The 72089-nt window shown below is 40.1% G+C and overlaps 1 protein-coding gene across 1 annotated transcript; it reads right to left on the minus strand.

Annotated features, from left to right (window-relative positions):
• Window positions 1-23663: 23663 nt before the first annotated feature.
• Window positions 23664-58729, minus strand: AKAP11 (A-kinase anchoring protein 11; the record flags this gene model as incomplete). The annotated part of the gene is made up of 11 exons (XM_079545618.1): window positions 23664-23810; window positions 28018-28178; window positions 28674-28720; window positions 29449-29532; window positions 38380-38535; window positions 40328-44981; window positions 45412-45676; window positions 46999-47133; window positions 47673-47720; window positions 53010-53126; window positions 58670-58729. The coding sequence occupies 11 exons, from the start codon at window positions 58727-58729 to the stop codon at window positions 23664-23666; spliced, it is 5874 nt and encodes a 1957-aa protein (XP_079401744.1).
• Window positions 58730-72089: the final 13360 nt, after the last annotated feature.

Consider the following 72089-nt stretch of genomic DNA (forward strand, 5'->3'; position numbering starts at 1 on the left):
GGAGTGGGACAGGTCTAAGATACTCTCAGCCTTTCCTCCTTACTGGGTAACTGTGGTTCCCCAAATGTTATGCTTGCTCCCTGACCCCAGATAACCCCATAACACAGAATGTTCAGAATGTCCATCTCAGGGCCTGGGCCAAAAGCTTACAGGCATCTAAATCCCTTACTGCTTCCAACTCTGAATGCCTCCCCAGTGAGGAGTCCTCCTCCTTCCCAAGGCTTAATCTCCAGGTGATGGGAAACTAGCAGTCCCTGCTAGTGAGCCACAGAGGGGGAGGAGGGAGTGCATGAAGAGATGATGGCTGTTGCCTGGTGGAAAGAGATAGAAAATGCTCCTCTTTCTCCACAGGGTAGATAGTTCCCCAAATGCATCAAATAAATAAAAGCCAAGCAAATCCTTTTGTCATGCCTCTTTCTGCCTGTCCTCAGAAAGACAAGCCATGTGAACACTGTGGGGCAGAGTCTGCTAAGAGGAAGCAGGGGAGGATGTGATGCACCACAGAGAGGCCAGCGGTTTGGGGTTGTTAAGATACACACCCCTGACATCAGTTCCTTGCAGAAAATGACAGCCAAAACACCAAGGTACCTAAGAAGTAATTGAGAGGAACTATAAGGTCCTCAAAATAACATAAGCTTTGCCTCTAATAATATTATACTGAGGAAATCCATTATCGTATTTCCAGTTTGTTTTTCAGGGTCAGAGGGGACATGGTGCTATATATTGTGAACTACAGGTTGTAATGTAGTGCCAGTGTGGATCACCACTGGGGTTTGTCACACTGTCCCCTCCGGATTATTTTAACTGGAGTGTACTCACCAAGTATAAGAATTTGTTGGTAGTTCTAGGAAAGCTTCAGCTTATAAGCATATCATCTCTGCCCAAGAGACAAGTAGGTGTTTATAGCACAACAAAAAGTTACCATACCCTCCTTTCTCGCTTGCTTTCAGAGATGGAGAAATGGATACTGAGTGTGCCCTGCATCTTATCTGACTTTAGGTTGCTGCTGTGTAGCAGTCAGCCTCCTACCGCAGCCACCCACCCTGCCTTTCTGACCTACTTTGCAGATGACCAAGATGAATATCTCCATAAAACTGCTTCTTCATTGACCATAAAAGGAATCACTGGTGATGAAGGCACCTAAGATCTGCTAATAGGAAATTTGCCTCGAGAGACCAAGACTTAACTGTTCAAAAGTTTGGTGGTATCTGTTCCCAGTTACGCAATTTACAGATGATAAAAACTGAGAAATTTCAGTGGCTGTGCTACAGATCTGCTCAGGCCACACACAGTGGTAGAAGAGGGAAACTCTTGGTGATGGTAAACCATGCTGGTAGAAGGGAAACGCACTTGTAGGGAAAGCCAGAATGGCGCAATGTTGCTGCTTGAAAGAAGGCAGAGAAAGCACGGGGAAGATAGATCTTCTCCATCACAGAGTCATAGAATTATTTGAGTCAGAAGAGACATTTAAAGGTCATCTAGTCCAACTCCCTTGCAGTGAACAGGGACACCTACAGCTCGATCAAGTGCTCAGAGCCCGTCCAGTCTGATGTTGAATGTATCCAGGGATGGAATTTTCACCTCTCTGGGCAACCTGTGCCAGTGCCTCGTTATCTTTACTGAAAAAAAATTTTCCTTATACCCAATATAAATCTCCCCTCTTTTCATTTGAACTCTTTTCCCCTTGTCCTATCACAACAGATCCTCTTAAAGGATCTGTCCCCTTCCTTCTTACAGCCCCCCTTTAGATACTGAAAGGCCGCTCTCAGGTCTCCTCAGAGACCTTCTCTTCTCCAGGCTGAACAGCCCCAGCTCTTTCAGCCCATCCCTGTAGGAGAGGTGTTCCATCCCTGGGATTATTTTTGTGACCCTCCTCTGGATGTGCTCCAACAGGTTCACGTATCGCCTGTATTGTGGATGCCACATCTGGACTCAGGACTCCAGGTCATGTTTCACCAGCACAGAGCAGAGGGACACCTCTTTCTGTCATCAGTTTTGGAAGAACTGAATCCAAGGAAGTGCTTTTCAAGAAAAGTAGCTGTCATCTCGGCTGTAAAAGATGTTCAGAAAGTGTCTTGTTGCCATATAGGCCTTACCATCTTCCTGGGCAAATGTCCAAGCCACTTGCCAGTAAGCAGTCAGCAAAAAACAAGGCAAGAGAGGGGAGCAGAAAGATGTAGATAAACCCTAGCTGTGGAATAATAAGGAAAGAGATTTGTAAGATGACTGTGATGGGGTATGATCAGTGATGCCCTTCAAAGCTGTGCAGTGTTTTGACAGCTCAAGCTGTCTTCTGAACACAGCACTGCTGAATAATAACAATAACTGTATAGCTATTTACTTCTTAAAATACACACAGCATACACTTCTCATTTTACTCTTGAGAAAACTAGAAATAGAGTGAACTCAGAAACTCCCTTATGTTTGTCTGGTAGAAATGTCCATGCTGGCTCTGCCACCTGCAGCCTGAATTAAAAGGCAGGGCAGAGAGATTTTAGAGGTACAGGTACACAAAAATAAGTGAAGCAATGCAAAGAAGATTCTGTATATTCAGTCATAATACAGACTTAAGAAGTTACGGGCCCAGAGGCAGAACCTAAAGAGAGCAGCCTGCTGAGCACCTGGCCAGAAAAGCTCTGTCACTGCCTTCTGACAACTTGCAAACAATCTCCCAAATGATTGCTCTCCCAAATGGCTGCTGAAGTGCTGCCAGCAGCTGTGGTTTGATGGTTGGATCTAAACATAGTTTGTTTTCTTCAAGTCCTTGTCCTTAGAATCAGGTTATTATCTGAGAATTTCACCTCCTTTCATTTGAAAGACCTTACGATTAGAGTGAGCGTGGGGGGAACTGTGAGGGAATGGAGAGAAAGAAAAGGATGTAGTATAAATAATTTGACAACATGAACTTTAAATATGAAAAAAGAGCAATCCAGAAGAAATTATTTGGGAAGTCTTATGATTTTTAAGCCAGAGTCTGACAGGGGTTTGAGGACATGAGGCTACTAGCAACAAGCACGTTTACCAGGAGCATGACGTTTCCCAAATTTCTGCCCATCTCCACTACTTGCTTTCAATCTAAGTAAGTTTGTGTGATAATGCAACTTGGCTGGCTTCAAGTGAAGGCAGAGTGGGATGGGGCAGGATAGGAACTGAGATACCTAGAAACAGAGTGTGATGTTAGCTCATGTCAAAGAGGCCTTGTGCAGCTCAGCTTTGGGATGCAGCATTGCGCTCCTCTGAACCCCCTGGTGCCTGCCTGTAGCTGTTTTGGAATGGAAGTTTCTTGGCATGGGTGGGATATGTTGCAATGTGAAAAAACAGCAGCAGTGTGTTTAATGGTTACCTAAGCAATCTGTTCTTCTATCCATCTGGTTTATTGATAGCTGCCTCCAAGCGTATAAATCCCTTGTTTGCCATTCAAAGCCTCAAAGAAAATAATAACCCTACACTCTCTCCTGCAGACTTTGTCGCTTTATGCTCTGAATGGACATCAGTATCTCAAATGGGCTATCTGTCTTCATAACTGTGTTTCATTGGCAGCTCCACCCGATGCATAAGGACTAAGAGTTCACATCTTGCCTTAAAAATCCCTACTTGAAAGTTTCTGAGAAATGTTAAAAACTCTGCCTGGCTGTTGGCTTGGATTCCTGTTCTGCTAACAGCAACTTTGCTCTTGCCATGCTACTGGAAGCTTACATTTGTCAGTCCAAAGGTGCTGTTTCTCTTTTGGAACCTCCCTACCCTCCCCATCTCTGACTCCTGTATAGAAGTAAAATGCAGCCCAACTACATGAGGGCATTTGGCCAACACAAAATGCTGCCCATTTAATTTAAAACCATCTGCAAGCACGCTTTGCTGAGGCAAATTGGATTCTTTTCAATTATTTTTCCTAGATGAATTTCCCAGCTGCTAGTCAAAGGAGCCAAGGGTCTACAAAGAGCTAGAGCCAGCGTAAGACAGTGTTTGAGGATGCCAAGGTGGAATTTGCAGGAAGGGCAGCAGAGTGCTGGGAGCCAATCCTGACCATGAGATGCCAGCTTTGCAATTAAACAAGCACTCCCCATCCACATGCACCAGTTGTGCATGTCAGCCAGCCTTTTGCTCCAGCAGCTGCCTGGGAATTCCTCTCAGGTGCTCTGAACAGGGGATCTCAGTCCCATCCTTCCACCCTGCTCCTTCTCACAGCCTCAGCCTTTCTCTGTGACTCCCATCCCTTCCAAATGTAAATGGGATATTCTTTCAAATTCCAAATGCTGTATGAGGGCTGTGATAGGAAACACTTGCTGCCTGCGATACTGAAGAAATGTTTCCCCTTGACAATTTATCTGCACTACTGTACCCCCAGGTACATCTCTGCTGGTAAATAGGGTGGGCTCAAGGTTGTTCTGTCAGCCTGAAGACAAGAGGCACAGCACAATTTATCTCTGTGTGAATCACTCTTCCATCCCACAACAGCACATATTTTTCCATAGTGTCTGTTAGTAACAGACCGTTGGCCACACCACCCTGCAAACAGTGCCGGGGCAGAATGAGTTACGTGGCACAGGTGTAGCAAATAGGAAGAACCCAGGTGCCATTTTAAAGCTTTTTTTTCCTTTTGATTTCTACTTTGTCAATAGCTGGTGATGAAAATGAATGCCTAGAATGGTTAGACGGTTGGATTAGATCATCTTAGTGGTCTTTTCCAATCTTAATGATTCTATGGTTCTGTGAAATAATAGAAGACTCCACACAAAAGCAGTAGATCTTTCCCCGTGGGTTTGTTAATTTCTGTAACTAACCACATGTGGTAATCAGAAACAACAAACTTTTTAAAGTCATTACTGCTCTGTTCAGTAAAGGTGTGAAAATCACTATGTTGTTTTCCATTCCCAAGCACGCACTGAGGAAGTAGGGCAGATGTATGTCTAGGCTCAGCTAAGAGCATGAACTCAGTCACAGGCTGAGCGGTTGAAGGCTGAAGCTGAGGTCGAAACAAGACCTTCCACTCTTGGTCAAAGAGGCAGAAGTATGGCTAAGCTCTCTTGTGGTGTGTGATGGCACATGTTGTAGAATCCTGAAGGCTGAAAAGACCAAAACTCCAAACGTGTCCACGCAATGCAAAATGAGACAGGTCAATGTATGCTGTGATGGTTGCTCGTAGGAGGCACAGGTTGGGATGCAGCTGCTAGTCCTGGGCACCTGTGCCTGTTATCATTTTACTCTTGTGATAAAATGTGTATTTATGAACATTCCCTGATTGTCGGAGTGAAAAATATGTATCAAAGCTTCAATATAATATTCAATTACAGCTACTAGTGCTATTAATGATTTTGGTGAAGGGCCCAGAGCTGGAGAAGATAGTAGGAACACTGCTATTTGGCTACTGTAATTACTCCCAATAGCTGTAAATCTATGCACTATTTTGTGGACAGCACAATATACTTGATGACATTCTACAAAATAAATAAAATAGAGACAGTGAATATTCCCATGAGGCAGAAAATCTAGGAAGCAAATGGAAAAACGAAATAACAAGAAATAGAATAGTTTGGAACCATGGAGGCTCCACAGAGAAGGGAAAAGAGAAAGGAGGAAAGGAGAAATGAGGGGAATCTTTCTTCAGACGTAGCCAAAATATTGGCTACTCTTAGCGTTAACTCTGTGGAAGAGCAAGATGTTGTGTTTCCTTTGTAAGGGAAAAAGAAAGAAACACATCAGTTGTACTTCTGTATTCCTGTTTTAATTTTCATCTGGTTGAGATCCATAAAAAAATCCAAAACACCCTCATATTGTTGAAAGCCTAGAAATGCCTCTGGAGAAAGACACATCTCCCAGCTACCATTTAACATACTGAATAATCTCTTCATCAGCTGTCAGTTTGGTGAGTTTAAAAAACATGTTTACTCGAGCCCTGGCATTAGCAGGTGTCTGCCTGCATCAGAGATTTAATGCATTGGAGTCAAAATGCACCAATAAGTAATAGACTTTCATTGTCCACGCTTCCAAGTAAAGGGTTTGCTCATATTTAGAAAACATCCTCGTATAGCATAAACTTTTTTGGAGAGTTTTCTATTAAAAAAAAAAAAAAAAAAAAAAAAAAAAAAGAATAGGTTATTTATATATAAACCTTTAACCAAATGGTCTCTGAAAGAAAACAAAGAGTCCAATGGACAGCTTGCCTAAGCAAAGAGATGAGCTGCAAGCAACTGCCTGTCCTGATAACATGCCAGGACTTACTGTGCACTGCGGGTCAGAAAACAGGAGACACGGGGAGGATGTCGTGTACCGCAGACAGGGCACGGGGTTTTTAGTGGTTAAGATGACAACAAATGCGCACCTCTGTCATCAGCCCCTAGTAGAGAGCTGTATCCATGGAGAAATTTAGAGAAACCAAAAAGGTCCTCACAAACTACTGAGGTTTTGTTTTTTGAATAATGATAATGTACTGAGGAAATCCATTATCCTATTTATGGTTAGTTGTTCAGACTCTCGGCCAACAGTGCACCATACTCTGTGAATATATGCATTCTAATGACATGACAGGACAGGACGCAGATGTTACGGGTTTGTCACACGGTCCTGCATGGTTTGGCTTAACCAGCATATAATCACCAAGCAAATTTAACGACTGCCAGGCCAGCATCTCCTAACTGCTGCAATGCGATTGTGAAAGACAACTAGAGAGGGGAGTAAGAGGAAAAGATGGAGGGAAGTGTTTGTGGGACCAGTCCAAGGAACAGAAAAACTGAAATAAAAAAATTCAAGTTGAAATCATGTAGCAATTTCATATAGAACTGCAACTGATTTGACTGATACAAGAGTTAAAGAACTTTCTTAACTCAAATGATGCCAAAGACAGCCCGCCACATTTTCCTAGGGCTGGCCAGTCAACAGGAGACCTGATAGATTAGGTTTATCCCTTCCTCTCTTCCCAGAAGAACTTCTGAGGTACAGATGAGTTCATAAATCATTGTTCTTATCCTTATTTCCTTGTTTGCTTTTGCAGCCAATCTGCTGGCATAGTACAAGCAGGGATTTGCTTGTGTTTGGCGATGAGTTTTGCAACATTTCAGTGTTGGGTTCACATCTCTTTTGTACAGTTTACAGTCTTATTGGATAAATGAAGTAAGGCCAGGAGCCTACATGGAGATTTGAGATCCAGATGGCTTGTGTCCTCCTCTACCAATCTAAGGCGCCTTTAGAGAAGATCTGCCCTGGAGACAAGCTTCGAGAGAAGTCCAAACCAGTGCTGAAGAGAAAACCTACCCTTCAGCACTGTGGATGACTAGTTCTCAGTGCTTAAGCTCATTCCCCAGCCCTTTTTTAATTGGCAGTGCAGAGGTACCCTTAGATTCCTTCCATGATCTATGGAAACGGTCAGGAAGAACCAGAAATTGATTCCAGCTTTGGGAAAGTTGCCTGGTCCTCTTACATACACGCCTCTTTCTATTTGGAACAGTGAGAGCAGAGGGCTTGGTGACAAAATCCTCTTGCAAATCTGGTCATTTATGATAAAAAGGAACAAGCTGAGATTGCTGTGGGTTTGCAAAATTCTTTTTTCACAAATATTTGAAGAGCCATTGCATATTTATGAAGATGATGAAAAGTCAATAACATTTCAAGCTTCAACATTTCAACATCTAAGCTCTGGCACATATTAGCTTATCTGAAATTTCCACCACAATATTTATATTATTTGTTATTATCATCTGGTTCAAAGCATTTCTAATCAGGAAAGGAAGCATTTTTGTGTGATTTTGGTGTCAAAGCATATACTGTGAGTAGGAAAAATAATCAGTTTGTCATCAACATTCAAGCAGAAATGTCTTTGTACACACAGTTTCAATGGTACTTACGACCAGAAGGAATTTCTGTCTAGTGAGAAAACTACATATGTCCAAATCTCTGCCCTTTCAACTGGGGAAAGAACTGTGAAAACTGTCTTAATGAAATTACAGCTCAGACACCCATCTATACTATCAGATCAGCTTGTAGCCACAGACATCTGTCGTGAATCTCACAGAGAAGACAAGCTGTGATGTGCCATGAGCCTTGAATGGCAGCTGGAAAGCTCCGCCCTTTGAAAACAACGAGGTTCTAAGAACAAAAATAATCCTCTCAGCACTGCAGAGGTCTGATGAATGAACATCACCATTAATTTAATCAAATTGCTTTCCTTTGGCTTCTGTCAAGCAGCCTACCAAATCATCCTGATTTTTCCTAATCTGAAGCAACAGAAGTTATGTCCTGATGGAAACACTTCAGGAAAAAAAAAAAAAAAAAAAAAAAAAAAAAATCAACCATTTTCCTGCGGTAAATTTTGATTTCTACAAGAACCACATTTTTCCATTTGGAAGGTAGAATTTCCAAGCAACTCTTAACTATGGCTAACAAACAAATCCGTAATCACCAGGAACTGCTGGCTAGCAAATGGAAAGAAATCTCAGGTTCAAAACAAACACTGTGGGTTTGCAACTTTTTGCAGTTTCATTATAGGCATCATGATAACTAACCTTATCCCCCAGCACCAAACAGCATGAATTCATTCACTGTCTCAAAGTCTTACAGAGAAAACAAAAATGTGAGCTCAACCACCGGCAAGCAAATAAAACCAACAAAAAAATACATTATTTGTACGTCTCTTGGTTTTGACTGGTTGGGGTCCTGACTCATAAGTGTCGAAAGTCTGGGGTTGCCAAAACTGCTTTTGTTTGTCACTAATAATCACTCATTCCAAGGAACATGTGGTTTACTGCTTCATGCCAGGCCTCCAATGCTTAGGGACTGAGGTTCCTTGGTGAGACAACCTCTCAACAGCTCCAAGACATGTTCTTCCGCATTATCGGAATACTTTATTATTTTTTTAAGCATAAAATGTAAAACAAATAGGTCTTTCCCTTGATAGATACTATGATTTTTATTTTATTTTTTTTAAGAATAACTTCGTTAGCCACAGAAGTTTTGCAATATTTCAAGACCACTGATAACTGACCAGGATGGAAAAGAACACACGTACATCCAGTCTGCTGGCTGTTTGTTTTTAATTACTTTCTCTGCTATGGCTAGAAACTCCTGTAATTGTCCTCTTGGTGGAAATAAAGTGAAGCAGTTGGCCTTTTCTATCAAAATACTTAGCTGAGTCATAAGGGTTAGGGAAAAAGTAACACAGGATGAGCTGACAGTTGTACTGAATCGAGCTGCTGACCACAACTCCGAGTGCAACCATCCAGGCAACTCCTTATCCACTGAGTGGTTCATTCATCAAATCCACTTTGGAGACAAGGATGTCATATGGAACAGCATTCAATATATTGGCCATAATCAGTGTCCATTCTCTCCCAGTTTCTTTCAGGAACATGGTCATCTCGTAACTGGCTCCAAAATTACTTCTAAAGGAAGGTAATACAGACAGAATATCACTGCAGATCTCTTACAAGACTGAGCACCAGAGCCAAAGGGACAAATTTCCTTTAAACACAGGGATTCATCCCCACTAACATAAAATTACTACTGTGTAAACATCAACATATGATATAGTGATCCAGACTCCTTTACAGTCAAAAGAAAGGAATAACCTTCCCAAATCATTTGACCTATTTTCAAATGCCTCCATTACAGTGAGGCAGATTCTTCTTCTTCACGTACTAGTTTATGGAACTTATGGTAGGTAATTCATTCCAACTGCCACATTCCTCCAGTAAGGTGAATCTCTTCTTCCATGCCTATCTTCAGCATTTCATCTTCACTAAGATCTTGGTTTGAAGCTAGGAATTTTCTATCAGAGTAAGGGTTTTACAGTCAGAATATCAGCTATGGCCCAAATCTCTGCTATAGTTCTGTATCAGAGAGGGAAGGGCTCCAAAACCCTACCAAATTCACTAGGGAGGTTGGATCCTGCTTTTCACATATCCACTGCCTGATATGTCTACCGACTACTGGTCCTGTCTCATCTGAATGGGCTTTAAACCTCCAAGATCCTGCAGTCTCAGAGGTGGTCCTTATTGGCACACTGTAAGGTAAAATTAGACTTTCCATTTTTAACAAAAGCTCATCTACTTGTACAATATCCCAAGATTCATGGAGTGAGCACTACAAATAACAAATATGAGCAATTGGACTCTTAACTCCACAAAGTGGAAACTTCCCTAAAGACAGGGACTTGGCCACTCTTGTAGGCATGCTTAAGCAATTTTACACCTCCATTTAAAGTGTTTTGGAAAAAAATATATAAACAGCTATAATATGTGCTGCCAAAAGGGGGTCTCCAGCCTACTTCTGAAAACGTAACTTAAATGTCAATGCCCCTTCCTTCTAGCAAAAATATTTTGGCCTGACTATTAATCTGGCTGGAGCTTTACTGTTACCAGCTACGTCAATGTGAAATTCTTATGAGAAAAAAAAAAAATCTATCAGCACATCATGAGTTTTAGGCTCTCTTCCCTTCAGAAGTTCATCGCAGCAGTTTTTGATGGGAATGCTTGTCTGAAGGGAGATCCTGGCAGATCTTCAGCTTGCTCATCAACGTCTCAAGTTGTTTTCATACCTGAGGATAAATGCTAAACTGACAGAGTTAGTCAGCAGAGTGCTTTTGGATAATGGGATAATGCCATTTTTAACAGTGAACTGTGCATGCCTCTATAATGTCAAATACTGGTTTTTATACACATGCTAAGGACATTGTTCCGGATGTACCTGAAAAGCAATTACGAAGTGCTGTAAAAGTAGCCTCAAGCAGAAGAAAAAGATTCTGTCTACACAAATGTACTGCTTCAAAATTCTGCCAATGAATTTCTCAGCCCCGTAAAATAAATCTAATGGTACCTCTGCATGCTTATTTCCGGCTAAGGACTTCAAAAGAGAAAATAATCCAGTAAATAGACATTGCTTTTTTTCCTCAGGGTTATTACCCACTAATGTAATGAAGTTGCCGTTTTCTAAACATGCTTTCATTTTGAGAAACACACAACTATTTCACTTTTCTCCCTTACACGTGTGAAATACTGGAAGATATGTCAAATATTTCCAAAATTTCTGTAGAAAATTATCTCACTGTTAATCAGTATTTACACCAAATTTCTTCATGTCAAACATACATGAGTTGTCTTGTCAGATGCACTGACATTTAAGGAAGTTTGGGATAAAAATATCAAGATATTGAGCTGAATACAAGAATGCTGACTTACGATTCAGAGAATGACAAGCTGCATCAGTTCCATTCTGTTCTTGGCAACAGTCAGTAATAAAAGGAGTCATCTTCCCACAGGATTTTAGTACTTCCAAAAATCTTCCTTTATTTATGTAATACTATCAATCTTCAAAGATTTTCCAACAACTAAGAATGCTGTGACAGCTTAAATGACTGCCTAACTAAAAATCAGTACTAAAATGTTCAGTATCCAATTTTGGCTTTAAAATATGTAGACTACAACCGTTTGTGATGTCTACTCAAACACATCTCCTCAAATAACTCTAAAGCTTTGTGCAAGCTTGGAAATTCTGTGTAACTTCTTCTCTCCATCTGAAAAAAGTCTGACAAAATCTGAAAGTGGTGACCCTGCGCACATTCCCTAAAGATCTGAAAACTGTGAGCTCCCAATCTCCTAGCTGCAGAGTTTAAGCTAAAGTTAATGACGCAGAACCGTGTTTACACCTTGCACAACTGGGCTTAAGCTTATGTCTTTACACATTCATAGCAATTCTGCACCTAAATAAGCATAAGCCTATGCTAATGACAAATTTGAAGAACAAACAGAACACATAAAAGTAAGGGAGATGATGCCTAGTTTGATGACAATACTATTTGTCATAATACAATTTATACGTTCACCTTCAAAAGTCCATTACTACTATGGCGTTTCACCAGGCCTGTAGGTTTATCTTAAAGTCTTTGTCTTGACTTTCGTTTCTGGTTCTGCAAACGGTAACATTTATTTTGTTATTTGCCCACTGGCTGGAGGTGCGCGTGTACAAGTTAAAAGATCCATGCTTTTCAATGAAGAGTCATTATCTAACATTGCACCTTACAGCAAAACTACCTGATTACATTTTTGTGTTACAACTGGCCTATTGTTTGCAATCACTTAGATTTCCACAGTTCCAACACCTTTTTGTTGTTCCAGTAATCTCTGCCTTTTTGGTGACCCATATCCCTGCAATTTGCCAATTGAAAGCCATATCGGGTGTGTCACTGGTGCCTGTGGGTAACCTCATCCCCCTCACAGCAAACTGCTCTTCTCACCCCTTGCAAAACAAACCAAACAGGAAAATCCCCTTTGCAGAAACCCAACCTGTGTCATCTTCACAGCTGGGTAAACCTGCGTTTTCTTTTAAGGCTGGCATTGAGATCACCTTAGCCATAGCATTCGTAGTAATTTCCTATAATCTGAAGTTGCTGCTGTTACTGTGGTGAAGAAAAGGAAGGCAGGATTTTAAAGCACGGGAAGGACTGTAAACTTTATAATCAGTTGTGACCCAAGGCTTTACTGTCATTTACAGAGCAGAGTGAGCAGAGTGATTAAGAGAACATGCAGAAGCAGGTAAAGAACTGAAAGTGAGTCAGTATTAAGAAAATATATGGTCCCTGAATATTGCACAAGGGATCTTGCTGAGGCTGAGTCTCTCTGATGCTGCTTTGGCACAGAAATTTTCTTCAAGTTCCAGCAGGCTGTTTATAGCAAGGGGTGGGAGGTAGGCAGAAGACAGAGAAGACCGCTTAAGGCTGCCCAGGTACTGAAAATAAAGATGGTTCTTCCTCAAAGATAAAAGTTTGTTTGGATTTGAGAGGAAAGCCTTGCTTGTTTAGATGTCAAAAAGCATAACGTCTAGAGCTGTATATTCATCTTTAGTGTAAGAGATACATACATTTGAATCTTTCTACCTATTAAGCAACCACAATTCTGAGGAAAAATCTGAGTACAGACAATGCTTCTGTAGCATTTTGGAGTCTTAACTGTGAGCAATTCTTCTCCTGAAATGGTTTTTGTAATGGCCAGCGAATGGTGCAAAGCTCAAAAGCTGAAGCAAAAGAATTGGTATAAAACCATCATACAAGCTACAGAGGTACAGAAAAAGAAAGTAATTAAAAAAATAAAAAGTAGACCGGATGTACTCACTCATCACTAGACACGTTACATGATTAATCACTTGTCCTCGTTGTAACAACGAAGCCAGGAAATCCACAAAACCTCAGTATGTATGTAATAGTGCATTTCTAGCTAACAAATTACAGCTATCAAGCTACAGAAAGAAGCATGCACTACATTTACTATAATTTAACATACTGGCCTTCCCTGAAAACCTGGCAAAGTCTGCAAAGATGCAAGCCCGTAGCATCAAGCTATACATTTCAATGAGGGTAAAAATTCTAGTGTATAGCATTCACATGAGATTTGGCTAGAAGACCAAGATGGCTCTGGGCAATTTGAGCAAAGTAGTTAATTGCAAAGGTGCTTACGATGATCCAGCTAAGCCAATGCATCCATTGCTAACCATAAAAACAGAGCAAATGTTATAAACAGGTTGTGGTGGCGTTACCTGGAGCCAAAGCACAAGCCTGGCTGCATTTCATCTCAAACCACTGACCAGTCCTTGTGTTGTTTGGAAAGTATGGCTGACATCCGACTGCAGGCCGCCCTGTGAGGTTCACCAAACCACCAGCACTAAAGTGGTTACGTTGCTTTCTTCAAGACATTTTTGTGGCTTTCTTGGCAACACAGTGCTTGCCAGGTGAGTAGCTTAGCTGGGATAGTTTTACCTCTTTGCCACCATTTCTTGTGCTTCAGTACCACTTCAGCCCCCCCCCTTCCTCTCAACCCTGTATAAAATACATGAAGAACCATTCTCTAAAGGGGCTGCGAGCATTAAAATAAATTTTCAGCCTAACTAGGAGCATTTTTAGTCTGAACTCCCTTACAACATGCAGGAAATATCACCTCATTATTTATATAAATCTACTTACAGTACTTTTTATTTGAAACATAACTACCATTTCCACCATTTAAGGTGCAATTCTGTGGCAATTCATAGTGAATAATGTCTTAATAGGAGAAGATCACAATCCTGAAATGCCTTTTTCAGCTCTTCACAAGAAGCGGTTAATTAGCTATTGAATTAACTACGTGCACCTCAATTAATCCATGACCGGCTCCTAAAATGCCTGTTAACAACCATCATCTGTTGCTAACATGTTCTCTTGGTGCTTCATCAGTCAAATTCAGCTCAGGAAGAGACTACTTCATGTGAGGAAGAGGAGACTATTCCTATCAGCTCCCTGCACAAAGGGCTGTAGGTAATGGTCAATTTCCCCGAGATCAAAACTAAGAAGCGTGAGACAGGAGACTTACTCAAAAGATCTTTCAGGGCCCCATGTCGGAGCTGTGTAGGGAAATCCCTCATTCTGTACAAAGCATAGTCTGACAGACATTGTTCCTCATGGCTTAGTAATCTTTATTGCCCTCGTTTTTATGCCAGTGTTATGCCCTTGGAAGAACTACTCAAAGAAGGATAATGTATGGAACCTCACATCCTCTCATTTCTTGTGTTGTCTTTGGAAATTCCTAGACTTCCTGGCCATGTAGTCAGCGTTTGTGCTACCTTGGGGGTAATTCATCATCTAGGACAGTGAGAGACATGTCCCATCCTTATCAAGCACCACAGAAACATTTCAAAAAATGAGTCAGGTACTTGTCCTGACAATGATATCAGCTTCAAAATTTGGAGGGTTTTTCCATACATTACCTGTTTGGGGTTGCCTTTGACTGATTTATGTGTTTGCCAAAAAAGGCAAACAATCTTCAAGTTTTATTAAAAAAGAGAATATACTGAAATTGTAAAATACTCATTGGTTGGGGGGGACCCTTTAGGAGCAGCATTCAAGCCAAGTTGGAGAAGGGAGGAATTGCAGAAGACGAGTCCCAGGGTACTTTGTGTGATCATAGCAAGGCACAGTCTCCAATGAAAGATTTACTTTGGGAAGGAATGGAGAAGGGCCGACCCTTGTACTACGTGCAATGAAATTACAAACAAGAAATAAGTGAAACTTTGAAACCTTGACTCAACATCCCAAGATGTTGTTGAAATTGCCATTATAAAAACTGACGTTGCATTTAAGACATGACTGTGTTTGAACACTAAACTTGCAAAGAAAAGCCAGTTGGTATGAAATTAATTGATGTTCAGATCAACTGAGATGCCAGAGAATGATCACAGGTCATATCTCTTTGTAAATAACAAAGATACAAATTGTACCCTTGTTAATTAGATACAATTAAATGAGCTTTAGCTACAGTACACTTCCAATCTAGTCAGCTAAAAAAGGCTGATGTTTTAAGAAAGAAAATTAAAAATGAATGGTGGTAACAAACAACTTTTTCATTGCTGACATGTATTCGGATTAAGGGTTATATCTCTAATTAATCTTGAATACTCACCCCATGTAATCTAAATGACTGCAGGAATGAGGACTTTTCTTCATACCTAAATTTCCTCTGTAACAGTAATGGAAGCTAAAACACAAAGAAAAACAAAATAAGACCAATTTTAAATGCAAGATGGGTATACACCATAAACATCTGCATTCCAATACTGCAGGAAGAAAAAAAATCTCACAGAATAATTTAAAACAGAAATTACCATTAATCCTTCTCTAAAACCATGTCTCTAAGAGCCTCTCAGAAGCACTTTGATCATACTGATGAAGGCCATCCAGACTCCTTGGGGAATTTCCAACACCCACCTCTTTCATTTTCTCAGGCAGTCACAGGAAAAGAGGTTTTGGGTGAAGATGCCAGCATGTACGAGGCGAGTCAGGATGTCTCAGGCATTACCCTTTCATGACTCTGACCACTCTGCTGATGATCTTCACATGGTACTTCACAGGATTAAGTTGCCTTGTGTTTCAGAGCTCCTAAGCTAACAGCATCAAAAAATGAGTATTTTCTGTTGCTACAGTAATATTATCCAAGCAGTCCCATAACTAGTAAGTAGGGACTTCTGTCATGACCAGGCCTTTCAACTCCAATACACTCAGTAAGCTCTCAATCTTTTCTGATATATATATATATCACTTCACATACTACATAGAGTTCTGTTTAACAGGACTCTTGAGTACTGGAAATTCTCTAACCAATTTGTGATGGGCTTCTTCCAGTTTGTTTTCCCATAGACTTACGTTCACGTTTCCAAAAGAAACACCATTCATCTCTTCTAAATTTCTGACATCCAGGGTACGGAGGTTCTTTGTTCCATTTCTGTTCGCATCATGTTAGCGCTGTTGCAGCAGTATGAGTAGTATGACTGATTTCGTACAGTTAATTAGCCCAGTTACAACATCTGCACACAGTACAAAATTAGAGGGCAGTAATTGTAAAGGTACATTCTTCCCATAACCAGACACATCAAGAATCACGTCCACTGTTTGTAATTAAATACTATCACTTAAATTTGAATTGATTTGATGTAGGTGGGCGAGACAACTGTCAGCTTTCCAGAAGAATGCATTTTGCCATGTGTCTGGAAGTTGTTGTTATGCAGCAAAGCAAATATGCATCCATACCCATAATGTAGTACACCAGACTTATATTATGCTCGAGTATCAGCTTAAAAGTTACTTTCAGATCAGCATAAAATCCAAGGGTTTTGCAAGCAACAAGTTGGGTTCCAAACCAAAGCAACCACAGATTACTTTCCTACAGGAGTGAAAAACTCAGCCAAAAGCAAGTTTAGTTCTTCTTCACTGCTTGATGATTTCTGGTAGGCAGCTTTATTCCATAACCTCTCAACTACGACTTCCCTTGCTTGTTTTTAACCACTTCCGCCAGCCAAGAATAAGAAGGCCAGAAGTCACATCAGGACAGCTGAGTAGGGTCAGGAAAAAATCTAAACAGCCCTACTACTGGCTGGAGAAGGGTCGGAAAACAGTAGAAACCAGCTACAGCCACAAGGAAAGTGTGGGAGGAGACTTAGAGCAATAAGAGGAGAAAACTGCAAAAAATAAGACTGGCAATAAGTGGGCTACTTGGGCAGATGGAAGAAAAAATACATTACCTTGCTTTTGCATTCTGGATATTTGTCTTATTCCTGTCCAAAGCATTAAACTTGTGTTTCTCTTTTGACCATTCTCAAATAAAAACAAAAAAACATAGTCTCTCACATCCACGCACAGCTCCTTACAGGCCTAGAAGCAGCTGCAGTCACTTTTGGAGGACTGGAGGAGACAGGATAGGCTACACGTTTTGACTACGCAAAGGCCTCCGTTTCAGTCACTGTAGTTCTTGGGGAAAGATGCTGCATGGCCATGAAGCAAAGAGCCAGCACCTTGATTACAGACATGGCCTTGTGCTTGTCACTGTTAGTTCCCCTACCCCAAGCAGAAACACATCTGTTGGTTGGCCTTAACACCAACTAAAGAGACATTTGATTAACCTGGAGTTCAGTAAGTAGCCAGTAAGGTCAGTGATGAGTGCACATTTCTTTGGCTTTGGCATCACTGGCTTTCCATAGGCACCTTCCAGTCAGAGGCTTGGGGCAGTAACCAGCAAGGAATTAATTCAAGGAATTCAGTCACATTAAAAGCTCAAGTCATGGAGTTAGAAGAAAGTAGAAGCAAAGGAGTGGGAGACGGGAGCAGCACACGTTGGGCAAAAACTACAGAATAGCTGGAGATGCAATGCTCTATTTAATACACCAAGGTTAAGCAAAGTGCACGGATACTGTTCTGTGGTTGAATAAAGCCAGCCAGAGCAAGACTGCTGAAAGAAAGCAAAATAAAGTCTAGGCAGGAAGAAAAAGAGCAAGCTAATCTTCAAGATGATTCTTTCTCTTCACAAAAATCTGTTTATATTTCCAAATTTGCCACCCACCTTTTTCCTTTCTTTTTTTAATCCTTTTGTCTGCATAGTATTTTACAAACAAGTTAAACATTTACTTGATCAGTTAACATGCATTTTCTAGAAGGTAACTGACTAGTTGGCCAAACTCAAACATCTTTCACACAGATATAGTAATGAAATAAGAGATTTTTTTTTTTTTTTTTTTTTTTGGAAGAAATCGTATAGACACTGAAGAAATCAACTCTAAAAAAAATTGCAAAAATACAGAATCATGTAAAGCTGGGCATGCTTACTTTAAAGGTAACTTCAGCAAAAAAAAACAACAAAATGTATTCTTGAAATGAAATGCTACTGAAATTGTTAGATTTGTAAGATATAAATACAAAACAAACTCCTGTCATTTATTTGCAATAACAGCATTTCTAGAACTTAGAAACCATATCAGTGCACAAGTTTGGCCAGCATTTTCATTTTAGGGTACTTAAAAATTTATTCTTTGGTGAGTTTCACAACATATCAAAATGTTTGAATGCTTTCAATAAGCCCACGAAAACTCGTGTTCCACACATTTTCATCAGCAGCACATTCTTGCATTAAGAAGACTTCAAAGCTGGCTGTTACTCTGGTTCCCCAGAAACTGTGCATGTGCCAAGACCATCCTCAACCCACATGGAATTATCAGGCCATGCTTCCTGACCTAGCTTTCAGGCTAGATGACACAGACTGGTTATTCATTCAGCTTACATGGAGATATTACAGTTCATTTCTTGCTTAATATCTCCTAACAGAATTCATGCAATGATATACTTTATGTGACTGGAAACTTCGGGCTTAGCTCTCAACCCAAAAGACAGCAAAATGGTGCTCTCGAATTCTTTGCAGAGAGCAATTCAATCCTGCAAGAATGATGCCATCTCCTGCTGCATTAGCACTGTTTACTATGCCATTCAAGTGCCCTCACACAACACAGAGTAGGACCAATCTTAGCTTTGTAAACTGAAAAGTAACATTGAATGAACTCACAAGAAATGACAGCTCTCTCAAAGCCAGTGAAACGTGTTTTATTTTAAGCCACTGCTAAAACAAGGACAAATTTAGTGCAACCTGGAGTTTATAATCTGAAAACTGAATATAGTTAAATTATTAAAATGGCAAAACTCATCACCGTTATACGAGACCTTCATATTCATTGAGTACAGTTACATAAACATTTATAGTTATTCAAACTGCTTTTGGTGTACAATTGCATCACTAACTGGGCTGCGAACTATCTTAACACTGCACAAATAAGCAGCAGTTCCAGCAAATTATAATAAATTTTAGTATTAAATACTATTCAGACATTACAACAGAACAAAGACCCTCTAAAACTACGACTCCAGCTATACAACAGGAATGTACAAAGATGGTATAAAATAAAGTGACTACAGTGGCTGGGCTCTGTACTTGTCTCTTCAGAGCTAAAGTACTTGACAGTCAAACGCTTGACAGTAGTGGCTCTTGTTGAAAAGCCACTAATTCTTACATTAAAATCAGTCCCAAATCTTGTCTTTTTCTTTGCAGGTCACCTCTGTAAAGCTATTTTTTTCCGCTGGTGACAGTGTTTATATTTACCATGTTCCCATCTCCAACAGGATGCAATTCCTAATAGAAAAGGTCCTAGATAAAGTAACATTAGAAAACATAATGTTTAAAATCTGGTACCGTTTTGGGGAGACCTGATCAGTCTCGGAATGTGGGTTGTTAGGTTCACGTTTTTGTTGTTTTTTTTTTTTTTTTTTTTAAATACTATTTTTTTCTTCAAGTTTACACAGTCATTTTAAACTCAAGAAAAATACTATGCAAATCGCATTCAAATTCGTGGCGTTGACTTATTTTTCACATCCTCAATTTGAAACAGTAGGTCTTCTTTAATTTTAGCATACGGGTTTGGTTTTTATATGTACTCATGTATTATTTATGTACCCCGCTCCAAATGCTTACATTTGCTTTAAATATGGACACTTTTAATTGTTAATTCATAGAGGGATTATTTTCACTTTTTTTTTTTTTTTTCCTCCCTATGGTATCTCACAAAACATGAAAGCACTTCCATTTTTCAGAACACCACATGTATTTATGTAGCATTTAAGAGAGGGTGCTTTCTGGAATGGTGACATCATTGTATGTATATATGTGTATATATATATATATACACACAATATATATAAAGAATATATATATATTCTTCAATTTAAAATTACATTACTGAGTTTCCCATGCAGAAAAATCTGCAAGATGAAACAAACTGTATTTCATTGCACATTTGTCTGCTTTAAATGGGCCAAAATGTAGTCCTCTGTATTGTTACAGTTTTCACTTACACTTCCATATTTGTGGTCAGGAGTTTTAAATAAACTCAGTTACAGCATTATATAAGACTCACTGCAGAAAACAACACCTATGTATATATCACAAGTAATATAACAGACAGCACCAGTTAGATATAATCAAAGGAAGAATTCTGCAACAGTTATTAAAATGGTTAAATAATAATTTTGCAAGGCTGATTTCAATTTCAGTAAAAAGAAAAAAAAAAAAAAAAAAAAAAGAGCATCCAGAACACAAATTCAAAACAACTTGTGTAGAAAACTGTGGTTTTACTTTTTTTAAAATTAAAAATGAAGTGTTTTGTAACTTTTCTCCTTGTGTTAATTTGGAAATTGCTCCTTTCCTTACAGACTAATAAATCAATGTCATCCTTAACATCAGTCAATGGAGCAATGCACTGCATCCAATCCGAAACAAAGACTTAATTTATAGCACAACTACTGTTCACTTGACTTCTTGAATAGTTGGAAGCTTTGGGAGCTGCATAAACTCTTAATCTTGCATTAAAATTTTTTTAAAATCATCAATTTTATAAAAGCCAACATACCAAACTGATGAGTTTCCTGTTTTCCTGGTTTTTTTTTTTCCCCTGTTCTGTGTGTTGAAGTCTACCAACAGGTCTGCACATGTACAACATCTTCAATATCATTTTCAGCTTGGTTTTAGATGTGCTGAAACACTGTATTAGCATTATTGTATCCTCATGTCCTGAAAATTCACTTCTATGGGAATACCAAAAGCCAGAGCAAATTTAGTTCTCAGGCATTGGTTTTTGAGTTTTATTTTCTTGACATTTTAATTTTGCAAGTTCATTATTACTTTGTTGAAAGGACGATGTTATGGCCACAGAATGGTTCAAAACTTTTGTCTGGAATGAACCTGAAAGTCAACGTTCTCAAAGTCTGAAAAAAAGAAAGGAAAATGGGGAGAGAGGAAGAACACAAAAATAGAAAGAAAAATTCATATAGCCCTTCACATGTATTCATTACTAGGCCATCTCCCACATAAAGAAATTATAATAGTTTTTTTCTCCCCTCTTTGCATTCTAGAGAAAGCTGACTCCTGTAACTTAGCATTGTATTACCTATAAAGGAGCCAAAGAGCCTGTAGTGTTGTTTTTTTTTGGTCTTTGTCATACAGCACATACAGATCTCTCAGTCAGCGAAATGATGCGGCACATGAGGTAATAAACTCTGAGAATAACACAACTTTAAGTTAGCAATAAGAATTTATGTTGTAAATTCATATAGGTGAGATCTAATACATAATATAGATACATCAACATATCTAGTTCTGTGTGCATGCACATGTGTGAACACACACATGCATATATAAACCTAACTCAGTTTGAAAGGTAAACTTTGAGATCCAAGACAGGGTCCCTTTTGAAAACCAGATGACAAATGAAAACTAAACTAAGCCAGGTTTCTGTAAAAAGATCTATACTGACTAGTGGAATGCCTTCCTGACACACAAAGACACTGCAAGAAAAGTGGTCTTACCAGTGTGACACTTTATAGCAATTTAGGACACGAGGAATCAGAATTGTACATATTGCACTATAACTCATGAACAGGTTTAAAGACATCCATTGCTTTTCATTTGGGATCACACCCTGAAATGCATGACATACCAACAGTGTATTTTTCCTTGACAAAGCCATTAAGATTCTTTTGTTCACCCAAACTAAGTGAAACACCACGATTTGCTTTCAAGTGATATGAATGTTGAGGTGGCAGCCTTGTAATTACTACCAAGTGCCTTTTTCTAAAAAAGAATGCATAAAAACAAAAAAGCAAACCCCAAAAGCATTCTCATACGACAGGATATGTAAAGATCCAGACTTTCCTTCTGACAAAAAGGCAAGTCAGCAGTACTGGTAAGAAACATGATTAGATTGCTAAAAAGACTTGATTAAAAGTGCCTTTAAAAAAATATTCAGCAAAGGTAGTTAAGAAAAATGAAAAATCAATTTGCAATAACTTTCTCCTTTCTATTTTAATGAGTTTTCCATGCTAACACTTAAGTGCTCAGCAAGTAACAAAATTCTCTTTATTACTGAAAAGAAAACTCATGTATGGAAGGTAAGAAGTAAAGAATGAGACTGGTCAAAAAGATGGCCACAATTCTCAGAGAAAAAAAAAGATTCCATTTGCTACTCTGTATGTGAGACTCTCCCAGCTTTGGCTTGAATCAATTTTCTTCACAGAGGTTTGTATGGTGCTATGTTTTGGACTTGTGATGAAAATAATATTGACAACACATTGATATTTTAGTTGCTGCAGAGCAGTGCTAACAGAGCTGTGGCCATTTCAGCTTCTGAAGATGACCTGCCAGCGAGGAGCTAAGGGGCACAAGATGCTGATCAGGGACATAGCCAGGACAGCTAACACATTAACCAAAGAGATATTCCACACCATGTGCTGTTATGCTCAGCAATGGAAGATGGAATTGCAGGGAGGGTGGAATTTGGTGTTGTCTTCCCAAGCACTCACTACGTATGAGAGAGCCCTGACTTTGCTTTGCTTGCAAGGGCAGCTTTTGCTGCAGCTGTCTTTATCTCAAGCCATGACTTCTTAACACTTTCACCTTTCCAAATTTCTTTGCTGTCACACTGTGAGGGGCAGTGAGCAAGCAGCTGTGTGGAGCTGAGCTGCTATTAGGATTAAACCATAACAAAGACTAACATACAAATTCTTTAGAATTGAAATCAATGTTATACAAGTATTTTGGTACAAGAAACTTCAGTAAGAAATTTAGCAATTTCAACTTGACTGGCAAACTTTAAGAAACTCTGCCTCATTTTTAAGAAGTTATGCTCAGCTGCTCAGACTGTCCTTCTACCTGAACTTACCAGCTCTATAATCAACAAAAGGAAACAAGTATTTGCACTTCAATTTCAGAGCAGACTCTCACATCTTTGAAAATTCAAATTGAGAAAGGCAGCTATGAAGGCAGACTTCAGTAAGGGTCTGCCTGGGCAAGTCCATTTTCCTCCTGATATTTCTGCCCTTGTGCACCTAACACTTGGCCAAGAACGACAATTCTTCTGGAAAATCCTGCTGCAGACTATGAGAAGAGGTTTTTCCAGAACACAAGTGTTCATAGTCCCACTGTGAATACAGAACAGGCACAAATGGGAAAGAGCAATCCTGGTGCAGTGGGAATCTTCAACCTCATGCCTGAGACTGTCTGCTCTGAACTACTATCATAGACAAGGTACTTTTCCATAACTATCTCAATGGTCTGAACATAGCAGTAAATACAGTTATGCATGGGTGGACAGTGCTGATTATGGACTGAATAAACATATCATGTGCACAGTATCACAAAGCACAGCACAGATACTTTTTCACCTCAGTCTTTTAAATGCTGACAATTACTTGAACATTCATTAATTGAATTTTACATTATTTATCTACGTTCTTCCTATCTCCTTTTGAAAGGGGAATGAAGCGAGGAGTGGTGCATCTTTGGACTTTTTCAGACATTATCCAGGAGCCACCCAACCAAAGACTTATTAAAGGCTTGTTCTCCATCGGATGCCTTCTCTAGCATTTCACAGTACTTCAACACTGCTTGCAAGAGATCTCCCACTTTCCAATCTCTTTCACGCAGTCTTCTGGAAAGCTAAAGGGGATATGGGAGAAACACAAAACAAAATATTTTGACCAGCACATCCTGATTAACAGTTACAGAAGTTATTCTTGAAACATTAGCTCATAAGAGATCAGTTGTAACAAGTTCATCATTATTCCCACATCTACAAAAACAAAAACTTCCTCAAGGATCAAGCGCTTTTCACAACAGTTTCTTCTGGAGGGAGTGACATTTTCAAATGATCTGGTGCCATAGGTATGAAGGCTGTGGTTCATCAAGACTGCAGAAAACAGGAAATTCCGAACACAAGGTTAAGACATTTGCCACCCCTCCCATGCCAATAACGCACATAAAAAAAGACAAAACTCAGTCTTAATAAAAGGATGTGGATTTTCCTTTCACAACATATAGTGTGGTTTGGGTGGCACAGATGCTACCCTCAACGGAAACAGCGCCTTCAGAGTTAGGAAATTATAGCATCTTGGAGAAGAGGAAAAGGTGAAGGACATCAGTGTAGCTGAAAACATTTTTTTTCATCCAGGAGCCCAAGCAAGAAATTTCCTTTGCCTACATGTCAAGATTAGCTAAATATGGAAGAATGCCTACCCCTAAGATGCAGTGAATTTGTCAGCTTGCCCAGAACTAAGAAATCTTTACTTTAAAAAAATATATATTCTTGGTGGCTTTCAGCATAACCGCCAATGCTGCGTTTAACAACAACAATTTAGACACTTCACGTACCTCCTGGAGCCACAGAATTTTACTGCTCTCTATAAAGTTTTAAAAAGTCATTCAGCAAAATATCTTCACGGTTACCAAATTAAAAATTTATAGAGGTTTTTTTTTTTTTTTCCTGTGACCTGTCAAACTCAAGTATGAAAATTCTAGGAAAAAAAAAAAGAAGAGTGAGACAACTTTTCCCTATTTCTTCACCTAAGCGTGATGTTCAGACTGCAAAGAGACAGGTGATAGAACTGTCAGGCAGAGTGTGAATGCTGAACATTTCAGTCTGCATTTTCAGTTGTAACCAGCCCAGTACTAAAAAACCCGTACAAAACAGTTAACGTCAGAGTACAGGTTATCTTGAATGAGCAGAATCTCTAAACTTGAGCAGAACATACACTGAATGCAGAAATTTCTTTAGTTAAAAAAAAAAAAAAAAAGAACACATTCTACATAAGAGGGAGACAGAACTCTGAAGTTACTTCCATGAATTATTTGTAAATTTTAAAATACAGCACAGCAAACAAGAGTTTTATGGGCTACAAGAGGCAATTTTGTAAATGGTTTATAAAAGAAGGGTAATTTTTCTTATGCCAGAGAAAAGTTTGGCTGAAGTCCAAAGATGTACTTAGGCAAATACAGTTTAAAGTTTCTGTCTAAGGAAAAATACATCATCACACTAAATATGAGAGCTGTCACCTAGCTTTGCTTATCTTTGTGTTTTAATTGAGTTCAAAGTTCAATCCCATATTTTCTTTATGACTGCTGCTTCCTACTGTCACACATGAGAATCAACTGAGTTGACTCAATACAGACACCAGAAATCCTAGAACAGTTAGACATGCTCTGATTAAAAATTATATGCTTTTTTTTTTTTTTTTTTTTTTTTTTTAAATCAAGGCACTTGCACATCCATGCTGTCAGATCTTCTTGAATTTTTTTCCTCCAAGATTTGTCTAATTCATTAGCTTCTCATTATAGTAGCTAACTAACATATTTTGTTTCATATACAGGTAATCAACTTTTCTGCCTTGCTGAGTATAGTGTGAACTCTCAAGAGTTCATATCCAGTTTCAGCTAGTAACTACCAGCATATAGCAGGCATGGTATATTTTTATCTTTTATACAGCCACAAAACATCAGTGGCTTATTATCCTGCTCTGATCAGCTAACATTTGCCTCTCCTCCCTTCCTGAAACTTCCAACTGCTTAAAGTGAAAATTACTGTTTTCAGTGTGATTTTAAAAGCCCAGGTTTATTCCTTATGTAACTGTGGTACCTTACCAAAGTAGCTCTGAGATTATCAAAACCACAGAGCTGACTTTGAGATTATACATAGAGGTCAATTTAGTTGGGGAAGACATCTGAAAGCAGAAGTCAGTTTAGTTTTCTGCTGGGCTACAGTGCCCTCTGGAGGTGCATCTAGTTCTACCAGTGACAGAACAGAGAATGACTATTTCCAATTTAAGAACCTCAGTTTGGGCCAGATTGTCAACATCAGCCTGAGACTAAGTACAAGACTTCTTGTACTGTACTGCTAAATATCTCGTTTCTATCCAATATAATCCTGAAAGAACACAGGGGCTTTTCAGTAGAACATTCATATTACATTTACAAGTATCCTTCTAGAAAGGTTTCGTTCTCTGAACTTATAAATTGACAATTAAAAACAAATTAATTTCAAAAACTACGTGTCCTAATCTTTCCTATACTGGATAATTCAAAAAGAGACAATGCTCAGAGTTGTTGTATTTTCGTTCCAAACCAAAGAAACAGAGAAGGATGCTGAGTCTGGCTGACATAACAGGTGACATTCTGGGTTTGGCAACTAGACATAAACTGGACACAAGTCTGTAGATAGACAGTGTTACTGAGAAAAGAGGCAGAATAAAAACAGGTAACCCTTGCCTGAGCACAAAAGGAAAAACAGCGTTTCAGTTGATCTTAACATAACTACATTTGGAGAACTAATGATGAATATGTAAAACCTAGCGCTTTTAAATAATCAATGATTATTTGCTTTTAAATCATTGATTATTTAAAAGCAAACAAATGTTTTCAGCACTGCATGATGATCATTTATCTGAAGATGTAATTCTATCTTTTGGTGTCAGCTAAGTATCAAGAAGCAAAATTTTTACTACAAAAAGACACATTAGACAGTTATTTTCCACAGTACTTTTCTCATCATATTCTCTTAATAGCTATAATATATCTCTTATGCATCTTTAGGCATTAGTTTAAAGACAGCACTGCAACTTTAGCCTCTAGCCAAGTAAAAAGCCTGCAAAAGAAATAAGAGGAAGAGACACAGAATCATAGAATGCCCATGGGTTGAAAAGGACCACAATGATCATCTAGATTCAACCCTCCTGCTATGTGCAGGGTTGCCAAACACTGGACCAGGCTGCTCAGAGCCACATCTGCCATCTTTTCTTTTTGTTGCTGTTCCACATGGTATGTTTCCATGTAAGGTACAGGACAAAGACATGGAAAATACGATAACCACCAACACTCGTGGATCCCACCACTACTCTGCCTGTGTTTGCAATGTCATAGTTCACGTTGGTCAAGGATGGATAGATCTTCAGCAAAAGCTATGCAGTAAGTCAGAACAATAGCCACTGAAGCAAAGCTCATTACATCAAGGAACTAACTAAATCAACTGGATATAGCCAAAAACAGTTTCTTGGTAGAAAATTAAAAAAAAAAAATAGGTCATGTAATAAATGCTGGATTATCGAATGCAGTTTAGTGTGTAATCACATGAAGTAAAAAAAAAAAAAAAAAAAAAAAAAAAAAAAAGATTTTATCAAAATAAAAAGTTTCTGCTGCATTTGTGATGTAAATATCCTCAAGTCATTAGATACACCAAACATTTGTCCCTCCCCTATGAGACGTGCTTTACTGAAGCCTCTCGTATTAAATTCAGCTTTCTCTGTAGTCACATCAATCTCTAAAACCAAAACAGCCTCATTCAATGCCTTTTCTTAACAGTTTTGATTGCAGTTGCTTCCAAAAAAAAAAAAAAAAAAAGAATCTAAACTTCATAACTTAATTCTGATAAGAAAATGTGCATTTGCTGGCATAAAAACTTGAGGATGAACATCACGCTATAACCTTAGAAAACTACTTGCACAAGCAAGTTCTCAAAAATGAGATTTAGTTTGCATACAATTAAACACTACATTTAAAAATGTACATTTAAAAAGTACATTTTTCACTGAACAGAAACTGTACCTTTCTTTGGAATAAGCCGAGTAAAACGACTCGTGAGACAAGGTAACTCAGCTTTGATTAATGCACTGTTACTCACTGTACATGCACAGACTAAACAGCCTGTACCACTCTGAGCAATCAGGATTTAAATAATGATTTTACTTGCCAGCAAATATCTCTTTATTAGTGGGTGGAAAAGTAGAAAAGGCTGATATAGCAAATAAAAATAAAGCAAACCCCACAAATCTCATCACATTCTTCCCTCTCCCGAAGTCCACCAAGCTCAACAACTTACTAAGACAAATTCCCTTGTAGCAGTGTCGTGAAAGTGCAGATCAGCCACCTCTGTTTCAGAAGCTGCTAGCCACTGGAGTGCTGCTCTGAGCTGGGGGTCCACTAGATTTGGTTCCAGGTCAATATTTAATATGGCTAAAGTCTTTTTTACTTGCTCCAAACCTAACGTTAAAAAAAAAAAAAAAAAAGACATTAAATGAATTTATTTTTTTCTTCAAGTTGAGTACAGAAAAAGAATAATGGTAACTTGCATTTTCTCAACCTCATAGTGAAAGACCAAAACACAGAAGGTAGCGAGTTAATAACCTTTTGTACCTCGCTCAGACTGAACCAAGTTCAGAGTTCTCTAAGAAGCAGAAAGTTTTAACAAGATTCTGTGCAGATCTTAATTTATATACCTCACTAATTCACAGATTCAAGGAGCTGATCACAGTTCACTATCTTTCATTGTTAATTACGTGTGTTTTCTAAAAATAAGAGACTAGCATTTCTCAGATGCGCTCACTCAAAATATTAATCTAGGAATATATTCTGACACTTAAATGACACTAATGTCATCATAATGATCTACAGGGATAACAGGGTTATTTAGCAGATTACAAAAGCAAAGAATTAACACAAAATAAGTACAGCAATAATTTCTGGAATCGAGATTACCTTCTACACCATCCTTGGAATCCTCATCTTTGTCTTCTGTTCCATCACTGTATTTTAAAAGTGTAACAAAAATATTAAAACAATATACACAGAAGAAATATAGTCAATCCTAAGACTGCATTGAAGATCAAACAGCAAAGACAGGAAGATCATAGAAGATTTAAGAAGAGACAATGAAAAGCTTTGCTTCTCACACCATTTCATGTTGGAAATGTATCTGTCATCAAGTTCATGAGATTTACTCTTAGGAGAAGAGAGAAAAAGCAAGAAACTTGTAAAGAGATCTTTTAAAATAGGATGAAAAGTTGTTAATATTGAAGAGGACAGGTTTGCTTCATATGCAAAAAAAAGTTGAGGTATCTTATATCACATGTATGAACAGCTATAGATTATGCAGAGCTGCATGTTAAATTTTCTACAAATATCATTTACCAAGAAATTTTGAAAGTTTCCACAAGCTAAATGAGAAACAGAAATCCTGTAGGAAGCAAGCTCTAGTACAAAAGTAAATCTAAAGACTTGTGAACCGCAAGCAAGAACATGCGTAAGTGGCACCTTTCATTTTGCAAGCAGAGCACATTCACCAGTTTAGCACAGCAAAGTTTAACCATTCAGTGTGGATTAATTAATGAAAGAAATCATACTGTGATTAGGCGTGAAAAGAGCAAATAACATAAAAGCATTAAAAAAGTGCCATATTCTTACTTTCCAAAATGATGATTACATGCATTAATTATAAGGATCCCATCTGGTTTATATTCTCAACTCAACCAACCTGTCTGATGTTGGAAAGGATAAATTCTCCTCATACATATCCCCTTCTAAACCAAGACTGCTCCAGCTACTGCTGTTACCATTACTGCCAGGAGAAGAAGAGAACACAGCTGAACTAGAGAAGAACAATAGCTCAATCTTGAACCTTGGTTTTCCTCAGAGCTGTTTTGTCAAGGCATTTAACACAAGAACACTGAAACTTCCTAAATATGCTTACTGGAATAGAGTACAGACATGACTGTCAGAAACATTCAGAGCAACGATCTGTGTTATAATGCAAAACTGGCAAACTTCTGTATACAGGTGAAAGTATTAATTTGTACTCATTAATTTTCCAGATCAATGCTAATAGTAATTCTGTCTTTAGGCCAAACCAGATTATTTGTCACTTACACAAGCTCAAAAATTTCCGTGATTACATGCCGGAATCTGGATTACAAATACAATGTTTGCTTAAAAGCTAACTAAAAGTTCATAAAATTATACATTGTGGAGACAATTGCACAAATTAATTCCTCTCCTCTCATTCCAAAAGCTCATCCAGCTGTTGGAGTTCACTGCTGAAACAGAATTCTCAGGGGAAAAAAAAAAATAAAAATGAGAAAAGCTTTTTTTTTTTAAATAAATTCTGAATACTGATCTCCAGCTTGCTTTTTATAAGAAGAAATAAGACAAAAAAATTAACTCACAGTTCACAAACAGTGCATTTATTCCATGACTATGTTCAGTGTGAAGAACTGAAACAACTGATATGTCCTTACACTGATATGTTTTAGGCACTACTGTTAGCAACTCGTTAGCTTTGTGCTTGCATGTAAGATTGAGTTTTCCAATTTCACACCTCTCCTAGAGCATGTCTGGAAGCTTTCTAAGAATAGAATTTCAAGACAATCAGTACCCTGAGAAGCCTGAATTACTTACCGCAGATGGCAGGACAAGCCATGAAGCATTTTAGAGAACTACTACTGCAAGATGATGCACAGAATCACAGAATGGCCAGGGTTGGAAGGGACGCAGGGTTGGAAGGAGGCAGCACTTGTATAAGGTGTGAGCAATTGAATGACTTGCTCAGCCTTGTGATTAGCCTGAAGGAGGAAGTGGAGAGGCTGAGGACTATAAAAGAGTGTGAGAGGGAGATTGACTGGTGGTGTCAGTCCCTCTCAACCTCAGGTTCTCGGCACACAGACGAGGCTCCTCACGGAGTACGTCAGCCCCTGCTACCTTACAAACACCTGGTAAAGGGGAACCAGCCAGCTGACAGCGTTTCAGCGAGCCCCCTGTCCTCTCTTCCCCCTAACAGCAATTTGAGAAGGGAGGAGGAGTGGAAACGGGTACCTGCTCGGCGGAGGGGGCATCCCCCATCCCGTCCATCCCCGGCTCCCCAGGTGCCTCTGCGTAACAGGTTTGAGGCCCTGGAATTTGAGGGGGGGACGAGTGAGAGTGCGGAGACAGGTTCACCCGTGAGGTTGCCTCAGGCGAAGCGGTCGCCCACAAGCCTCAAGACTGCTTCTACCCGTAAGGACAGAAGGGTGATTGTCATAGGCAACTCCCTTCTGCAAGGAACAGAAGGCCCTATATGCCGGCCTGACCCTACCCGCAGAGAGGTGTGCTGCCTTCCTGGGGCACGGGTCAGAGACATTTCAAAGAAAATTCCTGGGTTGATTCGGCCTTCAGATTATTACCCACTTTTAATAATTCAGGCTGGCGGCGAGGAAGTTGATAAGGAAAGCCTGAGGTCTATCAAGAAAGACTTCAGGGGAATGGGGCGAATACTTGAAGGTGCTGGGGTGCAGGTGGTCTTTTCTTCTATGCCCGTGGTGTCAGGGAAAGGTACAGGGAGGATCCAAAATACCCAACTCTTAAATAGATGGCTTAAGAGCTGGTGCAGACGCAAGAATTTCGGCTTTTTTGACCATGGGGCAATTTACACTGCACCTGGCATGATGGCTGCTGATGCATGCAGCCTGTCCCTGAGGGGTAAGAGGATATTAGCTGAAGAATTAGCGGGACTCATTGACAGGTCTTTAAACTAGGAACGAAGGGGGAAGGGGACAAAATAAGGGCTACTGGGGGTGAACGGGTCATTCGAGGGCTTGTACCAAACTCCATGGGCAATGACGGCAGAGTGCATAGGGAAGGAGTAGGGCAGGGGGATGCTGGGGATGCTGCTGTTCCAGGGGATCCTAGATCCCTTATAAAGGTGGCGAGACGGATAGCCCGGCTGAAGTGCCTTTATACCAATGCACGCAGCCTGAGTAACAAGCAGGAGGAACTGGAAACTGTGATGCACTCGGAAAGTTATGACCTTGTTGCTATCACAGAAACATGGTGGGATGACACCCACAATTGGGATACTGCCATCGACGGCTATAGACTCTGTAGGAGAGATAGGCGAGGTAGGAGGGGTGGGGGAGTTGCTCTCTATGTCAGAGATTGGATAAACTGTGAGGAGCTCCCTACGAGAAACAGTCAGGAACAGGTTGAGAGCCTGTGGGTTAGGATTAGAGATGGGACTAATATAGGTCAGCTGGTGTTAGGGGTATACTACAGACCACCTGATCAAGGGGAGGCTGTTGACGAGGCTTTCTTGCTCCAGATGCGTGAGATGTCTGGCTCACGGGCTCTTGTCCTGGTGGGGGACTTCAACCATCCGGACATCTGCTGGGAAAACCACACGGCGAGCTGCAAGAGCTCCAGAAGGCTCTTGGAATCCATTGACGATAGCTTTCTGGTTCAGGTATTGGACAGACCGACCAGAGGTGAAGCGTTGCTGGACCTGCTGCTCACCAACGCTGAGGATGTCATCAAAGGCGTCAAGGTTGGTGGCTGCCTGGGCTCCAGCGACCACGCCCTGGTTGAGTTTGTGATCTCAAGCGATGTGGGCCTGGCAAAGAGCAGGATCAGGACACTGAACTTTAGAAGAGCAGACTTCAAGCTACTCAATGGATTGCTGGCCAAGATCCCCTGGCGCGCTGCCCTCAAAGACAAGGATGTTGAGGAGAGCTGGCTGCTCTTCAAGGATGCCCTCCTGGAAGCACAAGAGGTCTCCATTCCTCTGAATAAGAAAGTGGGCAGGCGAGGTAGGAAACCGGCATGGCTCAGCAAGGACCTGCTGAGAGAACTGAGGGCGAAGAAAGGGGTGTACAAGCTCTGGAAACAAGGCTGTGTCACCTGGGAAGAGTACAGGGATGCTGTCCGGACTTGCAGACGTGGGATCAGGGAAGCCAAGGCGCAGGCAGAACTGAACTTGGCAAGGGACGTGAAAAACAATAAGAAAACCTTCTACAGGTACATTGGCCAGAAGAGACAGGCCAAAACGGGTGTACCTACTTTGGTAAATTTAAAAGGAGAACTGGCTTCAACAGATGAAGAGAAAGCTGAGGTGCTGAATGAGTTCTTCACCTCGGTCTTCACTGGTGGCCAGGATTCTAGTCTTTTTCACGTCCCTGAGCCTTGCATCCCCAAACCTCTATGTGGGGACCAAGGAGGTAAATCCCTCCCCACTGTAAGGGCAGAGCAAGTCCGACAGTGCCTCCTTAGACTGAATGAATACAAGCCTATGGGGCCGGATGGCGTGCATCCCGGGGTCCTGAAGGAGCTGGCTGAGGTGGTTGCCGAGCCCCTCTCCATCATTTTTGAAAAGTCGTGGCTGTCAGGTGAGGTCCCGGACGACTGGAGGAAGGGTCACGTCACTCCCATATACAAGAAGGGGAGCAGGGAGGACCCGGGGAACTACAGGCCGGTGAGTCTCACCTCCGTGCCTGGGAAGATCATGGAACAGATCCTCCTGGACAACATGCTCGATCACATAAAGAATGAGCCTGTGATCTGAGACAGTCAGCACGGCTTCACCAAAGGAAGGTCATGCCTAACTAATCTTGTGGCCTTCTATGATGGAGTGACGGCATTGGTGGACGAAGGGAAGGCGACCGATGTCATTTTCCTGGACCTGAGCAAGGCCTTTGACATGGTCCCCCACCACATCCTCATCTCCAAATTGGAGGGAAGTGGATTTGATGGGTGGACGACCCGATGGATAAGCAATTGGTTGAAAGGCCGCAGACAGAGGGTGGTGGTCAATGGCTCTGTGTCCAGGTGGAGGCCAGTAACAAGTGGTGTCCCCCAAGGGTCTGTCTTGGGACCGGTGCTCTTTAACATCTTTATCAATGACATCGATGAGGGAATTGAGTGCACCCTCAGCAAGTTTGCTGACGACACCAAGCTGAGTGGTGCAGTTGATACGGTGGAAGGAAGGGATGCCATTCAGAGGGACCTCGACAGGCTGGAAAGCTGGGCTCGGGTGAACCTAACGAGGTTCAACACGGCAAAGTGCAAGGTTTTGCATTTGGGCCGGAAGAACCCCAGGCACCCGTACGGGCTGGGAGGAGTGGTCCTTGAGAGCAGCTCGGCAGAGAAGGACCTGGGGGTCCTGATGGACGAGAGACTTAACATGAGCCAGCAGTGCGCTCTGGCAGCTCGAAAGGCATATGGGATCCTGGGCTCCATCAGGAGAGGGGTGGTCAGCAGGGACAGGGAGGTGATTGTCCCTCTCTACTCGGCTCTTGTGAGGCCCCATCTGGAGTACTGTTCCAGGTGTGGAGCCCTCAGTACAAGAAAGACATGGAGATTTTGGAAAGGGTTCAGAGGAGGGCGACTAAGATGATCAGGGGGCTGGAGCACCTCCCCTATGGGGACAGGCTGAGGGAGTTGGGCTTGTTCAGCCTGGAGAAGAGAAGGCTGCGGGGTGACCTCATTGCAGCCTATCAGTACCTGAAGGGAACCTACACCCAGGAGGGGAGTAAACTCTTCAAAAGGGCTGACAATAGCAGGACTAGGGGAAATGGATCCAAGTTGAAGGAGGGAAGATTTAGGTTGGATGTTAGGGGGAAGTTCTTTACGAGGAGAGTGGTTAGGCCCTGGAACGGGTTGCCCAGGGAGGTTGTGGATGCCCCGTCCTTGGACGTGTTCAAGGCCAGGTTGGACGGGGTCCTGGGCAACCTGATCTAAATGTGTATGTTTGGTGGCCCTGCTAGGCAGGGGGGTTGGAACTACATGATCCTTGAGGTCCCTTCCAACCCGGGTGATTCTGTGACCTCAAGGATCATGAACCTCCAACCCTGCCTACTGCAGCTCTTCAGCTAAGTTTTGTGGGACTGCTAAAGCTCTTTTCCACGTATTCTGCTGACAGCAAATAGTAAAATTTAAAACAATAAATGGTGAAAGGGAACATTTCAAGAGGCAGATATTGATCTCTTTCAAGAAGAGTCAGTAACAGCATCACCTATCAGTGTCCTTTGCTTCTCAGTGTCGGTGCATTTAAGCACTTTTAAGTATTTAATTTCCACAGTGTAATGGCAGGTTAGCAAGCTTGCAGTATGAACACATACTAACTGAGGGGAAAAAAATAAAATTAAAGAGCAGAAGCTTTCAAATAAAATCAAAGCAGCCCTAGAGTTGCAAATAAACCTATTAAAATGCACAAATAAAAAAAAAAAAAAAAAAAAAAAAGCACCAAAGGCAGTTACCAAGATGTTTCAATTACCTGACAGATTTGCATAGGAGATGCAAATCTGGTCAAGAACATTTTTCAAGCTACTGTTTGAGGCTATCACTGAACAGATTAAGTATTAATATTAACCTCGGTTCTGAATTACATAGATAGAAACGAGATTTTAAACAGTCTACTGGTATCAACACTCTGTGCTCAGTCTCTTTGAGAATTGTAGCTGGTTAACATAAGTGGAAGTAAACGCTGCCCCAGTTCTCAGACTAAAGGGAAAACTTTTCACAACCTAATTAAACGGCCTCATGCATAGCATTGTTCTGGTAAGATATGTTTATATATTTTACAGGTCAATCTGGGTCTGAAGATACAGTATGTTCAATGTAGTTAACCATGTGATTATAACATAATAGCAACATAAAAGATGGTTTGGTTTGTTTGGTTTTTGTTTTGGTAATGTGACCTTTAGTTCAGCATCTTAAAACATAGTCAGTCTCAAAAATAAAGATCTGCAATGACAGAACAAGCAATAAACAGAAAAAGGCATTATAAATGCTTCCATAAGGCTTCATGCTGCCCCTCAACACAAATCACCGTAAGAATTACCAGAAAGAAAAGCTGTTTATACATCTGTCATATCATGTATATAGGAACTGTATCATCCTGCTTCAAGATTTTGTATTACACACACAATATGGTCAAAGGCAGGAGGCTTCTGTTCTGAAGTATAACCTCATCTGAAAGCTCTGATCCACATTCTGGAAAACTCTATGCCTATACCTATAAATGATCTAGAGAAAAAGCCTAATACTACTGTAGTTCTAAACTTAAGCTGCCAGCATTAAAAAATGCAAAGCAAACAGTATGAACACTCCCCCGAGTAACTCACTTTACCAAGGCCACAGAAGAACTTTAATTGGCATTTCCATTCAAATAAAACTACACAGACTGTGCTTTGATAATTCTTTCCAACTTGTCTTGCTCCCCTGCTTACAGCTAGCTTAATTAATCCTCTGTAAATACTGAAACACAGTTTTAATACTGACCTGAGATCATGCAGGAAGAGAGAATGTACCTTGTCAAAAGAGCTTCTATGAAAAAAAATGTCAGTTTTTTCCCACCCTGAAACATGTTTCAAGTTGCCTCCTGTTGTTTTCTAAGGAGTCTGATCCTGTGTTCTGCAACTTTAAGCCACCATTAATGGAATTTCCAGGCTTACTATCAATATAATTTCCAAATTGTTGGCTAAAGGAGTCTCAAATATCAGTTTCCATCAAATACTGCCAACAACCTGGAAAGGGCTTCTGCTCCCTTCAAGAAAAACTTGCTTACTACTCCCAGTTACCCAAATACTACTCCCTGTATTACCCAATTGTAAGTACTGACACAACAAAATGGCCCAATAATACCTACTACTTCAAGAAAGGCACAAAGAAGACTGAAGGGAGCTTCTCACATACAAGAAAGCCATGCATATTAAGAAATGTTCCCTTTGTCAAGGGAGCAAAGCTACTTGAAGTATATCATTGAATCATAGAATCCTTAGAGTCTGAAGGGACCTCTGATGGCCATCTAGTCCAACTCCCCTGCAGTGAACAAGGACATACATTGCTAGATCACAGGTTACCCAGGGCCCCTGGGTATTTATTCATGTGCTTCAAATTGGCACTGACGTGGCTTACACATAATTAGTGCAATATTTTTAAAATAGATAGACCTAACCACACACAAAAAAACCCCCAAAACATTAGAGAAAACCCTACACTTTAAGCTACTAATTGCATGATGATGCTCTATAATTGAATGACATTCTTTTGTTATATTAAACAGTCTATGTTGAATATATATATATATATATGCAGAAGCAATAAATCCTCTGTGCCACATAATTCCTTATTTCCTAGGATTGAGATACCACTGTTTAATACCATTATTACTGAAGCTTGTTCTGTGATAGAACTCCCCTCCTCACATCTTTTTGCTCAGAGCCACAACCCCCAATCCTTTCACATCCACCTGCTAGAACTCAACAGCACAAACACATACACATGCACTTAACAATCCACAGCTGATCCTGTAAAGCTAGGTGGGCAATTTGTGCATGTCTGTTTCTTCTGTCATCACCTTGCCATCTAAATTATGTCTCCTCTCCCCTGAGTTACATGCTAATTTAGGTCATTCCTCCTCTAATGAACAAAGTGTCTTTAAAATTGCACAAAGTACTTTCTTTCCATTTAAAGCTGTCTTGGGAATGACAGTAAAAACACCATGGGCATAACAGGTTCAGACTTTACACCTTTTTTTTTCCACCAGCATCAATTAACTCCTATTTTATTCACTGTTTGTAACTGCCAATATGCTGATTCTTCTTTTCTTATATTCCGAATTCCACCATGTAAGTCAAATTTATTTCCACTCATTCAACAGATGATGCATTATTAAAATATCTTTCAGGCAATATTTACTTTCATAGATTTTGTTGTACGAGTAAGAAATTGTAGCATTGGTTTGATTAAAATATTTGCTTAAGCCAGACATGAAAAAAAAAAAAAAAAACCTACAGCTTTTCAATCAGTTTCAATTTGGTACCAAACAATCTATGTGCACATTACATGAGTGTAAAAAAAAACAAAAAACAACACCCCCATTTCTGCTGTTTTTCATCTGAAGCGTTGAACATTCTACTTAAGCGAATGCAAAACTAAGCTAACTCACTCCTCATATCTTGCCTATAAAGAAGCTGGGACAACAACTCACTATAATTTTCTCCGGCAACAGAAACGTTGCAGATGTTTAAAATTCCTGTTTTAATTTAGCTGGCTATCAATCAGCCACTGGAATTTCAGCATGAAGCTCTGTGGAAAAAGTTACTATCCTGAACAGGCAAGTTCCAGTACTGCACACCTGTAAGTTCCTGGTTAGTAACACATGAATACACAAGCAGCATCAGTAAGAATAGCTGATAAATTCAACCCCTAAAAACAGCTGTTTAAAGCTCCCCGTGCAAATGAAACACATTTGTTCTTCTCAAGAATAAATGAATTTGCATAAAACATATTAATTTTTAATTGCAGAGCTAAATGAACACTACTTTCAAACTGTATTTTACACGTGCTATTTTTAAATATCTGCATCTTTTACAAATATTTAAATTATACATATAGAGTGTTACTTGATGCAACGGTAATGCAAGTGACAAAGTAAACAACCTATTTTGCACTTAAGGTATTACAAATATTTGTGAACAAAATATTTTGTAGGAAAACATCAATTCAAAATACAACATTAGAGCCACTTCAATATGAACCACATTGCTTATTGAAGACAAAATAAGCTTCTTTCCCCCATCTCCCCACAGAAAACATGCACTTGATACGTTTCTTCATGCCAAGGTAACAGTAATAACTGTGCTAACATATTTATAGTTACCTGTCACTGAGATGAAGAAAACTGCTGCTCTCATCAGGATGTTCATCTTCAAAACTTAAATTTGACCAGCTGCCAGTGCTATCATCACCAATACTAAGGCTCATCTGCTGGCTAACAACAGATTCAACAGAGTGAAATCCTTCTCTTCCAACAGTGCTAAAGAAAAAAATTAAGACAAAAACATCACTGCGTTTCACGTCAAATATGTTTAAATTCATTTACAACAATTTAACACTTATTTCAAGGATATTAATTTCCAATTTCTCAAAACAAATGGAGCAACCAAATGAATCTGACAGAGGGAACAGCACAAATAATTCTCTCATTCAAAAGATTGTTTGCTATAAAGCATAGAACAGTTTTACTGTCTATGCATTTTAGTCTATAGACTGCAGATCAAGGTACAGTTTTCAAGCAGAAGAACTGACATTTTTGAAATTGTTCAACACAGGACACTTTGGCTATTTCCCCTCCCTTGCTTTCATTACTGGCAATGCTTCACTCCAGAAAGCACAAGTACTTTTAGGCAAAAATATAGCTTAGAATTGGAATCATAATCCACCCCAATAATAATAAAAGATGAATTTCCCCCTAGATCTATTCACCAGTGCTAGCAGCCATTCCTTTCACCACACAATGAAGATCTCAAGAGACATACATTAGATGATGCTGTAAGAAGCATTTGAACATTTTTTGTCATGTTAAAATTTTAATATCTCCATGCTGTCATAGACAAAAAATAGTAAAATCCTTAATTTTGCATTTCTAACCAGAAATTTCAATGAACTTTCTTAGAAGCAATTAAAAAAGTCTCAGCTCTGATGCTGTAGGCATCACACAGAATGGCCCAGGTTGGAAAGGACCTCAAGGATCATGAATCTCCAGCCTCCCTGTCACAGGCAGGGCCATCGACCTCCACATTTAATACTAGACCAGTAAAAACATGAGAAGAATATAACCATGTTACTTTTTTGTTTGTCACATACAGATTAAGGATCCAACCCCATTGGTACAGAGTCACGATATACAATTTCTACACTGCTGGAGTTTTTAGTTACATGCCTTCATTGAAAGGCCGTACCAATTAAAACAGAGCTTATGGTTTTCTGCAAATGTTCCCCCCAGCTATCACCTCCAAAACCAAAGATCTTCCCCTGATGTTTATGGGGCAGAAGCTAATCTGCATGTGACACCAAACCCTGAAGAAAGGAATTCAGACCCACAGCAGCCGTAAGCCACACTAAGGTCTCTTTAATTACTTGTCGTGATGCCCTTCTAGAAACCAGGAAAATAAATGATTTGGCATTGCAAACAGCTGCTCCTTGCCCTAAAGTTACAGTGGCACTATTCCCTATCCACAGGCTTACTTAAGGAAACAGTAAAATAGCCTTTGCTACTGTATCACTATTTTACAGAATAAACTGTTATCTTGTAAGAGGTTCTTTTCTTCCAATTATAAGGATGCTATCACAACATTCATAAGTAAAATAAACTCTTCATTCTATCAAGTACTGGCTGATCTGGATGCTATCAGATGTGCTTGCTGACAATCAAAAATAAGTTACTTATATTTTTCAATACAGAAAAGGAAATACAAGAAGGGAACAAATTAGAATTATTTCACGGCTCAAGCATGAATAAACCCTGAAGGGTCTCCTGTAGGTAAAAATAATAGTATTTCAAGTTGAAATAGTAAGCTCCAAATATAAAGCCACCTACTGGAACACATGCACAAATCTGTTTCAAGCTCCCACAGGTGGAAAAATGTTTGGTTTTTTTTGTTAAGAATCATTTGTATACCAGTATACGAATAAAACAAAGTACTCAGAACATAAAATTTGTATTTCTAAAAGAAAACAACAATGATAAAAAACTTCTAAACACATTAATGTTTGTATTAACAGTCCTCATTCTTCTGGCACAGACTGCAACAAAAGAGAATTATTACCTTATGTTAACTGCCTGACTGATATTAGTCATAGCTGATGTCATTATTTCAGTAGTAAGGCTTTCAGCAAAACTGACTCCATCTTGTCCAATACCACTGTCAGCTGCCACACTTGCATAACTCAGCTCTCCCTCTGCTTTTTCGACAGACGCAGCAACCACCTTATCAGAGAACATTGTCTTCTGATCTACATCAACATGAATTTTAGGAATATCAAGCTGAAAGACTCTTGGTTTTTGGCAGACACTGTCCAACCTACAATGAAGAAAATGCCTCACTGGAATAGAAGAATCTTGCAGAGGTAAGTGATGAGACACACTTTCTGTACAGTAATGATGTTCCTTCATACTGCAGCATCTACAGACAGTTCCAGAAAAAGGAGACAGTTTCTCAGTATATGAAAGCCTATCTCCATTTTTTCTGTTTTCAGCAACCTGGAGACCAGCAGATTCTAAACCCATTTCTAGAGTATCATCTGCTACTTTTCTAGCGTACTGTTCTATAGCTTGAATTATGCTTTCACTGTAACTATTTTCATTCAAACTGCCCGTGCTATGATACAGTTTATGATTTGGGGAGAAAGGTAGAAGTGTCCTAGGAAATCTTGTTCTAATAAGATCCCCTGCAATTTCCTCAAATTCAGTCTTTTTATATAAACAGGAATCTGTCAGAGATTTTGGCAAACACGCTCCTGATAGTTTCAATTTCTTTCTGACATCATGCGTTATGCTGCAAGCAAGAGATTCTGAAAAGTGCAACAATTCCATGCATTCTGTTCTCTGCATGCCGATACCTCTTTCATGAGTTTGGTCTGCACAGTGATGAATGCTTCTTTTCACTTGCTGTACTGCATCTTTATTCACTGTTTTGGTAAGTTCTAGTTTACCATTCATCGGTGCGCTTTGCCCAGGAAATATCTTTCTGTTGCATCTCAATTTAGTTTTCCTAGCAGCTTGCCGTAGGCCTGATTTGATAGACCTGTAAGCAAGCCTGCTGGCATACTGATCCATTAACAGTTCGGCGTTACCACCTTCTCTTTTCAAAACATGAATTATATGATCTGCATATTCATCAGTCACACTTTCACAGCTAGGGTACTTAGATGTCAAACCTATCATGCCTGGACCTTGTGGTAAAGAAAGCACAGATGAATCTCTCTCACCAGGACACTGGTCCTGCACTTGGCCACATTCCTCCTTTGAACTATGATCCTTATCACCTTTTCTCAGATAAAGGCAATCCACTTGGCAGTTAACACGTTTCAACTTTAACAGTTTACAGTGCCTTGATTTCACCATTTTCTTGGCTTCACTGATGACTTTTCCTGCCATATCACCTGCGTAATTCCATAAAGAACTGCATGTCTCTTTTGGGGTACTTACAGATGCAGTATATCCACAGTTTTTGTTTTGCATACTCAAATGAACCTGTCTATTAGCTTCTCTTTCATTTGTTTTAGCATCTAAATGGGAAGCTGCCATCTCAGTTGCTATTGAAATTATATGACTAGCTAAGTAATCTGCATACTGAATAGTTTTTTCTGAACGTTCTTCCTTCTCAATGATCATTTCAGAATGATCTTCATCTTCACTACTTTCAACTTCTTCAGAAAGTGATCGCATGAGTTTCAGCATAAATTCCTCATTTTCCAAAGAGTCACGTTCAATTTCAGATGAACCTGTAACAGATGGACTGTAAGGTGTAGATGGTGGTGTTGCAGGTGCAAATTCCTTTGCTAATTCTCCCTTGAGTTTCTTAGACAGTTTTCGTAGGTTTCTTTCAGAACTAGCTTGACATGGTACTAAAGGAGTTGGTGGGGGGGTGTCAGGTGTTAAACTGTTATTTCCATCTTTGATACTTGACTTATCAATCATCTGCAAAGCATCTTCACTGCCAGACATCACTGAAGAAAAGCTATTTGTGTGCAGAAAACAATCAGCTTGCCTGTAAGTCAAGGGTCCTGATGATGGTTTTTGACTCTCATGTTTTTTTGAGGGCTTGTTTAAGTACGTCATCGAGCAGCTTCCTGCCTCAGTCACGTCCTCTAGAACACGCCTAGCTAAAGTCACAGTGGAGCAAGGTGGTGGTGATTTTGAAGAACATCTGTATCCTTTTTGTTCCTGCCAACAATCTCTAGATTCTGAAAAACACTGAACAGAATTAGTTGGAGTAAGCAATTTACATGGATTATTCAAAGGCATCTGTTGTTCAACAATTACGCAAACATTACTTTGTTTCTCAGCCTCTTGCTTCTTCATTACACATTGCTCTCTTCCACTGATATCTGCATGAGTCTGTGAGCCCACATTACATGATAAATTTTCACTAGCGTTGCGTAACACAGCTTTACTTTCATCCACAGACTGCTTCAAGACGTACTTGGCCAGGTGATCCGCAAACACATTCTTGGGGAAATCTTCACCGCTATATTGCACATAAGGTTTCTTATCTACTACTTTTCTTGTTAAAAGATCTGTATACTCTTCCACTGCTTTTGTTACTCTAGATGAGGATATGGTCTCATAAGCTTCATTTACTATCATGTCTACCATAGTTCCAGAGAAACTATTAATGTTTTTTGACCCGTTTGTTAATTCTGAGTTACTCCTCATTCCAGATCTGTTATTTGTTTGTTTAGTATCATTCTGGTTATGTAAGAGTGACGGATTATTTTCAACACTTTGATTGTGATCCGAAGTCAGGTATATATTCCTGAAGGAAGAGATTTCCTCCTCTCTTTTTCTGCTTGTGAAAAATGGATGACTGCAGCCTTTGTATACTTTCATACTGTCATCAGAAATTGGAGCAGTGCATACTTTTGCTTTACAAGTATCAGAGGAAGCTTGATAATGACAAAGAGCTCTTCCAGCTAAGGGAACAGGTATTGAACTTACAACACCAGAGGTACAAAATAGAGCTTGATGTACTGTATATTCCTTCTTGCAATCTTGGGTTGCATTCTGTCCTACCCTATCATTAAAATTAGGAAGAACTGTGGAGGTCTGTGTTGATTCTAGCATACTTTCTGCACTCACATATTTAACATTGTCCATGGAAACACTAATGGCTGCTTGCGTTGTGAAGGTGACATCAACCTGAGATAGTTCAATAAAAGCCTCCTGAATGACAGACTCAGACAGATCTCTGGCATAGGATCTTACCACTTTATCTTCATAAGAAAATGAAGAAAGCTGTGCAGATGTAGGAGTCGATGGATAGGAAAACTGGCATACTTCCATGATTCCTTCAAACACAAGTTCTTCAGCAAGGTCTGCTGCAAATCTAGCAACAGTATTGGTAAACATCTGTTTTTTTACATGTCGCAGTTCTTTCAGAGCACCAGTTATAGCTTCACTCACCAAAAAGCTTGCTAGCCCATTAATAGCACGCTCCTTCAGGGAGATTGCTCTACGTCTTCCAATTTCATAGAAAGCCATCTGAAAGACTGAAGATGTCAACCTAGCAGCCAAATGACAAAGTGCATTGGTACATGAAGAAACACCTTTCTGCAGGTCCTTAAAAGCACTGCCCAAACTTTTTTCAACCAAGTCAGTTGCAAATTTTTGAATGCTATCTCTAATCATTGATGACTTATGTTGAGATTTTGCTTGTTTATCTGGCTCCTTGCCAGTTTTCTTTCTGAGATCTGCAGCTTGATCATCATCTTCTTTCAAAGCAATCCTGTTGCATCTGGAATCATTTCCTCCAAGTTCTGACGAACAGTCAGATTGAAAAACAGAACCCAATATTTCAAATGAAACAGTATCAGCGTATTCTGAATAAGTATTATAAAGTGCATCATGGTGGTTTTGACTTGTCTCATCTCCACCAAGACTGATACGACATAAACATTCAGAAGAACCACAGCCTCCTAGTGGGCTGAATGCTGACGACCTAATAGGGCTGAACAAGCCTCCATTCTCTTCCCCTGATGTTTTAACTGGTCGAGGGGAATCTGGGACATCAAAGACACTGCTATATGGCGATTCTGGTTTACGAGGAGTTGGTTTCTTTACATTGGCCGGAAGAGTAGGACGATCAAACTTGAATTTCTGAGGATTCATTGTAATGTTAGCAGAACACAAATGTTCGTGGGCAGTCCTCCTTTTCTGAGAGAGATTCCCTAAGATGGGATCCCTAATAACTTTAACAGATTTTTCTAGGGCTTGTTCTAGTTCATCAAACTGATCAAAACTATCAAAAAATTCACTAACTTCTGAGTCTGAATCCTCAATACCGTCTTTCACTACTGGAATTTTTGGCAGCTGGAGTTTTGCCTTCAAGCTTTTTTGATACCCTTCTTCATCTAAGAAGATAATGGGGCTTGGGCTGGAACAATTTGACTCAGAAGATTCAGCTGGAGAGGAGGAAAACAGCGTTTTACATAAAAAATTTACACCTTGATCAGAAGGGTTATATGGCTTATAGAAACTCTTTTGTATCCAAGGATCAGAAATTGAAGTTGTAACTGAATTTTTTACTGAGGACAGTTCCTTAAGTCTCAAAACATCAAACAAAGCAGAAGATCTAGCAGATGATGACTTTTGACATCCAGAACCCAAACGGATCTTCGAGTCCACAGCTTCTGAACACCGACCAGGGATGGTTTGTGAAGCAGCATCTCGATGGCTTCGAGAAGTAGAGTTGCATGGCCCTAAGGAAGAAAAAATAGTTACTACTTCAAAAACAAGAATTTACACAGAAATTACACTAGCAACAGATTTGAACAGCAATGTCTGGACTTGTTTTGTTGCAATATAGTAGCTTACTTTCTTAATTAAAGCAACATTACATTTTTTCCCAAAGCCCCACTATACAACTCCCTGAAATTTATGAATTTGTGTATTTTTTTTAAGCACATAAAGTAGAAGATTCTGTTCTACCAGCATCTGACGTGAAGATTAGAATCTCTGGTTTATGACTTAATAAGCTGTTGTGAAAAGAACAGCAACAAACTGCATTTAAAGTAGTATAATATCACTTCACAAAAAAACAACACTACTCATTACTTACACTTCTTTTCTTATGAAATCCTAACAGCTTAAACATCAATTAACAATTTCTATAACTCTGCAAGCACTTACCAACACTTTGCATCTTTGAAGGCTCATCTTCATCTAACTGCTCAAAAGCAGTGACAAAATCATCTTCAATTGAAGAAACTGACTGATTAGTGTCATCATCTTCTGCCCGGGACGTCTCTGTTTGATGTTTTTGCAGCGAGTTTATTTCAACTGTGTGTCTTACACCCATGGTATACTTGCTCAGCAAGGTAAATACATAATCTGCTTTGATCTTTGGGAATGAAGGAGCCAGTCGCATCACACAAAGCATTTCAGGAAGTTGGTTCTTGAAAAAGAGAAAAAAGAAAACAAAAAAAAGTCTTGGAATAATCTCAACTGTCGGGAATGACAAAGGATTCCTTCAACATATTGTTGTGGTTTAATCTGGCAGGTGGCTAAGCACCACACAATTGTTTGCTCACTCCCACTATTTCCCAGTGGGACAGGGGAGAGAATCAGGAGGAAAAAAAAAGTAGAACTCATGGATTGAGATAAAGCTATTTACTAAGATAAAGAAAAGGAAACAGATGATACTTTTTATATATAAATATAAAAGTATATGTATGCATACTTATAAATATACATATATGAATGCATATAACAAGTGATAAGCAAGCAATTCTCAGCACCCCTTGTGCAGCAGAAGCACACGAGATAAACTCCCGCTCCCTCCATAACTCCTTCTACATGATTTTATATGGTATGGAATACCCTTTTGGCCAGTTTTAGTCAGCTGTCCTAATTCTGTTCCCTCACAGCAGCTTGGGCCCTTCACTGAGAATGGCCTTAGCTCTATACAACACTGCTTATCAGCAACTATAAACATCACTGTGTTATCAACACTGCTTTTCTCCTAGAACCAAAACACAGCATTACACCAGATACTCTGAAGAAAATAATTGTGTCCCAGATGAAACTGACATATATTTTAATCAACAATAAGCAATTCAGAATTTTTTTTAAAGAAAATAAATGTGTAAAGCAATAGTTAAAATTACTTATCCACTTTAACGACTTCTCCATTTGAATACATTTTTACAATAAAACAAAAAAGGCTGTAAAATACAATTCTGACATGTTCTCATGAAACTATTTGAAAAACACAATTTTAAAGCCTGTTTATATTGAACAGTATTTCAACTAATAGGATATTTATTTCCTCAAGATTTTGTAATGCAATTTGATTTAACATGCAAGTCAATATAACTGAAAGTTTTTTGCTTTGACAACAAACTTGTAACTGGAGAAGAACCCACTGACTTTTATGAGGACCTGATATTCTCATAATTTCTTGGCATCTCTGTTTCAATGAAGAGAGTCTGCAGAGGATAGAAGCCATATTTGAGCAGAGCTGAGATAGGCAATTTGACAAGTTTTCTTTCCAAACTGGCAGTGAAAGAGACAGCAATTGAGCAGAAGGATGCGATCAGCACCATAATATTTGCACTAATACTATCTAACACTCATTTTAAACAAAAAATGTAGAAATACAGAACACTAATACTACCATGATCCCAAAATAAAACAAGCTGCAGTATTACCAAACTCTTTAAGAGGCCAAATATAAAGCTTCTGTGCATCAGACATGCAAGACAACAAAAGAATTACCTGGTTTTTCATGACACAGGGTTTTGTCAAGGTTTTCTTTACATCTTTTAGAAAAATAACCTCATTTTCTTTTAGTTTGCACAACTGAAGCGATTTCAGAACATCTGGAAGTTCTACAGAAACAGCTGACAGCTCCTGGTTTTAACATAGGAACAAATTGAGAATACAAAGCAAGAAAAATAAAAATGAATGAAAATGAACAGTTATTGTTTGTTGCTTCATTTTAAATCTCATACCCCCTCCAACAGCTGCTAATTTTGATAAAGTTTCTCTTTTATCCCTTATTTATTAACCCATCCACCACTTACTCTCTCAAGCTCTAGTATAAAGCTCAATTCCACTAGTAATTTAATAATACAATAATTCAATCCATACATCTAACCAGCTCTTCCAAAGAATTTCCACTGTTTCTCACGAAACAGAAGAGGGTTAAAGGTCACAGAGGAGAATCTTGGAAGCACTGAAAAGAAACTGGACATCATACAAGGTATGCAACTACAGACAAAAGACTTAGCCAACGATGGTCCTCAGTGGACCTCCAGATGCTCTTAGAGGACTAAGTAAACACATTTCAAACATCACAATTCCTCTGTCCAAAAATCTACGTAGTACTTACAAGAAATAACCAGTGCTGAAAAACATTATATTTCCCAATCTAGATAGATATACTATACCTGCAAATGAGCAGTACCCATCTCTTCAGCAAAACCTATGAATGTAATCTGTAGAATAAAAACATGAACATACTGAAATTCAGAAAATAACTCTGTAGTTTTCTGTAAAACTGTTAGCTCGGAACATTTCTACCATAAATCTTCATTCTGCCACAACAAAACTCACACGTTAGGGTAGCAATTCTTGCCTAAAAAATACTGCATATGCACATAGTAACGCTATGGTATTTGACTTTTGAAAGACCAGATCAGACTGAGGTGCACATACAACTTGTAAAACCCACTAAGTTCATTTCTTTCTAGGGTCAATTTGCTTGCTGAAATTTAGCAACACATATACATCCCATTAAGTCTGTTAAAATAAAGATGATTTTGCAAAGATCAGTGCTTCAAGCTGGACACGTATAAACCAGTTCTCATCTGAAATCTGTCCATGCTAACAAACTATGACACATTTGGATATTCTGAAGAGATCACGACACTAACACAGACAATTTACCAAGTAAATTGATTAGCCTTAGGCCAAAACACAGCAGATGACTTAAGCTGTGTGTCTGCATGCCATACCCAAGTAGACAGACCCTCTAAAGTAAAAGGATTAGAGCATTCAAGCACTAAGAAGGTCTTGTAAGGCTCAAGAACCTGCTATATGTCTGAAACGTCAACTATATTATGGGTTTGGGGACTTGTGGACAGGGGTATTTTATTGCTTTCTGCTATTCTGCTTACAGGCATCTCATTTCATTCAAGGCTAAAAGATCAAAGGCATTAAGTATTTTGTCTTATCTTCATTCTTTGGCATCAGCTTATGATCTACTTTACATTCAACTATGAAAATTTTGTTTCAGATGTCAGATCTTCTCATTTTCATTTAATATTTCCCTAATGAAAAATCAGTTGGGTAACTGCATGCTACTAAAAATACACAGCTTTTATTTTCAAAACAAGGTTGTAAGAACTGGAGCACAAATATTAACACATCCGTTGATGTGAGAAGAGTATTAGGAAGCTGCTAGGCTAAGAAGGGATGGGGTCAGGAAAGCCACAGCCCAGCATGAACTAAACTTGGCAGGAGGTGCCAAGAAGAAGAAAGGATTCTACAGATACCTCAACCAGAAAAGGAAGGTCCAGGAGGACGTATTCCCCCTAGTGAGTGACACAGGCAAGGTGGGTAACAACAGACAAGGAGAAGGCTGAGGTACTTTTTGTCATGGTCTTCTCTGATAACTGCCCATCACACAGCCCTAAAATGTTTGGTTTGGAAGGAGGAAACAGGGGAAGTAACGTCCCTCCCACTGTAAGCAAAGACCATGTTTGTGACAACCTGAGGAACCTGAACATCCACAAGTCTACAGGTTCCAATGAGATGCACCCCAGAGTCCTGAGGAAATTAGCTGATGTAGTCACCAAGCCACTCACAATGATATTTGAATAATCGTGGCAATAAGGTGAAGACACTCGTGAGTGGAAAAAGGCAACATTGCACCCATTTTTAAGAAGGGTAAAAAGGATGACCCTGGAAACTACCAACCTGTCAGTCTCACCTTTGTCCTGAGAAAGATCACAGAGCAAGTCCTTCTAGAAGCTATACTAAAGCACGTGGAAGACAGGGGGGTGATACGGGAAAACCAGCATGGCTTCACCAAGTGTAAATCCTGCTTGACCAAACTAACAGCCTTTTATGATAGTGCTGTTGCATGAACAGACAAGGGAAGAGCTGCCAATGTCACCTGCTTGGACTTCAGTAAGGCCTTTGACATGGTATCCCACAACATCCCCCTCTCCAAATTGGAAAAATATGGATTTAATGGGTGTACTGTTCAAGGGATGAAGAACTGGCTGCAGGATCAAGTCCAGAGAGTGGTGGCCAATAACTCAATGTCTGGATGGAGATCAGTGATGAGTACTGTCCCACAGGAGTCAGTGCCTGGACTGATACTCTTCAATCTTGATCAGTGACACTAACAATGAAGTTGAGTGCAGCCTCGGCAAAGTTTGCTGATGACACCAAGCTGTGGGGTGCAGTCAACACACCAGAGGGTCAGGATGCCATTCAGAGGGACTAGACAGGCTCAAGCAGTGGGCCCAGGTGAGCCTCACGCAGTTCATCAAATCCAAATGCAATACCTTGCACCTGGGTCAAGGCAACCCCTCCTACCAATACAAACTGGGGGAGGATGAAAGGACTCAGTAAAGTCCTGCCAAAAAAGACCGTGGTGAAAGGAAAGCTGAACACGAGTAAACAGTGTGCCCTTATAGCCCACAAGGCCAAACATACCCTGGGCTGCATCAAAAGAAGTGTGGCCAGCAGGGCAAGGAAGGTGATCCTGCCCCTCTACTCTGTGCCGGTGAGGCCTCACGTGGAGTACTGCATTCAGATGTAGAGTCCTCAGTACAGGAGAGACATGGACATGCTGGAGCATATCAGGAGGAGGGCCACAAAAATGATCCCAGGGATGGACCACCTCTCTTATGAGGACAGCCTGAAAGAGCTAGGGCTGTTCAGCCTCAGAAAAGGCTCTGAAGCGGACTGGTAGCAGCCATTCAATGTCTAAAGGGGAGGTACAGGAAAGAAGGGGACAGACTCTTTAGCAGAGTCTGTGATGATGGAACAAAGAAAAACGGTTTCAAACTTAAAGAGGGTAGATCTAGGTTCTATATAAGTAAAACCTTCTGCAGGGAGGGTGGTGAGGCACAGGAACAGGCTGCCCAGAGATGTGGTTGATATCCCATCCCTGGAGACACTCAAGGTCAGCCTGGATGGGGTCTGAACTCCTGATCTAGCTGTAGGTGTCCCTGTTCATTGCAAGGGAGTTGGACTAGATGACCTCTAGAGGTCCCTTCCAACTCTACAGATTCTATGATTCCATGTTTGGAGTTGAAGTTGATGCGGCTGGGATTCAATTATTTCAGAGCACTATGCAATTGAGTAAGTGATTTTTAAGTATTCGGGTCACAGTTCACAGTAAGACTGTGCTAGTGAGATGCTTCTCATTCCTAAAACCAGCAAAGAACAACTCTATGTTTACAATCACTTATTAACTGGATCAGCAACTTACCTGTGCATACAGAGAAACTATGAAAGAGCTATAAAAACAAATGGCTGAAAAACGATTGTTCTGTACTGCGGCTGAGTTTTGAATAAGCACACATGGCAACAAAAAACCTTTTAAACTGAAATCATGTTAAAATATTAAGAATTCTGACTTATTTCAGGTAGTATCACGCAACTACGTTGGCCTCCCACAAAAATCTTCCTGTTTGCATCCACTTATCTTTATCTCAATTACAACAAAATCTTAAATTAACTCTTTTGCAGTAGCATTCTAAATGGCTCTTAGCAAATCACAGTTCTCTAGCATCATGTTCACAGAATCACAGAATTGTAGGGGTTGGAAGGGACCTCCAGAGATCATCGAGTCCAACCCCCCTGCCAAAGCAGGTTCCCTACACCAGGTCGCACAGGTAGGCATCCAGGCAGGTCTTGAACATCTTCAGAGAAGGAGATTCCACCACCTCCCTGGGCAGCCTGTTCCAGTGCTCAAGCATAAGTTCTTTGTGCTATTAAATGATCCTTTTTCAGTGATATACCCTTAAGCTCCTACATCTTTTAAGCATACAGTATCTGAAGACACCTTTCAATTCCAACACCTCATCTGCACAACACCTACTGTATGAACAGAAGAAGAGGCCTAGCAATTTAAAGGCTTGGAGGGAAAACATTTCTCTGAAGAACATTTTGGGAGGCTTTAGTGTTTGCTGAGGTTAGGATGTTTTTTTAGTGGGTGTATGCTCTTTTGTCTTCCTACAGGTCCTTTCCTCTTCCTCAAAATAATGATTACGAACCTTTTCCTCTCCCAAAGAATACTTTGCCATCAAAGAAACAGCTGAGTCTACTAATTTCTGTCTCAATTACAACCTCTAGATTTATTATGCTCAATCTCCAGTTTTCACAAACAAATTAACACCTTTAAGACCTGAAACTAGTACAGATGTTTAAAATGTTGGTGGTTAGGCTGGAAATCCTTCCAGAAGGACTGACAATCAGTAACAGAAGCCTTTCCTTTAGTGTATGTAACACTGTATTTGAAGCTTACCAGAATCCACAGACAGAGATAAGCTCAATTGAAATGGCATAGGAAACCTAAATAAAATGTTTTTAATTTTAAGCAATTGTCTTCACAGACCTAGGAACTTGTTTTTTTAACATTATTCTGTAAATAGATGTCTTACCCTGTACACTTGAATGAAGAAAAAAAAACCAAACACCTGTTTTGTGTTTCTTCCATCAACTCTTACATTTCAACCAGAAAGCTTTCACTTGCTTGAGCTAATAAGGTAATTACATATCATAGTAAGCTATCTTTCTCCCTAGGGACCATCACTGACCATCATTCTAATTGTTGCCAGGTATTTGCTAAAAAAAAAAAAAAGGAAAGTCCAAAAACACTTGGGGTTGTCCAGGTGATCCTAGGTCATTTTCTGCTGGCCCTACAGTCTGCTTCTTTCCCTCCTCCTACTCCTTATCCAATTACTATCCTTCCTTAATAGTTTCCTAAGTCTTTTATTGCTTCATTTTCCCTTCTTTCAGCTTTTCTTCCTAATCAGTTCAGGTCTTGCTCCCCTCCTATAAGGCTCCTTGTCAGGCCTGTCAACTGCTCAGTAGTCTTCTACAGCTCTTAAGAGATACACATTACATAGTGCTTCTTACCTTTTTGGTTTCTATTTGGAGAAATTGGTCTTAAATTTTGTAACTCAAACAGATCCAGTTGTCTTCAAAGCTCAAGGTTTAATTTACTGAGATACTTCTGAATTCTCTCTGAGTCTACTCTTTTTTTTTTTTCCCCCCCCCCATCACCAGACTTGGTTCAGCTTTTGGCCCATATGTATTCATGTCACAGAAGTCCTGATCTGCAATGCTGGAGCTTTACCTTTTAACACTGAGCACAACGAAATATAAGCAGACCACTAGCTTTCATCTTCAGACTTGGACCAAAATGCTTGGTATTTACCCTAATACTTCATTAGGGTACTATCCGTACAACTCGAACACAGGAATGCTCACAAATGCTGAGCATCCAGTCACACCGTTCCTACAAAGCTTACCTACATGTCTTGCTATTTAGTTTCACAACTCCTACAAAGCAGAGAAACATCATCTTGAAACGTTACAGTTATTTTCAGCACTTCAAGGACTGAATGCAAGAATAGCAACATGGGGCAAGGAATTAATTGTAAGTGGCATCACTGTTCACATTTACTATCCTGCATGCTACAAGACAAATCATCTTACATCATAACCGAAAAACATAAATAAAAGATTAGGTTATGCCAAACCTCAATGAAGTTATCTTGTTCTTCCCAACTTAAACATTCTTCTGCTGATACACTGCATAACTCTTTTCTGCTGTGCAGCAGTGACTTCATAGAGTGCAGTACACCTTCACCAAAGCTCTGAAAAACAATGGGAAAAAAAAGACAAGAAGTTATTTTCAGTTTTGAAGAGGCTTTTCTAGGCCCCTCCTTAATTTCCTTATTCTAAGCACTGTTTCAAACTTTGGGCAACCTGTTCCAGTGCATCATCACCCTCTGCGTGAAAAACTTCCTCCTAAAAGATCCTAAACTTTCTCCTAAAAGATCCTAAGATCAAAGAAAGTGCAGATTTGGGAAAAAAAGAAAGATGAATCCAAGAAGAAATTTGAAGGCCCACCCACTCTGTGCATCAGAGCTTGTATACAGAACTTTTCCATCAGGTCTTCCTTAAAAAGCATGAAAAGCTAATTTTGCCATGAAATATTAGAGAGATGGCTTCAGCAGTCACAAGGAAAGAAAACAAGCCAAAGGGAAAAAAAGAAACCCTCTACATATCTTCTTTCCCCATTCTATAAAAATTAAAGAACTTAACTCCTTGTAATTATTTCTTGTAATATTTTCTCCTTTTGGCTTTTAAAATTGCTGTCCCCTAGCAAGTGAAAAGGTTAAGAAGTAAAAATGAGATTATGATTTGGTTATGCATTGTTGACCCAGTTATTTATTCTGCCCTGTTACAAATTAAGTGAGAAATGCATCAAATCTAAGCTATTTCAAATCTGCACAGCTTCTTAAACAACAGTAGAAGTACCAGAGAACCAAATTTAGTCAGGGAAAGCTTTGCATTTCTCACAATCCCACAGCAAAAATAATCCCTTTATGGTAAAAGCTGACGTTACTTACCATAATTAAGGCTCTGGAAAGAGCTGTTTTTCTTAAAAACAATGGTGTTAAGTACTAATACACTGGAAGCCCAACTGATACCATCAGTATCACCATACTTGTGCTCATAACAATATAAAATTAGGAAAGCATTTTTAAACTACTAAGACAGAAACAAAATTCAGGACCCCTGAAATAACCAAAACAGATTTCAAAATGTTAGCAAGCAAGGCTGGGATTACTAAACTTACAGCAAAGGCCAAGTAATATTGAAGCAGTCAAATCAGCCACATCTATGGAAAAGTAAGAACCAGTAACTGAAACGTTTTGACATGCATTTAGGGCACCTTGGAGGTCATTCAAATAATCCCTACTTGCATCTCTAACTTTGTACCCACGTATTTAATTGCAGTTACTGTAATACATATGAATCTTTATACTTCCCAAGGTATGCAAACAATGTTTCTGATCCTCCAGATCATCCAGATCTACAGGTGGCTGCAATGCTGATACTGCTGACAGGCTCTCCCCCAGCAGATTTAGAAGCAGACTCTCACCCATCCATCTAACAGAAAAAGTCACTTGAGCAGTCAAATCAGCTTGATGAAATAGCTCATTTTCAGCTTATACAATAATTTAATCAGTCTCAGCACTCAAAACTAAGTAATAAAAAAGTCAGACAATATGACCTGGAAATTCCCTGCAACCCAACAATGACCCAGTCTGATAAAAACTGAAAATGATTCTCTGCTTCTTAGAGTAGGTAATTACTACATACTTCATATATACATTTTTTTTCCCTTAGTTTAATATCCTGAAAGAAAACACAGGATAGACAACGAGAAAAAAAGGTATGGTGTTAAGAGTTACTGTAGTTTAAGTTAGAAAATTCAGGATTTTGGAGAATACTGGGTGTAAGAGAGCAAGAAAGAAATGTGCAATAATAAGAAAAAGATGTCGCTCAGGTCTGGTAGAACTGTCATAAAAGGCTATATGAAGGCCTGGCAGTATAGGTTTTTGTTTTTTCAGAAGGTAATAGGTATAGGCTAGCAACACAATAACCAGTGTCCTCATAACTTATCTTGAAACTGAGGTCAAGTATCATCAATATTAATTATTATTATTAAAAAAAAAGAGTAAAGGTACAGATGAAATCTGATAACATGAAGCGAGCAGGTATCATTGATTGAAACAAGAGCAGCACATACAGGAAGCTCAAGGTGAGAGCGGTATAAAATGCAAACATATGAAGTGCAAGGTTACAGCCTTTAAAACTAATAGCAAGCTTTTAAATAGAACTGTGAAGTCACATCTGGGAAACAAGAGATGTGGCTCCGCCTCTTCGTCACGACAGTGAAGCAAACAATCAGTATGATGCAGCACTGAAAATAGCAAACGTGACCCCAGTAAGCATCCTTTAGCAGGATAACTGACATAGTTTGTGTGGCTGAGTGCGTCCTCTGTAATTGCACGTACCATATCATCCTCATGTAAAAAGAAGATTAACTCACAACAAGCACAGATGAAGGATAATCACTGAACACAGAGGCTTTCATACAAAAGCAGACTAAACCTTTAGCTTGCAGTTTCCAAAAAAAAAAAAAAAAAAAAAAAATCAAGACTAACAGAGAACATATCTACAACTGTAAATACATCATGAAGGTGAACATCAGCCAAAGGGAAAAGAACAAGCTGAAGAATAATGGTACCTGTGAACAAACAGGTATAAGTTTGTTGTGAGTAGTGGAATTCCTAAGATTTGGAATCATCAAAGCAGTATGCTTCAAAAAGACTTGAAATCTGTAGTAGGGCTTTTTGCTGTGTTTTGTTTTGTGGGATTTTGTTTTCATTTCCTCTCATTAACAGTGAGACTACATTTGATAGCCTTATTTCTATTATCAAAATCATGCTTTTGACAGAGACTTCACTTCAGAGAAAACTTCCAACCCAACAGGCAATGAAAGCAAGCTTTCTCAACCACACCAAATTAAATTGAAAACTGAAAAGCAGCAAGTCCTCAAGATCAACAGATCAATGTAGGTAAGGACAAGAGGTCATCTTCAACAGAAGGACATGGTTTGCTTTTGTAAACAGTACAACCACTAACAATATACTTCTACATACTGACAAGAGAAACAAAAGAAAAGTACTTGATAGGTCCATATACTCCTTCCTCAGATGCCTGACAGGAAAGTCTGCTTTAAGAGTGTGTTTGGAATCTGCACTAAGTCAAAGTAGCAGAAAAGAAAAATACCCTAAAAAGCATGCAGAGCAAAACTGACCTGAACAATGAAAATCCTCACCACTCTTCCAGCTCAAAAGAATCATGTGAAGTTTTGCATTGCTCCCTTTGTAGCCAGCAAACCAAGGAGTCACTAGTTACAGATCCTGCACTGTAGAAAAAACTGCACACTACTTAGTCTAATGAACTAAATAACTGCTTTCTAACATTTCATACAACCTACAAACCTGCCAGACGTTTGCAATACTGGAGAAAACTGCTTTTGCAAAGCTAGCAGAAGGAGATTTCCATGATCAATAACAGTACCTGAAAAACTCTCACTTCTTCCACTGCCTACTGAAAAATCAAGTCCAAAGCAGGCAGATCACGTTTACTCTGCACTTAGGTATCAGGAGAACTTCTTCCTGATTTCACATAAAATCAGGAAAAATAAATAAAATAAACTGAATATTCTCAAGTCATTTTGTGAAAGTGGAAACTTCTGCTTTAAATGCAAACGCCACAACCATGCAGTGCAACATTTTCATTTGAAGTATTACGAAGACAGGAATCAGACTGCAAGCTGAGAACCAGCAGAAGACAGTCTAGTGGTTGGTGACCTTGCACACAGCAGGGGATTGAAACTAGGTGATCATTATGATTCCTTTTCAACTCAGGCCATTCTGTGATTCTATGAAATATACTGTCATCCTGATCAGACCACTGCCTGGGTCTGTGAAAAAGAATTGAAGAGCCAAACTAAAACTTGTTATCCCCCAGGGAAAAATCAAGAGGAAGCAGCTAGAGATAAAAACGTCAGAGTTCAGCTGCATGGGAATGTAGAATTCTGCAAGACACCTAAGAACTCGTGTTGCTAGAATCACACAGTCCAGAATGCTTAATGGCAATTAACAGAGCAATTCACAAAACTAGTACTTTAGACAACCATTCCAATCAGTGAGGAATCACCGTAATCACTTTGCAGTGCAAAGGCCAAAAAACCTATGGGATTTTTGTCTGACTTTGGTTTTATGTGTTATGTGTGGGTTTTTTTTCTTAGTTGAAGAAACTGTCAGGTTGGATTTTAGGGAAAACCTCTCTGAAAGAACAGTCAGGCACTGGAATGGGCTGCACAGGGAGGTGGTAGAATCATCGTCCCTGGAGGTATTCAAGAAACATTTAAATGTTGTACTAAAGGACAAGGTTCAGTGGGGAAATATTGGTGATAGCTGGATGGTTGGACTGGATGATCTTAGAGGGCTTTTCCAACTTTGGTGATTCTATGATAAAAACAAATAGGAAATCAACAACATCCTCTAAAATGCACTTTATGATGGAGTTAAGGATGTAAAGTGACCTGAATGCTGTTAAATAACTTTACTTTAACTTTACATAAGCCAAGAAAAATTGTATACATCATGTCTTAAAGCTAAAAGATAACCCATAATTATAAACTGCTTAATACAAAGCAATTATCATTCTGAATTTGAAACTGATTAACTGCCTGGCACTCACATCATGCACATCCTTGCTCTCAGGCTGTTTCTATAGGATCTATGATGCATATACTGTCTCCTTAAGAAAGAAAAATGTGTTTTATGGAATAAAAGTAATGCAATTTCTAGGCAACAAAACTATTCCTTGCTTAATTTCCCCTCTTCAACACTGCACACATTTGTAAGTCAGGCAGGAATCAGGGAAGACCCAGGAAAAAACTCATCTGCATTGGACTATTGTGAGAAATATGGAGTCATGGAATAGCTCAGGTTGGAACAGACCTTTAAGATTATCTGATTCCAACCCCCTGCTATAGGCAGGGACACCTCCCTCTAGACCAGACTGCTTAGAGCCCCATCCAGCCTGGCCTTGAATGCTTTTAGGGAGGGGACATCCACAGCCTCACTGGTAACTGGATAAATCAGTTTATTACTTCAGGGTAAACTTCAATGTAATACTTTCACTTGAGGAAGCTGCAGTTTATTTCTCCAAACTGAGGGGAAAAAAATTGAAAAGAATAAATAATTTTTTTTTTCCAAATGTGTTATCTTTCACAAGTGCTTAAACAGACTATTTTTCACCAAAGCACTGCCCAGAAATTCATGTAAACCTAAGAATAAGCCAGATTAAAAAAAAAAAATCTAAAAATATTACGGTAAAACCTAACACAGACTTCATTGGGCAGTTGTCACTGACTGCTATATATTTCATACATGTAAATTTGAATGTGTGCTTAAAATAAAAAAGTTGTTCTCCACAAACAAGGCAAAATTTAACATTCAAGTACATCACTTTCATTGTATCCACCTCAAAACTGAAAAGGAAGAGAGGAGAAAAAAGCATGCACAACCCTTCTCTACAGTATTTTGTCTCCCAGGCTGTACTCTGCTGGGATAAATAAGCCAATGCATAAAGCAAGGGCAGTTTTATGCCTCCTTGAAACATCAGCCTGCCAAAATTAAAACTTACAAAAAAAAGGGGGAGAGAAACCTCACCATCTAAACCTAAAAGTTTACTTAGTTCATTATCAGACTGCTGCACTAAGGATTGAAAAATCTATGAAATTATTATTATTAAATATAATTACCTTTTTCACTGATATTCTTGGTTTCGTTCGACTGCCCTGAGCCCTTGTGTAGATATCCATGATTTTATCAATCTTAGTATTCGATGGCACAAGTCAGCTCAAAGATACCTACAAAAACATTCATAGATTAATTTTCTTTCCCCAATTTGTTAGCATACGTTCTGAAAACACAAGTAGACAAAGCAAGAACTGATAGAAAATAAAACATTTTCAAACTAAGACTAAGCAGCACACCGTCCAGACTGCTGTCCCTGCAAAAGAAAAAAAAAAAAAGAGCTGCCTTAACATAAAACAATGCACAAAATGTAAAATTAAAATATGAGAACAGCCCACACATTACAGTCAGTTCCAACACAGTTATTTAACTAGATTTCAATGCTGCACTGGTGGAAAAAAAACGTTGTATTAAGTATTGTTCCACTGTTGTTGATACTGGGGTGAGGTGTACCAGCAGATTCCTGGACCATGCAATGTATTTCATCTTTTTTTCCATGGTCAAACAACACAGGCTATCCAAAACATAAGCTATCCAAAATATACTAAAGAGCAAATGCATGTAAAATTGACTGCAAAATAAAAATAATAATTAAGAAAGCAAAAAAAAAAAAAAAAAAGTCCACAAACACAGCAAGCACAGGTTTTCTTTGCAGGGCTGACCAGCTTGGTTTTCTTGATCTCATCTCAAGCACATCTTTAGTCTTTTTACAGAAACAAGCACAGGTTTGTTCTTGAGGACATGTAATGTAAGTAAGAAGAGCAGTACTGACATGTGATCATTATGGTTTTCATCTTCTCTCCACTGCCAACAACTGTAAAAGCCTCCTCAAACATGTAACAATGAAGAGCACCCGTATATACTCATATTCCACCTTAATTTCTGCTTTCTTTCGTAAAGATGAACTTGCCAGAACCTTCCACAAAAAAGAAGTTACACTCAAACTGCAACACAATAACAAGAAAGAAGAAAAAAAAAACCCCTCACTTGTTCCTGCTGCTCTATCTTAACTGGCTAACCCGTTTGGTTAATCTCATCATGCCAGGGAAATACTCTTATACACATCCTTGTCCTCACAACAGCCATCTGTGGGAAAGCTGGTCTCACACTGGGCCGAAGACCAGCAAGCCATATGAGCTCTGACGCTTTGCCATATGAGGACTGATGCTTACAACAGTTTTAACAAAGCCCAACAGAAAAATCACAAGGATGACTCTATAACCATGCAAGTTTCAGCACTATCTACTCATATAGAGCAGCCTACAGGTACACTATCTTTGGGCAACAGGTTAAGTATTTTCCTGTGGCATCAGCTAGCAAATGCTGAGATCTAAGCACCTGAACTAAGCCACTTGCAGTGTCATCCACCTCATGGAAGCAACGGCTTTGTAAATCACAGCACTAAGATGTGGAAAGATGCTGAGGACCAACCATAGTGCTTTACCCCTGACTCAACACCACAGCCATTCTATCTTGTCTGCACCCTGTCCTTCACTATCAGTACCATACAGGTTCTCCTCATCACCTGGGGTATGTCACAGCTCCCTGTCACTCATTTCCACTTGTCCAAGAATATAACATAAAGCTGAAAACATAAAGCTGAAGATGTATAAAATTATTTTGTTGGCTAAAGTACCCAAACTTAAGAACTAACCAGAAAGGAAGTGAAAACACTGACAAACAAAACAGCCTGGAAATAGTTGGTATCTTGAGAAAACAAGATGCTTCTTTCTCTTTTCTAATGATTTGTCACTTGCACTAACTGGGTTGGCAGTCTTGAAAAAGTCTATAAAAATGACAAGCTGTCTCAACCATAGCTGCATTCAAACTAAGCAGAGGGGGGTAAATGCATCTGGCAGGTCTCAAAATTAGGAAAAAGTTCAGCTCAGAAAGAGTGGTGAGGCAGTGGCACAGGCTGCAGCCACTGTCCCTGGAAGAGTTCCAAGAAGCATGCAGATGTGGCACTGAGGGACATGGTTAGTGGGCACGGTGGGGATGGGTGGATGGCTGGACTAGATGACCTTAGGGGCCTTTTGCAATCTTAATGATTTTATGATTCTATGTTACTCCCCAAGCACCAGTATCTTCTCAAAGAAGCATTCCTTCTTTTAAAGAGCTGGACCAGAGAATACCTACCTCAAGAGGTATTGTTTTCAGATTATAAACATGTCAAATGAGGGAATAATCAGATTAAATTATTATTCCAGACTGAGTAACACATTCCATCACTACACTTTTTCAACTACAGAATCCACGGACAACAAAATTTTATGGGGGATGAACCAAGGTGGCAAAATTCAAAATTCAGGCCTCAAAAAAAATCACCCTGCTTGCAAATCAAGAAATTCACCCACACTGAACCAATTCTCAATATACTTAATTTTTCGATAATCACTTAGATACTGGTAATGTTTACTGCTAGATTAAAAACTGAAAACTACTGCTTTAACATGGGAGTTGGACTAGGTGATCTCCAGAGGTCCCCTCCAGCCCCAACAACTCTCTGATTTTGTGAAAGGCTGCCTGCACAAATCTGAAATCATTCATAAATAGGAAGTGATGTAAGGTAATTAGCATTACATGACAGATAGCATGACAGATGAACACATTACATAAACTGTGATTTTGCTATCACTGATTGTTTCCAGATACAGCAGAATTTGTACGCAGACTTGAGAAGAAGAATTTGGGGGTGTCAGTTGATGAGAAGCTCTATACGAGCCAGCAATGCACACAGAAGGCCAACTGTATCCGGAGTCGCAGCAGGAGAGAGAGGGAGGTGATTCTGCCTCTCTATGTTCTCATGAGACCCCACCTGGAATACTGTGTCCAGTTCTGGATCTCCTGACACAAGAAGGACGTGGAGCTGTCGGATCAGGTCCAGAGGAGGGCCACAAAGGGCTGGAGCACCTCACCAATGAGGACAGGCTGAGAGAGCTGGGGCTGTTCAGCCTGGAGAAGAGAAGGCCCTGGAAGGACCCTATAATGGTCTTCCAGTACCTGAAGGGGGCCTACAGAAAAGATGGGGAGGGGCTTTTAATAACGGTGGGTAGCAAAAGGAAACAGTTTTAAACTGGCAGAGGGTAGATTTAGATTAGATATTAGAAAAAATTCTTGACTGTGAGGGTGGTGAGACTCTGGAACACGTTTGCCCGGTGAGGTTGTGGATGCCCCCTCCCTGGAAGGATTCAAGGCCAGTCTGGATGGGGCTGTGAGCAAACTGGTCCAGAGGGAACTGTCCCTGCCTACAGCAGGGGGTTGGAAGCAGATAATCTTAAAGGTCCTTTCCAACCCAAACCTTTGTATGATTTCTCTCCCTAACCGACTCTGATAACATCTCAGATCCTCATTAAGAATCATAACACCAAAGCAACCGTTCACAACTATGTGATTCCATTTGATACCAAGGAAAACCAGAAAGACTTACAAGAAAAAAAAAAAAAAAGAAAAAAAAAAGCAGCAGCTACTTTGACTTTTTTTTTTTTTTTAATATATATAAAGCCCCTCAAAAGAGTCAAGGAAGTAAACAAGCCGCATTCCTCCTAAATCTCAGGGCTGGGAAGAAGAGATCGAGGGGCCGCTTTTCGTAAGCCCACCGTATTACAGCCAGGCGCTTCCAGCAGCCACAGCGCAATCCCCGCAGAGCTGCCCGCGAGCCCCGCGCCACCCCCTTTGCAGGCCTCCCCGCCACCCCCCGCTCCGTTACCAGGCTCTCCCCAGCCTCCGCGCCGCCCCAGGCCACGCAAAGAGCCGCCGGCTCTCCCCCTCCCTCAGGGCAGGGCCGGAGCATCCTCCGGGAGGGAAGGAAGGAGCCACCTGTGGCGGCTACCGGGCCGGGAGGCGGCGCCCCGGCCTCAGTGCAGCCCGCCGGAAGCGGCAGGCCCTGTCTCTCTGCAGAACAGCGGGCGGCCCGTACCTGAGCGCTGTCCTCAGCGTCCGCCGCCCGCCGCCATTTCTCCTCCTGGAGCAGCGGAGCAGCCGCCGCCTATCCAGTCGCCGCCAACCCAGCGCACCGCAGCGCAGCGCCCAGCCGCCGCCACGCCACGCCCCCGGCGCGCGCCGTTCTCGCGACGCTTCCCTCTCCGCCTCCGGAGGCGGGCGGGAGTCATGTGACTCCTTCCGCCGCGCTCCCCCCCCCCCCCCCCCCCCCCCCCCCCCCCCCCCTTCCCGCCGTTTGTCCCGGCGCGTTCCTCGCCTGTTGTGTGGGACAGGGTGCCGCCCCCCCCAACCCCCGGTGTGAGGGAGTAGACCTGTGTGGTGAGTCGTTCCTGCTCTCTGTCTGGGTTGACGCCTGCTTTGCCTTCCAGTGCGCTGGCTGGCTCAGCAGGTTAGAGGACTCAGACAGAAATTTCAGACCCTTTTGTGTTTTCAGACAAAACACCTGTGCCCTTCCTCGTCCCTGTTAAACATAGTAATGCTGCCAAAAGCCACAGTACCTCAAGCGTGTCATTTACCCCATCGCATACGCTTTTTCAAGTCCTCATTAGCTGTAATGTGCATCTGACCTGAGGCCTCGAATCCATCCTGTTTTCTTACTAATTTCATGAGCCTTTCCACATGATTCCATTTCAGCTTCTTCAGACACTAACCTGCCACACAGATGAGGAAGTTCATTGAATAATATACACCAAATAGGCCAAGTGGCTCACTGTCCTTGCCTCCCCACCCCGCCACCCCCTCCCCACCTCCCCAAATAAACAGGCTTTCAGATTCCAGATAGGTCTTAGAATCGCAGAACCAAGATCATCTAGCCCATCCCACCATGGTCACTGACCATGTCCCTCAGTGCCACATCCACATGTGTATGGTTCTTGAACAGCTGCAGGGATGGTGACTCCACCACCTCCCTGGGCAGCCTTTGCCAGTGCCTAACCACTCATTCTGAGAAGAAATGTTGCCTAATATCCAACCTGAAGTCTTCCTGAGATGTGGCATACCAGAGTGAAATTAGCTAACTGGGGCAAAAAAAGATTCCTCCTCTTCCCAGGGACTACAAGTCCCTACAGGGTGAGAAAAACTAAGTGAATAATTGAATCAAATTTAACTGGTTTGACATCATTTCTGTGCCCAGTGAGACCATCCTATTATGGAAACACATTCATCTGAGCAGAAAACACTTCAGTTTTCATTAAAAAAAACCCTAAAAAGTCTGTAAGAGGCTTTTGTTGTTACATGCAGACTTTTGCCAAAACAAAGTAGATCTGGAAGCAATGTAAACATGACAAAGCATGCTTTAAAAACAAATCTGAGCCTTTTATTCCCTTTGTTCTATAATTCCCAGTAGACCATTCAGAATAATGAGTTCCTATGGCTTCCTGCCAAAGCCTTGGAAAAAAATCAGATTTTATCCTTGTCAGGAACCTATGTAACATAGCCCACAGCACATCATTGTTTGTCAAAAAATATGTTTATTGTGCAATGATAAAAATGGAGATGGCTCTGAGATTCCGAATTGTTTTACATAACTTTTTTCACAACTTTTAAGTACTGTGTATGCACAAGAAACTTGGATGGTCAGCCAACATTGCTTAAAATGTGTATTAATGATGGAGAAAGAGTGTATCAGTTTTGGAGCTCTAGTGTTTTATGCCTTTTACGCTGTGCAGTTCCGTTTTCCAGGGCTGTGTCTCTGTCTGTGAGCTGTGCCATTGCCCCAACTGAGAAGAGAAGGATTGTGGCCTTCCAATACTTGAAGAGAACATATAAACAGCAGGGGGAACGGCTGTTTATGAGGATGGATAGTGATAGGACAAGGGGAAATTGTTTTAAACTGAGACAGGGGAGGCTTATGTTAGATATTAGGAAGAAGTTTTTCACTCAGAGGGTGGTGAAGCACTGGAACAGGTTGCCCAAGGAGGTTGTGGATGCCCCATCCCTGGAGGCTGGATGTGCACTGGGCAGCTTGGTCTAGTGGCATGGGTGTCAGTCTGTATAAGGGGTCAGAGTGAGCAGAGCCAGGGTCAGCCACAGCCCCAGGAGAGCATAAGGCCAGGCAGGACTTCAGCCCTCAGGTTAGGATCACACCCCATGAAATCATCAGATGGCGCTGGCTGGAGATGGCTGTGCACTTGCAATGTCTTTTCTGCTCTTTCTGTATCAAAAATGTGTATCTGTAAAATGTTTTTGTGAGAAGCATTACCTGGCTTTGATATTACACTGAGTCACAATCTGCACCTGCCTTGTAAGCTTGACATTTTCAGGATCGCTGGCTTGGAGCAACATTTTGAAAGATTGTCTTGGACTGACTTAGTCATTTTGCTAAGGTATTCCATGCCACTGTTGTAAGAGGAAATAAAAAACTAGTTGGAGATTTTATGGCAGCTTTCCATCCATTTTCTTTCTAGTCTCTTAATAAGACTTTTTTCCTCTCTACATGAAACCTACAGAGTTGCATAATTCTGTGTGTTTGTTTTTATTTATGATACTACCTCTGAAAAATGTCCCTCTATAATTAAGGCTTTTTTAAGGCCAGAAAAAACTTGAAATTACATCCCATAAAGTACACTGATGGAATCTGTAATAATACGGATCCCTTCCTCAAAGGCAGATAATTTATAGTCTTGTTATTCTATTCCTACCTTGAACTGGAGACAGCATGCACTTCTTGTCTGAAAACCTGGGTAAGCCTTGTCATTGATACCTTTACAGTAATCTGAAAGGATCTGCCATACTTGATATTATTTTTTCTCAAGCAAACAAACAAAAAAAAACACCAAAAACTTTTGGTGGCTCATCCATTTATAACATCAGCTTCTGCCTCTCAGCTCTGCTACCTGCATTTACATCTGCGCTGTTTCTGAACCGTGCCAGCATGAACATTTGTGAAATCAAGCAGTAAATGAGATAGAACTGGGAAGACCAGAAAACAACCTGCTTTCCTTCCAACTTGCTGATTCAGTTCACCAACGTAATCTGTGTGTCAGCATGACACTGGGGATAGCATAGACACAACTGAGAACAGAAACAGCTTCAATTGGCTTGCTCTGCCACCAAGCGCGTATAACAACTCATGTGTTGACTTATGCTGCCATTTAAGCCCTGCTCACTGTCTCCTTAAAAACACTCTTGTCTCACCTACCCACAACAAAACTGGAACTTTTCATTTGAGAGCTTTATTTCATTAGTCATCCTGTCAGAAATCTTACATATATGCTAAACCGTGACATTTGTCTCTGACAAGTGCCTCGTTTATGGCATTATGGCATAGTGTTTTCTTTAGACTGTTTCTCTAATCTGCTGTTTCCAGTGATATGTTTGAGCATCAATTTTTATTTGCGTGCTTGTGGATTTTTTATGTTTTTTCTTCTTTTAAGTGAAACTAATTATCTTTGTATATACATAAAACTGTGTTGCTTTCTTATTTTTTCTTTCCCGAGAGTTTTGTCTATAACCTATATAAATCATCTTCCAAAACAATATACTTAAAAGTAGTAACCCACAGACTATATTCAGAATTGAATGCTCAGTTCTTCAGTTATGTCCTGCTGACAAATGTGTTCCCACAGGCAACTTCTTAGGCCTTTTGAAACAAAATGGGAAGTGCCACAATATAAGTTTATAAAAAGGAGCACTGTGCTGCACAGAGACTGTTTCAGATGCTCCAAGATTCTTATCCAACACGGTGGAACATGTTGTGGAGTCACATCCTTTCTGTACATTGTGTTTTCTTTAGAGGATGCGATAACACCGTCATTATGTTACACAAGAGTGTACAATAATAACTAGAGCTAGTTAGGAAGTAAAATTTTTATTCTACAGGAAATTCCAGCTTGTCAATATTTTGTTTCATCAAGCACAGGAACAAAATGCATTGGCTTTGCAGCCTTTCTGGCAAAAATGGAACAATCTATTTCTTTGCCAGCTGTCATGCCTGGGGAGCCAAGAAACCAACTGAGCTGTCGGCACATTGCCAGGGAGAGGGAGGGCAGAGAGGGGGGATCAGCTCCGCCAGTCAGCTGAGCTAAAGTAAACAGCCAGCTTGGTTGGGTTGCTGGCCAGCTGCCACAGCCATATCACAGCTTCGGCTTCTGTCAAAAGTTTTGATGGAACCACTACTAGCTAACATTTCCACTGCCAATCTGCTCAATTGGAAAATGTTCAAACAGCCTCCAGATGACTGACTACTGTCAGAAAAGGAGTGCAACTATCCTTCACTTTGGATTGCTTATGGATTTCTTCAACTTTGTCTTGTGATTTATGCACCTCCCCCATCCCACAAGAATGTGAGTTTATGAATGAATGTGACTTGATGAATGATGAAGTGACTTGAAATGAATGATTTTTTTCCTTAGGGAAGTGATGGTGCTCAAGCCCTTGAGGGATTATTCAGGGTGTTCTTTGTTGCTACATTAGTAGTTAAAATTATTTGAATAATATTGCATGCTAAGAGTACCTACTAATGACTGTTTTTGTATACCTGCTAACCAGAAGATACTGCTACTATGGACAACCCACTATGAGATTGAGACAAACTCTTGTGACTGTTGTCAAATACATGCTGACTCATTGTCTTCTGTTTGCATTTATGGACGGAACTAAGTTAGGATGAATTTGCTAAAATGCAATAATGGGGAAAATATATCTTCTGAACTAGGTAAAAGATCATGATCTTTATGCTGTACTGGATGACTGGTAATGTCAAGGTCAGCACTAATATAGGAGGTGTTGATGCTCCCTTCATCTTCAGAACTAGCAGTACTTAAGTGTTACGTTTGCTGAAGATAATCACAGAATCAAAGAATGGTTTGGGTTGGAAAGGACCTTTAAGATCATTTAGTTCCAACCATCTGCTGTAGGCAGGGACACCTCTCTTTAGACCAGTTTGCTCACAGCCTCATCCAGCCTGGCCTTGAATCCTTCCAGGGAGGGGGCATCCACAGCCTCTCTGGGTAACCTGTTCCAGTATCTCACCACCCTCACAGTCAATAATTTCTTCCTAATATCAGGTCTAAATCTACCCTCTGCCAGTTTAAAACCATTTCCTCTCATTCTGTCAGTACAAGCTTGTATAAAATGCATGCTTCCAGCTTTCCTGCAGGCCCCTTCAGGTGCTGGATGGTCCCCCCCCAGAGCCTTCTCTTCTTTAGGCTGAAGAGCCGCTGCACTCTCAGCCTGTCCTCATTGGCTCCAGCCCTCTGATTGTCTTCATGGCCTGATCATCTCTGTGGCGGCCCCAAGCCGCCTATTTGAGACACGTATATAATTTCTGTTTTAGGATAAATCTTTTTCAGTTTCTGCAAGAAATCTCTCAGTTGTTTCCAACCTTGTTTCCAACTTGTTGCACATACTTGCTGCTTAAAGTCCAGAGATGTAACAAACCATTGTTACTTCAGCTGTGTTAACTGCAGGGAATAATGAATGTCCTTGCAAAAGTTAAGAGGTAATTAAATTTTCTGCGTCTTCATCTGTTTAAGTAGTCTCTAATACTCCTGCTGTGAAATCAGAGGAACAACAGGTGCTTTGCTGAGCTACATTTTAAATCTCATTCCTTCCACTTGTAAATAAACCTGACTCTTACTTTTGTGTCCTCTCATTCATTCAACCGCAGTGTTGATGCTACAGCAATCTTGGTGAATCCCACTTTGTTACCATCTGGATTCCAAATTATTTTTATTGTGGTTGCTTTGCCTTACATTGACCTTACTCTTTTGTATGTGGGCTCACTTTATTGCTGCTTTTATAGCGTATTTTATACTGGAAATAATATGCACTGAGAATCTTTTCCCACATTAAAAATAGTCTTAAGTGCAATTTGTGGGGTACTACTTTCTTCACTCCTGGTGGAGTTATACAGTTTACTGTGCACTGCTGCAGTATGTCTGAAAATGTGCTCTTTCTCTCAGATGATACAGTAAGTTCAGCACATGTTTAAGGTTTAGGTCACTCTCAGTATGTCCATTTGGATTTCCCACTCACAACACACATTTTATATCCCATACACAAATATCTGCTCTTTTGTGTCAAGTCTTTCTGATTGATTATTAAATTCCTCAGTTTTGTCACATACTTTGGAATACTTTCTATTTCATCCCTGATTCAGTATATATTAAAAAAGGAAACATTCTTTAAAAATCAGTGCATTTTAATGCATTTTTCTGTCAAAATGTTGAAGGAAAACTACCAAATTCTATATTGCTTGGTGGCATCTTTGCAGCAATAATAGAATTAGAATCATGGAATCATAGAATGGCCTGGGTTTGAAAAGATCCACAGTGATCATGTAGTTTCAACCCCCTGCTATGTGCAGGGTCTCCAGTCACCAGACCAGGCTGCCCAGAGCCACATCCAGCCTGGCTTTGAATGCCTCCAGGGCATCCACAGCCTCCTTGGGCAACCTGTTCCAGTGCGTCACCACCCTCTGTGTGAAAAACTTCCTCCTAATGTCTAACCTAAACCTCCCCTGTCTCAGTTTAAAACCATTCCCCCTTGTTCTATCACAGCCCACTCTCATAAATAGCCATTTCCCCTTCTTTCAAATATTGGAAGACCACAATATGGTCTCCCTGGAGCCTTCTCTTCTCCAAAATTATCATTAGCTTCTCAAATAAGTATACTCTTTCCCTCTATCTATCTATCTGTCTATCTATCTCTCTATCTCTCTGTCTATATATATGTCCCTAGAAGTCTTTTGTCTCAGAAAGAAAACTATTATCCCAGCTGCTGCTATTGTGCAGAATAGCCACTCTCTACAGCTGTGTTCCAAGAACCTCTTTACAAATCGCTGTTTGGAGACTGAACATCTTGTCTAGAATGAGACAAAGAACAGAAATGCCTGTAAGATATTCTGTGAATTCTGCCCTACCACAGTAAGATTTCTCAGTAACTGTTTCTGGGTGACCTTTACTGAAGGCTATCTGTCATTTTCCCAATGATGATTTCTCAGGAAAATTCCTGAGCTCAGAAATGCTACATTTACACAGCCTATTTAGAACCAATTTAATTTTTCAGCTGTCACAGAAGCAAGAAATGACAAATGTAAATAAGCAGTCTGAAACGTATCTTCAGAATGCATCTAGTTTATCTACAGATTTACAGTGATAGTTATTCCACACACTCCTGATTTCTAAATACACCTTTATTATACGCACTAACTGTGTGCTGAAATGTGTATGGAATACAAGGTCTGGGTCTGTTGGGCCGGTGGACAGGGTAAACATAAACCATACCCAACTCTAAATAAGAATGATTTAAAAAACCTCTGCAAGAAATATGCTTGATGATCACAGTAATGTCTGTAATGTCCTCTAGACAAATCAAGGTGCAACTTGAAGAAAACCAAATGCAGCAATTTCTAGAAAAAGCAACTCCATCATTTACTTCAACAAGTAAAACTGCAGGGGAATGGAACAGACTGCGGCTTCTAATAACAAGCTTCTCCATATTTCTGCGTTGCTAAAATATGATATGCAGTAAATGCAGTCTGGAAAGCTAGTGTAGTAACTTACTTTTAAAATAGCGGGTTGAAGTAATCACAATACATTTGAAAGTCCCAGATCACCCGTGTTTACTGATGCAACCATGGAGGTAGACTGGAATGGCTGACAGTGATGATGTGTGCTTTAATTGCGCTCTGAGAAACTAAGAACTGCAGAACAGTTAATTCCATCAACATACAAGGCCATGGGAAGTTATTCTTAAAGCTCAGATGACTGTGACAGCAAATTGTGTTTCTCAAGATTGAAAAATAGCTTAAAACCGTCGTGATAGGATAAGGGGGACAACGATAGTTATAGGACAAGGGGGACTGGTCTTAAACTGAGACAGGGGAGGTTTAGGTTAGATATTAAGAGGAAGTTTTTCACACAGTGGAAGTAATGGAGAGTGTCTTGTTTTCATTAAAATCAGGTGTTCCAAGGAGGCTTTTAACTTTTAGTGTGGGTGTATTCTATTTCTATTCAGGATAGATAGTGCTGCGCAGTGCAGGTATGGGAGATGTGTCAGAGCTAGGACTGCTGCTGAAGAGAGACAATATCAACAGATCATTATGGCCCCCCAGGCTTCAGAAGCATTGAAAAATCAGAAAGTAAATGTAAAGCTACTGCGAATGGCACCCTCCCCTTCTGTACTACAAAGTACTTCTTAGGTGCTTCCCAAACAATGTTCCTTACACCAATCCTGAAGCAATGCTCTATGGCTTTTTGTGAACTATGTCTTGATTTATTAGAAAGAAAAACCTAAGTGAAAACATTCATGTGCTCCTTGTACATAAAGGATCGCTATCTTTTAGACTATATTCGTTACACAAAATCTGACATTCAGCTGAAGTGTAACCATGCACACCTCTCTTTATTCAACCACCTGTCACCATGGATGATTCAAAACTACATCAAAAGTACAGTTCTTCAAACAAGACAAAGAACTGAGGAGCACTGATACAGAGGTTATATCCATCCATGCACAAACGCTTTTAGTAGGGACAAGATATTCTGTCAGTATCTTCTATCAATACCTTGACAAAAGACATCATCTCCTTTGAAGTAGCTGACAAGCAGCTGCACAACATACACATACAATAGTATATAGTACAATCGTTTACTCTATAAACATCAGAATTTTTCCATAGTTTTTTAAATTTATGACCTAAAACAGCTCAGATTTACTCTCCTATTAAATTCCTTATCGCAGCAGGAATACCATCATTTCCAGCTGGTCTAACAGTCCAGCCTGTATTCCATCTTTAGCAGTACTAAACAAAAGATGCGTTAATGAAGGGGCAAAAAAAGCCCATTATCTGATTCAGACCAAGTATAGAAAATGTTTATTTCTAACTTCTGATGCTTAATAATTTTCTGAAGTTTTATAGTCTGAGACATAGGATTTCTGTAGGTGTTGCTGTTACGGATCTGATCCCCTAAACAGCATTATGATTTATTTGGTTTGGTTTTAAGTAAAACCTCTGCAGTTCTTAGAAAGCCAGCTATGACAGACTGCTGATCTTTGACACAATGGAAGCAAAGCTGTACCTGAAAGGCTGAACCTGTGTGAAAAGAAAAAGAAAAAAAAAAAGAAAAAGAAAAAAGAGAGAAAATGTTGTCAAATGCACTGGCAGCCATGCAGTGCTGACAGTCAAATGCAAAGTCAGCCAGGCTGAGTTTGGCTGTGCTATACCATGTGCAGGGCTGAACTGTTCCGTATTTACAGTCACTACATAGGCACAAAACAAACAGACAAACAGACAACACCTCACCTCTCAACTGGGATGACAGAGAGAATTTGGCTAAGGTGGAGAATATCTATCCAGTGCAAAGTGCAGACAGGACTGACCATCGCCCAGAATTTAGGGACGCTCTGAAAAGTGCCGTAGACCTTGAATGGCTACAGGTGGTTGTTTTTTCTGCTTTTGTCCCACTGGGAGGAGGAAGAAGAGCTCCTTTAGAAAGCTGGCAGAAAGTCTCTCCTGGAACACTGGTTACATCAATAGCTATC

This window comes from Tetrao urogallus, assembly GCF_951394365.1.
Source record: "Tetrao urogallus genome assembly, chromosome: 1".
NCBI lineage: Eukaryota > Metazoa > Chordata > Aves > Galliformes > Phasianidae > Tetrao > Tetrao urogallus.